Genomic DNA, 56,975 nt, shown 5'->3' with positions numbered 1-56,975 from the left:
ATGGCAAGAACAGCTTAAGCAAAGCAAAATGACAGTACATCATTACTTTAAGACATGAATGTCAGTCAACAAGTAGCCAACAAGTACTCAGCATATGCGGGAACTTCTTCAAGACTGTTGGAGAAGCTGATTGAGAGAATCACAAGAGTGTGCAAAGCTGTCATCAAGGCAAAGAGTGGCTAATTTGAAGAATCTAAAATCTAAAATATATTTTAAATTTTTTTGGTTACTACGTGATTCCTTATTGGTTATTTCATAGTTTTGACGTGTTCAATATTATTCTACAATGTATAAATTTGAATGAGTAGGTCTGTCCAAACCTTTGACTGGTACTGTATATCAGTATATAATGCAAACCAGTTGCTGCAGGTAAATACAATTAAAATAAACCCCATAGACAATCACCCACCTGGCATCACCCCATCCCACCTTCCAACCCCTCCTGGGACCACCCCAACCCACGCTCCAACCCCTCCTGGGACCACCCCACCCCACCCTCCATCCCCTCCTGCGACTACCCCAACCCACGCTCCAACCCCTCCTAGGACCACCCCAACACACCCTCCAACCCCTCCTAGGACCACCCCAACACACCCTCAAACACCTCCTAGGACTACCCCAACCCACCCTCCAACCCCTCCTGGGACCACCCCAACACACCCTCCAACCCCTCCTAGGACTACCTCAACCCAACCTCCAACCCTTCGTGGTGCCACCCCAACCCACCCTCCAACCCCTCCTAGGACCACCCCAACCCACCCTCCAACCCCTTCTGGGACCACCCCAACCCACCCTCCAACCCCTTCTGGGACCACCCCAACCCACCCTCCAACCCCTCCTAGGACCACCCCAACCCACCCCACCCTCCAACCCCTCCTAGGACCACCCCAACACACCCTCCAACCCCTCCTGGGACCACCCCACCCCACCCTCCTGGGACCACCCCAACCCACCCTCCAACCCCTCCTAGGACCACCCCACCCCACCCTCCAACCCCTCCTGGGACCACCCCAACACACCCTCCAACCCCTCCTGGGACCACCCCACCCCACCCTCCTGGGACCACCCCAACCCACCCTCCAACCCCTCCTGGGACCACCCCAACCCACCCTCCAACCCCTCCTGGGACCACCCCAACCCACCCTCCAACCCCTCCTGGGACCACCCCACCCCACCCTCCAACCCCTCCTGGGACCACCCCACCCCACCCTCCTGGGACCACCCCAACCCACCCTCCAACCCCTCCTAGGACCACCCCAACCCACCCTCCAACCTCTCCTGGGACCACCCCACCCCACCCTCCAACCCCTCCTGGGACCACCCCAACACACCCTCCAACCCCTCCTGGGACCACCCCACCCCACCCTCCTGGGACCACCCCAACCCACCCTCCAACCCCTCCTGGGACCACCCCAACCCACCCTCCAACCCCTCCTGGGACCACCCCAACCCACCCTCCAACCCCTCCTGGGACCACCCCAACCCACCCTCCAACCTCTCCTGGGACCACCCCAACCCACCCTCCAACCCCTCCTAGTACCACCCCAACCCACCCTCCAACCCCTCCTAGGACCACCCCAACCCACCCTCCAACCCTTCCTGGGACCACCCCAACACACCCTCCAACCCCTCCTGGGACCACCCTAACCCAGTCTCCAACCCTTTCGTTGACTGTTGCTGGGTGTTATCGTCCTCCATCAGCACCGGCCTGTACCTTACCGGCCCTAAGCTCTCTCCTGGCCCCTTACACTAAAGTCTGAATTTGTCCTGCTAGGTGACCTAAACTGGGACATGCTTAAACCACCTGATCAAGTACTAAAGCAATGGAACTCCCTAAATCTTTAACAGATTATTATCATTCCCACAAGGTATGACTCCAAACACCCAGGTTACTCTCCTCAATGTTATATTCACAAATAATCCTGATAGGTATCAGTCTGGGGTTTTCTGTAATGACCTTAGTGATCCCTGTTTTACAGCCTGTGTTCGTAATGTCTGCTCAGTGAAACGACCTGTCCAGTGAAACGACACACGCATACTCAGACTGACTGGCTCTCGTTCAGGCAAATTATAAATAAGTGCACTCAGGCTATATGGAAGACCAAAGTTAGTTACTTTCAGGAGCAGTTCTCTCTCTGTGGGTCTAACCCCAAGAGTTCTGGAAAACAGTTAAAGACCTGGAGAATAAACTCTCTTCCTCACAGCTGCCCATGTCCCTTAATGTTGATGATGTGGTTGTTACTGACAAGAAGCACATGACTGAGCTTTTTAATCACCACTTCATTAAGTCAGGATTCCTATTTGACTCAGCCATGCCTCCTTGCCCGTTCAACATTTCCTCGTCTCCCACCCCTTCGAACACTTCTAGCCCTGATGCTCCTCTCTCTTTTCCCCTGCCCCGCTACAAAGTTTCTCCCTGCAGGCGGTCACTGAGTCCAAGGTGCTAAAGGAGCTCCTTAAACTTGACCTCCAAAAAACATCTGGGTCAGATGTTCTACCCTTTCTTCTTTAAGGTTGCTGCCCCTATAATTGCCAAGCCTATCTCTGACCTGTGATGCTATTTTAATTGACCTGGCCAAAGCTTTTGATACGGTAGACCATTCCATTCTGGCTAAGGAGTATTGGTGTCTCTGAGGGGTCTTTGGCCTGGTTTGCTGACTACCTCTCTCAAAGAGTGCAGTGTATAAAGTCAGAACATCTTCTGTCTCAGTCACTGCCTGCCACCAAGGGTGTACCCCAAGGCTCGATCCTAGGTCCCAAGCTCTTCTCAATTTACATCAACAACATAGCTCAGGCAGTAGGATGCTCTCTCATCCATTTATATGCAGATGGTACAGTCATACTCAGCTGGCCACTCACCGGATGTTGTGTTAAACTCTCTACAACAAAGCTTTCTTAGTGTCCAACAAGCTTTCTCTGCCCTTAACCTTAACACCTCAAAACAAAGGTCATGTGGTTTGGTAAGAAGAATGCCCCTCTCCCCACAGTTGTGATTACTACCTCTGAGGGTTTAGAGCTTGAGGTAGTCACCTCACACAAGAACTTGGGAGTATTGCTAGATGGTACAGTGTCCTTCTCTCAGCCCACATCAAAGCCCCAGGCAAAAGTTAAATCTAGCTGCCAAACTAACCCTGATTCAGATGACCATCCTACCCATGCTAGAATAAGGAGACGTAATTTATAGATCGGCAAGTAAGGGTGCTCTCGAGCAGATAGATGTTCCTTACCATTCGGCCATCAGATTTGCCACCAATGCTCCTTATAGGACACATCACTGCACTCTATACTCTTCTGTAAACTGATCATCTCAACCATTGGTTGATGCTTATTTATAAAACCCTCTCAGGCCTCACTTCCCCCTATCTGAGATATCTACTGCAGCCCTCATCTTCCACATAAAACACCCGTTCTGCCAGTCACATTCTGTTAAAGGTCCACAAAGCACACACATCCCTAGGTCGCTAGTCTTTTCAGTTCGCTGCAGCTAGCGACTGGAACGAGCTTCAACAAACACTCAAACTGGACAGTTTTATCTCAATCTTTTCATTCAAAGACACAATCATGGACACTCTTACTGAGAGTTGTGGCTGCTTTGCGTGATGTATTGTTGTCTCTACCTTCTTGCCCTTTGTGCTGTTGTCTGTGCCCAATAATGTTTGTACCATGTTTTGTATCATGTTTGTACCATGTTGTGCTACTGCCATGTTGTGTTGCTACCATGTTGTTGTCATGTTGTGTTGCTGCCGTGCTATGTGGTTGTCTTAGGTCTCTCTTTATGTAATGTTGAGGTGTGTCTCTTGTAGTGATGTGTGTTTTGTCCTACATTTTAATTATATATTTATTTATTTTTAATCGCCTGTCACTGCAGGAGGCCTTTTGCTTTTTGGTAGGCCATCATTGTAAATAAGAATTTGTTCTTAACTGACTTGTTTAAATATATAGTAACCATCAGGACCTCCTTCCTCCTCACACAGAGTCATAACAACATGGTGGTGATCATTAGTGTTAGACAGGATGAGTCCTAGGTTAAATAGTATCTACCATCAGGACCTCCTTCCTCCTCACACAGAGTCATAACAACATGGTGGTGATCATTAGTGTTAGACAGGATGAGTCCTAGGTTATATAGTATCTACCATCAGGACCTCCTTCCTCCTCACACAGAGTCATAACAACATGGTGGTGTTCATTAGTGTTAGACAGGATGAGTCCTAGGTTATATAGTAACTACATTTATTCAAACATTTACAATCAAAATATTATTATTACTATTATTATTACTACTATTATTACTCTTTCCATACTACATTAACTCCACACGACATTGACTCCATACTACATTGACTCCATACTACATTGACTCCATACTACATTGACTCCATACTACATTAACTCCATACTACATTGACTCCATACTACATTGACTCATACTGCATTAACTCCATACTACATTGACTCCATACTACATTAACTCCATACTACATTGACTCCATACTACATTGACTCATACTACATTGACTACATACTACATTGACTCCATACTACATTAACTCCATACTACATTGACTCCATACTGCATTGACTCCATACTGCATTGACTCATACTGCATTGACTCCATACTGCATTGACTCCATACTGCATTGACTCCATACTACATTGACTCCATACTGCATTAACTCCATACTACATTGACTCCATACTACATTAACTCCATACTACATTGACTCCATACTACATTGACTCCATACTGCATTGACTCCATACTGCATTGACTCCATACTACATTGACTCCATACTGCATTGACTCCATACTACATTGACTCCATACTGCATTGACTCCATACTGCATTGACTCCACACGACATTGACTCCATACTGCATTGACTCCATACTGCATTGACTCCATACTGCATTGACTCCATACTGCATTGACTCCATACTGCATTGACTCCATACTGCATTGACTCCATACTACATTGACTCCATACTGCATTGACTCCATACTACATTGACTCCATACTGCATTGACTCCATACTGCATTGACTCCATACTACATTGACTCCATACTACATTGACTCCATACTGCATTGACTCCATACTACATTGACTCCATACTGCATTGACTCCATACTGCATTGACTCCATACTGCATTGACTCCATACTACATTGACTCCATACTGCATTGACTCCATACTACATTGACTGCTGCTTCATGGATTGATCTCTGTGCCTTTATATGGATCTAAAACAGTTCTATTTTGCTGGTCTGCACTGACCATAGACGTTAAGTATGACACTGACCATAGACGTTAAGTATGACACTGACCATAGACTTTAAGTATGACACTGACCATAGACTTTAAGTATGACACTGACCATAGACTTTAAGTATGACACTGACCATAGACTTTAAGTATGACACTGACCATAGACTTTAAGTGTGACACTGACCATAGACTTTAAGTATGACACTGACCATAGACTTTAAGTATGACACTGACCATAGACTTTAAGTATGACACTGACCATAGACTTTAAGTATGACACTGACCATAGACTTTAAGTATGACACTGATGAGCCGTGATATAAACATTATCTTCAACTATAGATTGATGCTGTTACATGATGAGTTGTCTCAAATTGCAGCACCACAACTCAGCCCAGGCCTTGCTTCTGAAGAAGTGTCAAATACCAAAGTGGGCTGGGGGTCTTATTGGTGTTCAACATTGTTCAAATGAGAGAGACTAAAGATAATCGTTCTTCTAACACACACTGTGGCTTCTCACCTGGGTTGTAACGGGTTAGTAAACGTCATAATAAGCTCAGTGGCTAGACTGCATTTACTAGAAAATCAATGAATGACAGGAACAGACATACGAAGATGACAATCATCATTCTGTTGTCCTTTGCTCCAATGTGTTGAATAAAGTCTAGTAAAATATCCATCTAGATAGGTGATAACCATGTCAAAATCTGATTATTACAATTCTTACCTTTCTTGAGGGTGGAGACATGGACCAGATCTTCATCACTCACTGATACAGTAAATGGTTTGGTTCAGAAAGAAACAGTCAAACTCTCTCCCTGGAGTAGAGATAACTGGGTCTGAACCTGGAAATCTCTCTCTCCCTGGAGTAGAGATAACTGGGGCTGAACCTGGACACCTCTCTCTCCCTAGAATAGAGATAACTGGGGCTGAACCTGGACATCTCTCTCTCCCTGGAGTAGAGATAACTGGGGCTGGACCCAGAGTAGAGATAACTGGAGCTGAACCTGGACATCTCTCTCTCCCTACAGTAGAGATAACTGGGGCTGAACCTGGACATCTCTGTCTCCCTACAGTAGAGATAACTGGGGCTGAACCTGGACATCTCTCTCTCCCTACAGTAGAGATAACTGGGGCTGAACCTGGACATCTCTCTCTCCCTAGAATAGAGATAACTTGGGCTGAACCAGGACATCTCTCTCTCCCTAGAGTAGAGATAACTGGGGCTGAACCTGGACATCTCTCTCTCCCTACAGTAGAGATAACTGGAGCTGAACCTGGACATCTCTCTTTTCCTGGAGTAGAGATAACTGGGGCTGAACCTGGACATCTCTCTCTCCCTGGAGTAGAGATAACTGGGGCTGAACCTGGACATCTCTCTCTCCCTGGAGTAGAGATAACTAGGGCTGAACCTGGACATCTCTCTCTCCCTGGAGTAGAGATAACTGGGGCTGAACCTGGACAACTTTCTCTCCCTGGAGTAGAGATAACTGGGGCTGAACATCGTCAAATTTCTGCTTTACTATTTGTCATTTGTTTGAGATTTTGTAATCAGAAACTGGGAAAAACAATCAAAGATGCCAAGTTTCTAGTTGGATTCCTCCAGTCCCATGGTTATCTCCTGTTATCTGGACAGAATAGTGGATATATAATGACAGAATAGTGGATATTATACGGACAGAATAGTGGATATTATAATGACGGAATTGTGGATATTATAATGACAGAATAGTGGATTGTCACGCCCTGACCATAGTTTGCTTTGTATGTTTCTATTGTTTTGTTTGGTGAGGGTGTGGTCTGAGTGGGCATTCTATGTTGTATGTCTAGTTTGTCTATTTCTATGTGTTTGGCCTGATATGGTTCTCAATCAGAGGCAGGTGTTAGTCGTTGTCTCTGATTGGGAACCATATTTAGGTAGCCTGTTTTGTATTGTGGGTTGTGGGTGATTGTTCCTGTTCGTGTGTTCCTGTGTTTAGTGGTCACTATTTCGGGACTGGTGCGTCTTCGTTTATTTTGTCAGTTTATTGTTTTTGTTCTTTATTGAAAGTATTTCAATAAATATGAATACTCACCACGCTGCGTATTGGTCCGATATCTCCTACTCCTCCTCAGACGAGGAGGACGAAGAACGTGACATTGATATTATAATGACAGAATAGTGGATATTATAATGACAGGTTAGTTTATATTATAATGACAGTGGATATTATAATGACAGAATAGTGGATAATATAATGACAGAATAGTAGATATTATAATGACAGAATAGTGGATATTATAATGACAGAATAGTGAATAATATAATGACAGAATAGTAGATATTATAATGACAGAATAGTGGATATTATAATGACAGAGTAGTGGATATTATAATGACAGAATATTGAATATTATAATGACAGAATAGTGAATAATATAATGACAGAATAGTAGATATTATAATGACAGAATAGTGAATAATATAATGACAGAATAGTAGATATTATAATGACAGAATAGTGGATATTATAATGACAGAATAGTAGATATTATAATGACAGAATAGTGAATAATATAATGACAGAATAGTAGATATTATAATGACAGAATAGTGAATAATATAATGACAGAATAGTAGATATTATAATGACAGAATAGTAGATATTATAATGACAGAATAGTGGATATTATAATGACAGAATAGTAGATATTATAATGACAGAATAGTGAATAATATAATGACAGAATAGTAGATATTATAATGACAGAATAGTGAATAATATAATGACAGAATAGTAGATATTATAATGACAGAATAGTAGATATTATAATGACAGAATAGTGGATATTATAATGACAGAATAGTAGATATTATAATGACAGAATAGTGAATAATATAATGACAGAATAGTGGATATTATAATGACAGAATAGTGGACAATATAATGACAGAATAGTAGATATTATAATGACAGAATAGTGGATATTATAATCACAGAATAGTGGATATTATAATGACAGATTAATAGATATTATAATAATAGAATAATAGATATTATAATGACAGAATATTGAATATTATAATGTGAATACTGAATACACAGTATCACTTCCTGAAGCTGCAACGTAACAAGGGTGTGTATTTACACAGGAGTCGTCATTGAAGACAACCAGTAGCGTAGCAGACTTAAAAGGAATGCCTGTAAAAAAAGAAGAAATCACGTCACAGGATCTCTTTCCATTTCCCCTGAATGTTTCTGACCCCACAGAAGGTGTTGAACCAGAGACGATAGAGAAAGGAGATTCACTAAAAACACACCACTAAGATACAGCTACGACCCCATTGAAGGTGACATTTTACACGGTTACTGTGTGTGTGTGTGTGTGTGTGTGTGTGTGTGTGTGTGTGTGTGTGTGTGTGTGTGTGTGTGTGTGTGTGTGTGTGTGTGTGTGATCATAACAGCTTCCTTTTCAACTGAATAAGACCCTTTTCTATGTACTGAACACAACCCCTATTACTGTACTCCATTTACTGTACTGTCATATTGTGATCAATAATAAAACATTTACACCTCTCTTCTTTCATCTGGTTGATTAACCTTTATTAGTCACATCTGTCACATGTACATTTCATTCAGTGGAATTCAGTTTATACAGAAACAAGATTGTTGTGCAAAGAATTTAACAAATAAACATTCTACAGACAACAATATTTACAAACACCAAGAAGCCCAATAACAACAAGACAAATGATTTCTAAATTAAAACCAGTTTCTACAACACAGTGTGGTGATTCATTCTATTAATAAATGACTCTAGTTGACAATGTCTGTCAACTTCAATGGTGTATATTCATGAATATTTACAATCATACGTTTACACACTAGAGAGATATTCTACATTGTTGCTCCAGAGTGTCTTCCTGAACCTTGATTAGAGGGAAACATCATGTTGTGTTTGACACAGGGACCACCTGACACAGGGACACTGAGGAGTTAACATCATAAACCCTAAACCCTGGATAGAGGGGCTCAGTGAATGTGGTGTTGAATGTGTACAGGTGGGTCAGTGTGTCAGAGGAGACTCTGTAGAAGGACAGAGTGCCGGCTGGCCAGTCCAGATACACTCCTACTCTGTGGGAGCTGGAGGAGGGGACGTCTAAGGTAATGTGAGCATTATTGTGCCAGGCATAGTAACTGTTGTCAGAGCAGAACAGACTCCAGGACTTGTCATTCCATCCAAGCCCATGGTCATAACCCCTTCCTCTCCTGCTGATTCCTTTATATGTCACTCCTATAACAGGCCCACTCCCACTCCACTCTACCTCCCAGTAACAGCGCCCAGTCAGACCCTCTCTACAGAGCACCTGTCCACGGTCCTGAAATCTCTCTGGGTGATCAGAATACGGCTGCTTCTGTCTCCTCCGTGTCACCTTCCTGTTCTCCTCAGACAGAGAAAGGCGTCTGTGTGCTGTGTTTGGGTCCAGTGTGAGATCACAGACATCTGATGGATGAAACCAGACACAATATTAGAAATCATCATCATTCATATTGGAATGGTAACTTTTCACACTCAATCTGGACAGTTTTATCTCCATCTCTTCATTCAAAGACTCAATCATGAACATTCTTACTGACAGTTGTGGCTGCTCTGCGTGATGTATTGTTGTCTCTACCTTCTTGCCTTTGTGCTGTTGTCTGTGCCCAATAATGTTTGTACCATGCTTTGTGCAGGTACCATTTTGTGCATCTGCCATTTTGTGTTACTACCAGGTTGTTGTCATGTTGTGTTGCTACCCTGCTGTGTTGTCATGTGTTGCTGGCATGCTATGTTGTTGCCTTGGGTCTCTCTTGATGTAGTGTTGTGGTGTCTCTCTTGTCGATATGTGTGTTTAGTCCTATTTTAAAAAAAAGATCCCAGCCCCAGTCCCCGCAGCAGGCCTTTGGCCAATTGGCCCAGTGTCATCCTGGTTTGGCTGTCATTGTAAATAAGAATTTGTTCTTAACTGACTTGCCTAGTTAAATAAAGTTTTTTAAATTTGTAATATTTAACCTTTACTTAAGAACTTCTTGTGGCTGCAGGGGCAGTATTGAGTAGCTTGGATGAAAGGTGCACAGAGGTGCCCAGAGTAAAACAGCCTGCTCCTCAGTCATAGTTGCTAATATATGCATATTATTAGTAGTATTGGATAGAAAACACTCTGAAGTTTCTAAAACTGTTTGAATTATGTCTGTGAGAATAACAGAACTCATATGGCAGGCAAAAACCTGAGAAAAAATTTAAACAGGAAGTGGAAATTATTAGGCTGGTCGATTTTCAACCAAGATCCCATTGAAATCACAGCGAGATATGAATGAGTATTCACTTCCTACTGCTTCCACTAGATGTCAACAGTCTGTAGAACTTTGTCTGATGCCTCTACTGTGAAGGGGGGTCGAATGAGAGAGGAATTAGTCAAGTCTGCCATGACCTGACCATGCTTTCACCATGCGCGTTTACATGAGATGGAGCTCTGTTCCATCGCTCATCTGAAGTCAATGTAATTCTCCGGTTGGAACGTTATTCAAGATTTATGTTAACAACATTCTAAAGATTGATTCAATACATCGTTTGACATGTTTCTACTGACTGTTACTGAACTTTTGGACATTTCGTCAGCTTTTAGGGAACGCGCTTCGTGACTTTGGAATTGTTTACCAAACGCGCTAACAAAAGTAGCTAATTGGACATAAATAACGGACATTATCGAACAAATCAAGCATTTATTGTGGACCTGGGATTCCTGGGAGTGCATTCTGATGAAGATCATCAAAGGTAAGGAAACATTTATCATGTAATTTCTGGTTTCTGTTGACTCCAACATGGCGGCTAATTTTACTATTGTTCTGAGCGCCGTCTCAGATTATTGCATGGTTTATTTTTACGTAAAGTTTTTTTGAAATATGACACAGCGGTTGCATTAAGGAGAGGTATATCTATAATTCCATGTGTATAACTTGTATTATCATCTACATTTATGATGAGTATTTCTGTTGAAACGATGTGGCTATGCAAAATCACTTGATGTTTTTGCAACTAGTGAATCTAACGCGCCAATGTAAACTCAGATTTTTTTATATAAATATGAACTTAATCAAACAAAACATGCATGTATTGTGTAACATGAAGTCCTATGAGTGTCATCTGATGAAGATAATCAAAGGTTAGTGATTAATTATCTCTATTTCTGGATTTTGTGAAAGCTATCTTTTGCTGGAAAAATGGCTGTGCTTATTGTGGTTTGGTGGTGACCTAACATAATCGTTTGTAGTGCTTTCGCTGAAAAGCATATTTGAAATCGGACACTTTGGTGGGATTAACAACAAGATTACCTTTAAAATGATATAAGACAAATCTATGTTTGAGGAATTTTAATTATGAGATTTCTGCTTTTTTAATTTGGCACCCTGCACTTTCACTCGCTGTAGTCATATCATCCAGGTAGCGGGATGGCAGCCATAAAAGGTTAAATGTAATATGATCAAGTAAGTAATGATGGTGGTCTTTGACTTAACTTGAATTAAGACTTATTCTTAGTCATATTCTTCACAGAAGTCAACACTCACATTTTCTAAGCCCAGGCTTCATTGTGTACTCTCCACCATGTTCCACACTGTAGTGGTAAGTAGAGGAACAGACAGTCATTGTGACACACACACACACACACACACACACACACACACACACACACACACACACACACACACACACACACACACACACACACACACACACACACACACACACACACACACACACACACACACACACACACACACACACACACAGTCTGCATATAACTTTGTCCAAGTGGTTGAAGAATGTTTGTAATAACAGGCCTGATAACTTAAACATGTCTGATATGAACATTGACATAAACCTTCTACATACGTGAGTTTCTCCAATCTGCAGTGTGGCTCCTCCAGTCCAGCAGAGAGCAGTCTGACTCCTGAGTCTCCTGGGTGATTGTAGCTCAGGTCCAGCTCTCTCAGGTGTGAGGGGTTTGACTTCAGAGCTGAGACCAGAGAAGCACAGCCTTCCTCTGTGACTTGACATCGGGACAGCCTGCAAAGAGTAAAATAATTTTTAAACCACACTGGTTCTTTGGTGGTGAAAATACAGTGGCAGTATATTTTTTCAACATATTCAGATTTATCACTGTCCTGAAACCTGACATATCTATTCATAAATTAACGTATCATTATTAGAAATTATAAATTATCAAAGTATTGCTTGTAGATAGAAACATGTGTAGTACAAATATTTGAGTAGACTGACCAGACCAGTTTAAAAAGCAGTATCAGTCAAAAGACAGACATTGAGGTATCAGATTTAGATTGTATTGAGTATAGAGTCCACAGCATATCTATTTTGACAGTGAAGCTAAAATGTTAAATGTGGCTCTACAGTCGTCGCCAAAAGTTTTGAGAATGACACAAATATTAATTTCCACAAAGTTTGCTGCTTCAGTGTCTTTAGATATTTTTGTCAGATGTTACTACTAAGTATAATTACAAGCATTTCATAAGTGTCAAAGGCTTTTATTAACAATTACATGAAGTTGATGCAATCCGCCCTGCCATGCTGTCAATTAACTTCTGGGCCATATCCTGACTGATGGCAGCCCACTCTTGCATAATCAATTCTTGGAGTTTGTCAGAATTTGTGGGTTTTTGTTTGTCCACCCACCTCTGAGGATTGACCACAAGTTCTCAAAGGAATTAAGGTCTGGGGAGTTTCCTGGCCATGGACCCAAAATATCAATGTTTTGTTCCCCGAGCCACTTAGTTATCACTTTTGCCTTATGGCAAGGTGCTCCATCATGCTGGAAAAGGCATTGTTCATCACCAAACTGTTCCTGGATGGTTGGGAGAAGTTGCTCTCGGAGGATGTGTTGGTACCATTCTTTATTCATGGCTGTGTTCTTTGGCAAAATTGTGAGTGAGCCCACTCCCTTGGCTGAGAAGCAACTTCACACATGAATGGTCTCAGGATGCTTTACTGTTGGCATGACACAGGACTGATGGTAGCGCTCACCTTGTCTTCTCCGGACAAGCTTTTTTCCGGATGCCCCAAACAATCGGAAAGGGGATTCGTCAGAGAAAATGACTTTACCCCAGTCCTCAGCAGTCCAATCACTGTACCTTTTGCAGAAATGCAGTGGAGATGTTTTGGGGGGATTCAGTTCATTTGCATGGCAAAGAGGGACTTTGCAGTTAATTGCAATTCATCTGATCACTCTTCATAACATTCTGAAGTATATGCAAATTGCCATCATACAAACTGAGGCAGCAGACTTAGTGAAAATCTATATTTGTGTCATTCTCAAAACTTTTGGCCATGACTGTATACTCCAAAAGGTGGGATTTGAGATCAAATGTTTCATATGAGGTGACAGTATATAATGTCACCTTTTTTGGGGGGGGGGGGGGGGTATTTTCATACATATATTTCAACGTTTAGGAATTATAGCACTTTATGTATCTAGTCCCCCCCATTTGAAGAAATCATAAGTATTCTGACCAATTCACTTACAGTGTCTTAAAGTAGTCAAAAGTTTAGTTTTTGGTTCCAAACACACATTTGCATTTGGTTTTGCTTGTGTTATGTTTTGCCCAATAGTTTTTTACCTTTATTTAACTTGGCAAGTCAGTTAAGAACAAATTCTTATTTTCAATGACGGCCTAGGAACAGTGGGTTACCTGCCTTGTTCAGGGGCAGGACGACATTTTTACCTTGTCAGCTCAGGGATTTGATCTTGCAAGCTTTCGGTTAGTAGTATTTGGTCCCAAACTCGTTGCCTGCATTTGCAGTTTGTTTTGGTTGTGTTTGGGGTTATGTTTTGCCCAATAGTAACTGAATGGTGACTGGATTAATCTTCTCTCTAAGTGAGTAGATAACATGTTTCTAAACACTACTCAATTAATACTGATGATGCCATGATTAAGAAAAATCATGAATGAATCATGAATAATAATGAACGAGTGAGAAAGTTAGAGGCCACAACAAAACATGCTAACCTCTCACCATTCGACATTTTGAACAATGAGATATTAAATAAATGAGAGTGAAGAAGCATAGGATCAAAGGAGAAAGTTAAGGGTTCTCTGTAGAAGGACAGATAGCTGTGGAATGTGTTGGAATGTGTTGGAATGTGTTGGAATGTGTTGGAATGTGTTGGGGACGGGAGCAGAGCTCCGTGTTGATACAGGAAAGACAGATAGCTGTGGAATGTGTTGGAATGTGTTGGAATGTGTTGGAATGTGTTGGAATGTGTTGGAATGTGTTGGAATGTGTTGGAATGTGTTGGAATGTGTTGGGGACGAGAGCAGAGCACCGTGTTGATACAGGAAAGACAGATAGCTGTGGAATGTGTTGGAATGTGTTGGAATGTGTTGGAATGTGTTGGAATGTGTTGGAATGTGTTGGAATGTGTTGGGGACGGGAGCAGAGCACCGTGTTGATACAGGAAAGACTGATGGACATCTGTGGATTAGATGAAGGAGGGTTGAGGTCAGGAGGTGAGGACAGGTCACCTGAAGGAGGTAATAAGGGTTTGGGATCTTGTTACTCTTTTCCTGTTAAACCATAAGAAGGATTGGAGAGAAGGAGGAGTGTCTTAAGTGGAATATAAATATCTGGGTGGGAGAAATGTTGGGTTGTCTGATTACAGCTGTACAGAACCTTTGGGAAGAATTGAACTTGGTTAAAGCTTCTCTAGTGGCCGTGGGTTATTTACTCTGAAAAATTTGAACCTAAAACAAATAACAGAGGGGGTATGATCCTCGTGCCTCTTTAACTTTCTCATTCATCGTCATTCATGATTCATTCATAATCATGGCAGCATCCACATGAATGTAGAAGTGTTCAGAAACATTTTCTATTCTTACTGACAATACAAGCGAAGTGACTCCAAAATGACACAGGATATTATTCACCATTCAGTTTCTATTGGGAAAATCATCATCCAAAACACAACCAAGACGAACTGCAAATGCATTCAACAAGTGTGTAGAATCACAAGCTTGATGTAATCATTGCAGGCAAGGAATATGGGACCAAATACTAAACTTATGACTACTTTAATACAATATAAGTGAATTTGTCAAAATGATTACGACATTTTCAAATGGGATAAATAGACACAGAGTGCTTTCATTTCTAAACAGTAACACTTATGTGCATGGAAATACCCTCAAGTAAAAGGTGGCATTCTGTACTGTCGCCTAATACGAAACATTCTATCTCAAATCCTAAATACTGGAGCATAGCAACACATTTAAAACAGAAAACACTGTTCAAACACATATGGTGTGGACTATGTGTGATTGGTAAACATATGTGGATCTGGTGAACAGTTATCACTTGTTGACCAACTACAGGAACACAAACCTCAGAGTCTGCAGTTGACAGTGGGGATTCCCCAGTGCATCAGAGAGCAGCTTCACTCCTGAATCCTTCAGGTCATTGTTACTCAGATCCAGCTCTCTCAGGTGTGAGGGGTTTAACTTCAGAGCTGAGACCAGAGAAGCACAGCCTTTCTCTGTGACTCCACAGCCTGACAGCCTGACAGAGAGATAATCATGATTTCACAAACACACTGTTAATTTAACACCAGTAGTGTAGAAGGACAATGGCAGGTGCATTTGGTTTATTCTCTCAAACAACATATAGATTCACCTTCCGTCTCCTAGAATTGTATCGTTATGTTGTTATACTACTGTGAACATCAATGCACTGATTAAATATGTTTTTCAATAATACATATTTTCTCTGAACTGAATATTTCTTCCTGATGATTAGTACTTAAATGTATTTGTATGTACTCACAGAGCAGCTCTGGAGGCTTTGACCACTGGCAGCAACCTCAGAAGACCTTCCTCTGATCTGGAGTATTTCTTCAGGTCAAACACATCCAGCTCCTTTTCTGATGTCAGCAACACAAAGACCAGAGCTGACCACTGTGCAGGTGAGAGTTCTTCACTGGAGACACTTCCTGATCTCAGGTAGTTTTGGATCTCCTCCACTAGAGAATGGTCATTCAGTTCATTCAGACAGTGGAACAGATTGATGCACCTCTCTGGAGAGGGATTCTCCCTGATCTTCTCCTTGATGTACTTTACTGTTTCTTCATGGCTCTGTGAGCTGCTTCTTGTCTTTGTCAGAAGACCTCGTAAGTGCTTCTGATTGGACTCCAGTGAGAGGCCCAGAAGGAAGCGGAGGAAAAGGTCCAGGTTTCCTGTATCACTTTGTAAGGCTTGATCCACAGCACTCTTGTAGACTGTAACTTCTGGCTTGTCTCTGAACAGCGCAGTAAAGTTCCTGGACGTTGATTGAGGTTTGCACATTAGATTCCCATTGTTGTTGATGAATGAGATGAACACATAAACAGCAGCCAGAAACTCCTGAATGCTCAGATGCACGAAGCAGTACACCTTGTCCTGGTACAGCCCACATTCCTCTTTAAAGAGCTGTGTGCACAATCCTGAGTACACTGAGGCTTCATTGAAGTCAATGCCAGCCTCTTTCAGGTCTTCTTCATAGAAAATCAGATTGCCCTTCACAAGCTGTTGAAAAGCCAGTTTTCCCAGTGACATAATGCTCTCTTTATTCCAGTGTGGACCTGTCTCTTCTTTCCCAAGATACTTTTCATTCTTCCATTTGGTATGAAACACCACAAGGTGTGTGTACATCTCAGTCAGAGTCTTGGGCATCTCTTCTCTCTTATGTTTCAGCATGGGTTCAAGGACTATTGCAGAAATCCAACAGAAGACTGGAATGTGGCACATGATGTGGAGGCTCCTTGATGTCTTTATGTGTGAGATGATTCTGCTGGCCAGGTCCTCATCACTGAATCTCTTCCTGAAATACTCCTCCTTCTGTGGGTCATTGAACCCTCGTACCTCTGTCACCTGGTCAACACACTCTGAAGGGATCTTATTGGCTGCTGCAGGTCGGGTAGTTATCCAGAGGAGAGCAGAAGGAAACAGATTTCCCTTGATGAGATTTGTCAGCAGAACATCCACTGAGGTTGACTCTGTGACGTCACAACATATCTTGTTCTTCTGGAAGTCTAGGGGCAGTCGACACTCATCCAGACCATCAAAGACGAACAGAACTTTGTATTTGTCGTAGTTAGAGATTCTTGAATCTTTGGTTTCCATTGAGAAGTGATTGAGAAGTCCAATCAAAGAGTTTTTTCCCTCTTTCATCAAATTCAGCTCCCGAAAAGGGAATGAAAATACAAATTGGACATCCTGATTTGCTTTTCCTTCAGCCCAGTCCAGAATGAACTTCTGCACAGAGACTGTTTTTCCAATGCCAGCGACTCCCTTTGTCAGCACAGTTCTGATAAGTTTGTCTTGTCCAGTTAAGGGTTTGAAGATGTCGTTACATTTGATTGCAGTCTCTGGTCTTGCTTGTTTCCTGGTTGTTGTCTCAATCTGTCTCAGCTCATGTTCATTATTGACCTCTCCTGTTCCACCCTCTGTGATGTAGAGCTCTGTGTAGATCTTATTGAGAAGTGTTGGGTTTCCTTGTTTAGCGATCCCCTCAAATACACATTGAAACTTCTTCTTTAGATTAGATTTGAGTTCACGTTGGCAAATCACAGCAAGCTCATCTGAATGAAGAAATAACACAGAGGATATTAATATTAATGTCTGATTTAATGTTATAAAGTGTTGAAAAGTTTTCAATTATATTAATGTATTCTCTTAACTCTCTATTTAAATGTGTAAATGTTTTCATAATGCATTACACACTGGAGTGACTGATTATATTATTATTGGTATTATTGATGGTATTATTAATTCTCTCTCTCTCTCTCTCTCTGTCTCTCCTCTCTTTTCTCTGTCTCTCCTTTTCTCTCTGTATGTCACGCCCTGACCATAGAGAGACTTATTTATTATCTATTTTGGTTAGGTCGGGGTGTGACTAAGGGGGTTGTTCGATCTAGGTTGTGTATTTCTATGTTGGCTTGGTATGGTTCCCAATCAGAAGCAGCTGTTTATCGTTGTCTCTGATTGGGGATCATATTTAGGCAGCCATTTCCCCACTGGTTTTTGTGGGATCTTGTTTCCGTGTAGTTGCCTGTGAGCACTGCTTGAGCGTCACGTATCGTTTATTCTTTATTGTTTTTTTTGTTCGGTTCTCTTATAATAAAAAGATGTTGAACCGATTCCACGCTGCGCTTTGGTCTGAGTCTGATTACAACGACAATCGTGACACTGTATAAATTAATCAACACAACACATTCTGCTGCTACTTGATGAGGTCATCAGGGGTTGTGTTAAGGCTGCTACAGTACTTTAGCTACAGTTTTTAAATGTTTGTTATGAAACAGCATTCAACATGAGGCAGACAGCTCTTACTTTTCTCCAGTGTGTCAGCAAGCTCCTTCTGGTTCATTTTCCTCAGGACGTGCAGTGTGATCTTCAGAGCCCCCTCTCTGGCACTGCTCTCCTGCTTCTCATCTTCAGCATCCACCACTTCCTTATCCTGCTTCTGACTCTCAAAGCCTTCTGGGAGATCTGGACTAAGAATCGTCTTGAATCTCTTCAGCTCGTTGTTCACAAATGCCATAAAATTCTCTTCAAGCAACTGAAATAAATGAAGTAAATAAGTTAAGCAAGAGAAGAAATGCTTTCTCATTAACACATTAATGAATGATTGACAGATCAACTTTACTTGAGGTTAACAAAAACAAATGTACATAACAGGACCACATACACTGAATATGGAGTCCAGGTCTGTTTGATGACTCTGGGAAGACTGACCACTGAGAATCTCTGATTCTGATCTCTCCTGTTGGTCTCTGTTGACAACACATTACATCTCATCATCCAGGGAGTGTGCACACACACACACACACACACACACACACACACACACACACACACACACACACACACACACACACACACACACACACACACACACACACACACACACACACACACACACACACACACACACACACACACACACACACACACACACACACACACACACACACAAAAAAAATAATAATTAAGAAATGGGAAAATGGGAGAGGTGAAATTACTAGAGACAGTGTTGCTTAACTCACTGACCATGACCCATGAGTTCCTCTTACCTTTGTTCAGTAGAAAAGTCTCCCTCTCTGAACACTATAGGTATACCCATAGACCGGTCACTCTTCATGGACACACAGCTGGTTACAGGGGAGGCTGGTCTCTCCTGCTTGATTGGACTTCAACACAACAGAGACAAACATTACATCTCTCACCTACTCTGAACTCAGATGGGGAAACATAAGAAGAGTTTCATTCCAAAACACGACATATATATATTTTTGAAATGTATGTAAACGCGATTTTCTTGTTTCAAGCAATTATGAGAGCAACAATATTATTAACAAGGGAAGGATGAACATGTATCTGCTACCTGGTACATATTACAATCCATATACACGACGACAGCAGACAATATTATTAACAAGGGAAGGATGAACATGTATCTGCTACCTGGTACATATTACAATCCATATACACGACGACAGCATACAAAACTATTAACAAGGGAAGGATGAACATGTATCTGCTACCTGGTACATATTACAATCCATATACACGACGACAGCAGACAATATTATTAACAAGGGAAGGATGAACATGTATCTGCTACCTGGTACATATTACAATCCATATACACGACGACAGCAGACAATATTATTAACAAGGGAAGGATGAACATGTATCTGCTACCTGGTACATATTACAATCCATATACACGACGACAGCATACAAAACTATTAACAAGGGAAGGATGAACATGTATCTGCTACCTGGTACATATTACAATCCATATACACGACGACAGCAGACAATATTATTAACAAGGGAAGGATGAACATGTATCTGCTACCTGGTACATATTACAATCCATATACACGACGACAGCATACGAAACTATTAACAAGGGAAGGATGAACATGTATCTGCTACCTGGTACATATTACAATCCATATACACGACGACAGCATACAATATTATTAACAAGGGAAGGATGAACATGTATCTGCTACCTGGTACATATTACAATCCATATACACGACGAAAGCATACAAAACTATTAACAAGGGAAGGATGAACATGTATCTGCTACCTGGTACATATTACAATCCATATACACGACGACAGCATACAATATTATTAACAACTAACTATGAAGAACAATATACACATGTCACACAACTCACTTTGTAAACACACACTATCCCACTAGTCCAGAAACATGTTGTTGAGTCCAGTTGTTGATGGGCAGAGACAGAGATCAAATGAAATTAAATAAAATTATATTGGTCACTTACACATACTTAGCAGGTGTTATTGCAGGTGTAGCTAAATGCTTGTGAAATGCTTCTCTGACACTGCTTGAGGGAGACTGACAGTATTGTAGAGACAGAGATGTTGCTCTCTGACACTGCTTGAGGGAGACTGACAGTATTGTAGAGACAGAGATGTTGCTCTCTGACTGCTTGAGGGAGACTGACAGTATTGTAGAGACAGAGATGTTGCTCTCTGACACTGCTTGAGGGAGACTGACAGTATTGTAGAGACAGAGATGTTGCTCTCTGACACTGCTTGAGGGAGACTGACAGTATTGTAGAGACAGAGATGTTGCTCTCTGACTGCTTGAGGGAGACTGACAGTATTGTAGAGACAGAGATGTTGCTCTCTGACACTGCTTGAGGGAGACTGACAGTATTGTAGAGACAGAGATGTTGCTCTCTGACACTGCTTGAGGGAGAGTGACAGTATTGTAGAGACAGAGATGTTGCTCTCGGACACTGCTTGAGGGAGACTGACACTATTGTAGAGACAGAGATGTTGCTCTCGGACACTGCTTGAGGGAGACTGACAGTATTGTAGAGACAGAGATGTTGCTCTCTGACTGCTTGAGGGAGACTGACAGTATTGTAGAGACAGAGATGTTGCTCTCTGACACTGCTTGAGGGAGACTGACAGTATTGTAGAGACAGAGATGTTGCTCTCTGACTGCTTGAGGGAGACTGACAGTATTGTCGAGACAGAGATGTTGCTCTCTGACACTGCTTGAGGGAGACTGACAATATTGTGTAACCTGCAGAGTCAAGAGGATGGGCAGATGTCCGGCCCCCTAGCAATCTCCCTAGCAACCTCCCTAGCAACCCCCCTATCAACTTTCCTAGCAACCTCCCTAGCAACCTTTTAGGGCACATTTTGAGAGGCGGATTTATGGTTCCCCCTAGACTCTCGGGCTCTTGGGGGATTGGGAGTAGAGGGTGCAGCTTGGGGTTGTGAGGTGCTGATAACAGTTAACGCAGGGAATTCGTAACAGAGATTTTTCCCAAGACAATCGTTATTAATGTTTTACTTGAAAACGCTCTTAATCTAACGGCTGCCTCACACCACTCGTAGAACAGCTAAGTGCATTGTCACTTTATACACAGAAGATCTCTCAGTGACCGCCGATAACATCAGAACAAAGTTGACTACAAGTACAAAGTTGCCCAATGTCTTTGCGATTGATACAAACAAGCGACGTATAAAATGATGCTTCAAATGAAAACCAAGATGACGGGATTAAATGATAAAACAGTAGGCTATTTCATTCATATTCAAATACATTTCATGTTTAATCAATTCAGTTTTATTTACTACTTTTAAACTGCTGTCTGTAATTTGTCTCAATTTATTTCATGATGTTTAGACTGGAAAGAGGTGGAGGGCGCTCAACCAGTGTGAGTCGAGGTCCAACCCCAAAATTCTATCATCATTGAAAAGGAAAATTCGCAACCATCGCTCACCATTACTTTCATCAGAATCACCATACAAAGACAATAGACAAGTTCATGTAGGGCAGGGGTGTCAAACTCATTCCACGGAGGGCCTAGTGTCTGCTGGTTCTTGGTTTTTCCTTTTGATTAAGACCTAGACAACCAGGTGAGGGGAGTTCCTTAGTAATTAGTGACCTTAATTAATCAAACAAGTACAAAGGAGGAGTGAAAACCTGCAGACACTCTGCCCTCTGTGACTCATTCCACTGAGTGATATAGGGCAGGGGAAGACACTTAGGGAGAAACTCTCTTCAGCTGGTGGTGCTAATGAGAGGTTGTGGTAGACTATACAGGTTGGTCCTCAGGGTGAGGGGTTCTGTTGTCAATGTCTCCCCCTAGTGGTAAAATACAGTAATGGAACCAGTAAAAGCCACCTGACACCTGACTCAAGTGGATGTTCATAATACCCATAAAAACACAGAATTGGTTCCAATGTCTTTTCCGCCATAGTTTTTCACATCGTGAAATCTATTAAAGTTTTGGCCTTCTGGCCGTTTTCGGCAACAGCTCAGAGATTGCACCTACAAAGGTTCTAACGATGAATTTAGCCTTAAGATGCTTTTGGGAAACTGGGCCCTGGATAAAAACATCTGCTAAATTCAAAAAATACATGTTTACATACAAATCTCATATTACTGTACATATATATATATATTTTTGTACATTTTATAATATTGATGTCACAAATTAATAATTTGTACAGTTCTTTATTAAAACGTTTGTTGTTTGTTACATTTGACTGGGTAAAACCAGTACCACAATCAGTACTACTGATTTCTCTGAGAGTGAGGCAGATGTATAGCAGCATTTTGCACACAAAAAAAAAACGTGATTATTTGTCTTTCTGAAATGAAACCATCAAGTGATAGATTTTAATACGCCATAAAGACAAAGTGAAAACAGATTTTTAGTCTTTTTGCTAATTTATAAAAAAAAATTATATACTTTATTTACATAAGTATTCAGACCCTATGAGACTAGAAATTGAGCTCAGGTGCATCCTGTTTCCATTGATCATCCTTGAGATGTTTCTACAACTTGATTGGAGTCCACCTGTGGTTAATTCAATTGATTGGACATGATTGTCAATATAAGGTCCCACAGTTGACAGTGCATGTCAGAGCAAAAACCAAGCCATGATGTTGAAGGAATTGTCCATAGAGCTCCGAGACAGGATTGTGTTGAGGGTACAAAACAATTTCTGCTGCATTGAAGGTCCCAAAGAACACAGTGGCCTCCATCATTCTTAAATGGAAGAAGTTTGGAACCACCAAGACTCTTGCTAGAAGCATGGTGGTGGCAGCATGTTTATTAGAGGCAGGGACCCTTTTAGAATAAGGCTGTAACGTACCAAAATGAGGAGAAAGTCAAGGGGTCTGAATACTTTCCGAATGTAACTGTTCTATGAGTGGTCTGAGGCAGGAGTTAGATTACGAGTGTTTTCAAATGCGAATTTAATAACGATGAACTTAGCCTAACCGGGCCCAGATCAGTTCACATAACATTATAGGCCTACCAGTAGCAGGACAGAGAATGTAGCCAAGGCCAGACAGAGACCATCAGGTCAGTCAGCATGATAAGTGACTACAGCTCATACCTACTCTGACTATATAATGTCTGACGATTACCCAACTTTATGTGACCCCTCTTTATTCAGCCAGCTTTGTTCTGATTTTACCTAGGCTAGTACTGATAGTGAAATAAGACCCGGGATCTATCAGGTGGTCTATATATATAGTGGCAGTAGTAGTGGCTAGTACTGATAGTGAAATAAGACCTGGGTTATATCAGGTGGTCTATATATATATATATATATATATATACGTATATATAGTAGCAGTAGTAGTGGCTAGTACTGATAGTGAAATAAGACCTGGGATCTATCAGGTGGTCTATATATATAGTGGCAGTAGTAGTGGCTAGTACTGATAGTGAAATAAGACCTGGGTTATATCAGGTGGTCTATATATATATATATATATATATATATATATATGTAACGGATGTGAAATGGCTAGCTAGTTAGCGGTGGTGCGCGCTACTAGCATTTCAATCAGTTACGTCACTTGCTCTGAGACTTAAGTAGGGTTGCCCCTTGCTCTGCAAGGGCCGCGGCTTTTGTGGAGCGATGGGTAACGACGCTTCGTGGGTGTCAGTTGTTGATGTGTGCAGAGGGTCCCTGGTTCGCGCCCGTGTCGGGGCGAGGGGACGGTACTAAAGTTATACTGTTACATTGGTGCCGTGACCCGGATCACTGGTTGCTGCGGAAAAGGAGGAGGTCGAAAGGGGGGTGAGTGTAACGGATGTGAAATGGCTAGCTAGTTAGCGGTGGTGCGCGCTACTAGCATTTCAATCAGTTACGTCACTTGCTCTGAGACTTAAGTAGGGTTGCCCCTTGCTCTGCAAGGGCCGCGGCTTTTGTGGAGCGATGGGTAACGACGCTTCGTGGGTGTCAGTTGTTGATGTGTGCAGAGGGTCCCTGGTTCGCGCCCGTGTCGGGGCGAGGGGACGGTACTAAAGTTATACTGTTACATATATATATATATATATATATATATATATATATATATATATACGTATATATAGTAGCAGTAGTAGTGGCTAGTACTGATAGTGAAATAAGACCTGGGTTATATCAGGTGGTCTATATATATAGTGGCAGTAGTAGTGGCTAGTACTGATAGTGAAATAAGACCTGGGTTATATCAGGTGGTCTATATATATATATATATATATATATATATATATACAGTGGGGAGAACAAGTATTTGATACACTGCCGATTTTGCAGGTTTTCCTACTTACAAAGCATGTAGAGGTCTGTCATTTTTATCATAGGTACACTTCAACTGTGAGAGACGGAATCTAAAACAAAAATCCAGAAAATCACATTGTATGATTTTTAAATAATTACTTTGCATTTTATTGCATGACATAAGTATTTGATCACCTACCAACCAGTAAGAATTCCGGCTCTCACAGACCTGTTTGTTTTTCTTTAAGAAGCCCTCCTGTTCTCCACTCATTACCTGTATTAACTGCACCTGTTTGAACTCGTTACCTGTATAAAAGACACCTGTCCACACACTCAATCAAACAGATTCCAACCTCTCCACAATGGCCAAGACCAGAGAGCTGTGTAAGGACATCAGGGATAAAATTGTAGACCTGCACAAGGCTGGGATGGGCTACAGGACAATAGGCAAGCAGCTTGGTGAGAAGGAAACAACTGTTGGCGCAATTATTAGAAAATGGAAGAAGTTCAAGATGACGGTCAATCACCCTCGGTCTGGGGCTCCATGCAAGATTTCACCTCGTGGGGCATCAATGATCATGAGGAAGGTGAGGGATCAGCCCAGAACTACACGGCAGGACCTGGTCAATGACCTGAAGAGAGCTGGGACCACAGTCTCAAAGAAAACCATTAGTAACACACTACGCCGTCATGGATTAAAATCCTGCAGCGCACGCAAGGTCCCCCTGCTTAAGCCAGTGCATGTCCAGGCCCGTCTGAAGTTTGCCAATGACCATCTGGATGATCCAGAGGAGGAATGGGAGAAGGTCATGTGGTCTGATGAGACAAAAATAGAGCTTTTTGGTCTAACTCCACTCGCCGTGTTTGGAGGAAGAAGAAGTATGAGTACAACCCCAAGAACACCATCCCAACCGTGAAGCATGGAGGTGGAAACATCATTCTTTGGGGATGCTTTTCTGCAAAGGGGACAGGACGACTGCACCGTATTGAGGGGAGGATGGATGGGGCCATGTATCGCGAGATCTTGGCCAACAACCTCCTTCCCTCAGTAAGAGCATTGAAGATGGGTCGTGGCTGGGTCTTCCAGCATGACAACGACACGAAGCACACAGCCATGGCAACTAAGGAGTGGCTCCGTAAGAAGCATCTCAAGGTCCTGGAGTGGCCTAGCCAGTCTCCAGACCTGAACCCAATAGAAAATCTTTGGAGGGAGCTGAAAGTCCGTATTGCCCAGCGACAGCCCCGAAACCTGAAGGATCTGGAGAAGATCTGTAGGGAGGAGTGGGCCAAAATCCCTGCTGCAGTGTGTGCAAACCTAGTCAAGAACTACAGGAAACGTATGATCTCTGTAATTGCAAACAAAGGTTTCTGTACCAAATATTAAGTTCTGCTTTTCTGATGTATCAAATACTTATGTCATGCAATAAAATGCAAATTAATTACTTAAAAATCATACAATGTGATTTTCTGGATTTTTGTTTTAGATTCCGTCTCTCATAGTTGAAGTGTACCTATGATAAAAATTACAGACCTCTACATGCTTTGTAAGTAGGAAAACCTGCAAAATCGGCAGTGTATCAAATACTTGTTCTCCCCACTGTATATATATATATATATATATATATATATATACGTATATATAGTAGCAGTAGTAGTGGCTAGTACTGATAGTGAAATAAGACCTGGTTCTATCAGGTGGTATATATATATATATATAGTGGCAGTAGTAGTGGCTAGTACTGATAGAGAGATAAGACCTGGGTTCTATCAGGTGGTATATATATATAGTGGCAGTAGTAGTGGCTAGTACTGATAGAGAGATAAGACCTGGGTTCTATCAGGTGGTCTATATATATAGTGGCAGTAGTAGTGGCTAGTACTGATAGAGAGATAAGACCTGGGTTCTATCAGGTGGTCTATATATATAGTGGTAGTAGTAGTGGCTAGTACTGATAGAGAGATAAGACCTGGGTTCTATCAGGTGGTCTATATATATAGTGGCAGTAGTAGTGGCTAGTACTGATAGAGAGATAAGACCTGGGTTCTATCAGGTGGTCTATATATATAGTGGCAGTAGTAGTGGCTAGTACTGATAGAGAGATAAGACCTGGTTCTATCAGGTGGTCTATATATATATACTGGCAGTAGTAGTGGCTAGTACTGATAGAGAGATAAGACCTGGGTTCTGTCAGGTGGGGGCTGTATACATTGAACAAAAATATAAACGCAAATATAAACAATTTCAACGATTTCATATAACGAAGTCAGGCAATTGAAATAAACTAATTAGGCTATGGATTTCACATGACTGGGAATACAGATATAGATCTGTTGGTTACAGACACCTTAAAAAAGGTAGGGGTGTGGATCAGAACACCAGTCAGTATCTGGCATGACCACCGTTTGCCTCATGCAGCACGACACATCTCCTTTACATAGAGTTGATCAGGCTGTTGATTGTGGTGTGGAATGTTGTCCCACTCCTCTTCAATAGCTGTGCGAAGTTGCTGGATATTGGTTGAAACTGGAACACGCTGTCATATACGTTGATCCAGAGCATCCCGAACATGCTCAATGGGTGACATGTCTGGTGAGTATGCAGGCCATAGAAGAACTGGGACATTTACAGCTTCCAGGACTTGTGTACAGATCCTTGCGACATGGGGCCGTGCATTATCATGCTGAAACATGAGAGGTGGTGGCGGATGAATGGCACAAAAATGGGCCTCAGGATCTCATCATGGTATCTCTATACATTTAAATTGCCATCAATAAAATGCAATGTGTTCGTTGTCCGTAGCTTATACCATAACCCCACCACCACCATGGGGCGCTCTGTTCATAATGTCAGCAAACCGCTCGCACACACAATGCCTTACAAGTGGTCTGTGGTTGTGAGGCCAGTTGGACGTACTGCCAAAATCTCTAAAATGACATTGTATGTGGCTTATGGTAGAGAAATTAACATTCAATTATTTTGGTGGACATTCCTGCATGCCAATGGCACGCTCCCTCAAAACTTGAAACATCTGTGGCATTGTTTGGTATTTGGTAATAGACCAAGTCCATACTATGGTAACAACAGCTCAAATAAGCAAAGAGAAATGACAGTCCATCATTACCTTAAGACATGAAGGTCAGTCAATACGGAACATTTCAAGAACTTTGAAAGTTTCTTCAAGTGCAGTCACAAAAACCATTTAGTGTTTTGATGAAACTGGCTCTCATGAGGACCGCCACAGGAATGGAAGACCCAGAGTTACCTCTGCTGCAGAGGATACCTTCATTAGAGTTACCAGACTCAGGAATTGCAGCCCAAATAAATGCTTCACAGAGTTCAAGTAACAGACACATCTCAACATCAACTGTTCAGAGGAGACTGTGTAAATCATGCCTTCATGGTCGCATTTCTGCAAAGAAACCACTACTAAAGGACACCAATATTAAGAAGAGACTTGCTTGGGCCAAGAAACACAAGCAATGGACATTAGACCAGTGAAAATGTGTCCTTTCGTCTGGAGTCCAAATTTGAGATTTTTGGTTCAAACCGCCGTGTCTTTGTGAGACGAGTAGGTGAATGGATGATCTCCGCATGTGTGGTTCCCACCGTGAAGCATGGAGGAGGAAGTGTGATTGTGACACTGTCAGTGATTTATTTAGAATTCAAGGCACACTAAACCAGCATGGCTACCACAGTATTCTGCAGCGATACACCATCCCATCTGGTTTGGGCTTAGTGGGACTATCATTTGTTTTTCAATAGGACAATGACCCAAACAAACCTCCAGGCTGTGTAAGGGCAATTTTACCAAGAAGGAGAGTGATGGAGTGCTGCATCAGATGACCTGGACTCCACAATCCACTGACCTCAACCAAATTGAGATGGTTTGGGATGAGTCAGACAGCAGAGTGAAGGAAAAGCAGCCAACAAGTGCTCAGCATATGTGGGAACTCCGTCAAGACTGTTGGAAAAGCATTCCAGGTGAAGCTTGTTGAGAGAATGCCTAGAGTGTGCAAAGCTGTCATCAAGGCAAAGGGTGGCTATTTGAAGAATATAAAATATATTTTGATTTGTTTAACACTTCTTTGGTTACTACACGATTCCATACGTGTTATTCCATAGTTTTGATGTCTTCACTATTATTCTGCAATGTAGAAAATAGTAAAAATAAAGAAAAACTCTTGAATGATTAGGTGTTTTAAAACTTTTGACCGATAGTGTACATAAAGTATGTAGACACCCCTTCAAATTAGTGGATTTGGCTATTTCAGCCTCATCCATTGCTGACAGGTGTAGCACACCACCATGCAATCTCCATAGACAAACATTTGCTGTAGAATAGCCTTACTGAAGAGCTCAGTGACTTTCAACTTGGCACCTTCATAGGATGCCACCTTTCTTCAAAGTCAGTTCGTCAACGGCTTGACCGCCGAGTGCTGAAACGCATAAAAATTGTCTTTCCTCGGTTGCTAAACTCACTACAGAGTTCAAAACTGCCTCTGGAAGCAACGTCAGCACAATAACTATTAGTTGGGAGCTTCATGAAATGGGTTTCCATGCCCGAGCAGCCACACACAAGCCTAAGATCACTATGCGCAATGCCAAGTGTCGGCTGGAGTGGTGTAAAGCTCACCGACATTGGACTCTGGAGCAGTGGAATTGTTTTCTCTGGAGTTATGAATCACGCTTCACCATTTGGCTGTCCGTCAGATGAATCTGGGTTTGGCGGATGCCAGGAGAACGCTACCTGCCGCAATGCCCACTGTAAAGTTTGGTGGAGGAGGAAAAATGGTCTGCGGCTGTTTTTCATGGTTCGGGCTCGGCCCCTTAGTTCCAGTAAAGGGAAATATTAACGCTACAGTATACAATGACATTCTAGACAATTCTGTGCTTCCAACTTTGTGGCAGCAGTTTGGTGAAGACTTTTCCTGTTTCAACTTGACAATGCCCCCATGCACAAAGCGAGGTCCATACATAAATGGTTTGTCGAGATCGGTGTGGAAGAACTTGAATGATCTGCACAGAGCCCTGACCTCAACCCCATCGAACATTGTTTGGATCAATTGGAACGCTGACTGCAAGCCAGACCTAATCGCCCAACATCAGTGCCCAACCTCAATAATGCTCTTGTGGCTGAATGGAAGCAAGTCCCCTCAGCAATGTTCCAATATCTAGTGGAAGCATTCCCAGAAGAGTGGAGGCTGTTAAAGCAACAAAATGGGGAACAACTCCCTATTAATGCCCATTATTTTAGAATGAGATGACGAGCAGGTGTCCACATACTTTTGGTCATGCAGTGTATGGCTGCATAGCATTTTGTCTAAATTTTGGCATATTAACTCATGCTTATTTCTGAAGATTAACTCAGGTTTTGGCCCAGTGGCTAAGGAGTTGGGGCTTTGGCTGAAAGGTGGCCAGTTCGAATCGCGGTACAGCACTGGAAAAAATGGGCGGAATTGATCTGACCACTGGAGGGCTGCTGTGTTCACATCCTCAATACATTCACCTTTCGTTGGGCCATTGAGCAAGGCCCTTAACCCCACAACAGGCTCTCCATCCAGGGGAGCTGCACTGCAGCTTGAACCTGTGGTCGTCTCAACTGTATGTGTGAAGTCTGATGTTTGGGGGGTTGAGAACGGAGCAGAACACACATTGCTGTTGTTTGCTGTAACTAACGGATAAAGTTGTATTGTACTGTATTGTACTGTATTGTGTTGTATTGTGTTTTACTGTATTGTATTGTACTGTATTGTTTTGTACTGTATTGTACTGTACTGTACTGTATTGTACTGTACTGTATTGTACTGTATTGTACTGTATTGTATTGTATTGTATTGTATTGTACTGTACTGTATTGTACTGTATTGTATTGTACTGTATTGTATTGTATTGTATTGTATTGTATTGTATTGTACTGTATTGTATTGTATTGTACTGTATTGTATTGTATTGTATTGTATTGTACTGTATTGCATTGTATTGTACTGTATTGTACTGTACTGTACTGTATTGTACTGTATTGTATTGTGTTGTATTTTATTGTATTATACTGTAGTGTATTGTAAAGAAGTCAGCCAGAGTTGACTTGGATTAACATTCATAAGAGATGCCTCCCTGGACACCAGTGCATATTTCCAAACTATGTTTGCATAGAAAGACAATACATTCTAAAATAACTATGCCGGTATTCTTTTATCCATTATATAATTGTTTATTAAATTATATTATTTGGTAAAAATGTTACTCTTTAATAGTAGTAGCCATAATTCATAAATGGCACCATGCAGGGTTCTATATGGAACCATTTTGGTTCAGTGAAGAAGAACCTCCAGAGTTCTGATCAAAGAACCCTATAAAAGGGGTTCTATATAGAACTTATAGTGGTTCCATATGTTAAGCAAGGTAGAACCCTTTGGTTTAAACAGGAGTGAAGAGTGTGTTGATATAATGGTAATATTGTCAGAAGTCCGCTTGTAACAACCATCAGAATGAGTCAAAACAATAAGGTTATGCATGCCAACATATTAGACAAGGATTAACAGGAGGCTAAGTGGTCATGTCATGTGAAAATTCTATCAAACGTCTTACATTGCAACGAGTACAGTCAGGATTGAGAAGCCCTGGTTTAGCAGACGCTCTTATCCAGAGCGATTGACAGTAAGTGCATTCATCTGAAGATAGCTAGTTGAGACAACTGACCATGACCCATCAGTTCTTCTTACCTTTGTTCAGTAGAAAAGTCTCCCTCTCTGAAGTTTCTAGGTTGATCCATAGACCAGTCACTCTTCATGGACACACAGCTGGTTACAGGGGAGGCTGGTCTCTCCTGCTTGATTGGACTTCAACACAACAGAGACAAACATTATGTCTCTCATCTACTCTGAGCTTGGTGTTTGGTGGAGGAGGAAAAATGGTGTGGGGTTGTTTTTCATGGTTCTTTTCTTCACAAAAGTAGTGCACTGGACCTTTACTAGTCCTGTATTAGTGGACCCATATAGCCGTCTGTATTAGTGGACCCATATAGCCGTCTGTATTAGTGAACCCATATAGCCGTCTGTATTAGTGGACCCATATAGCCGTCTGTATTAGTTGACCCATATAGCCGTCTGTATTAGTTGACCCATATAGCCGTCTGTATTAGTGGACCCATATAGCCGTCTGTATTAGTGGACCCATATAGCCGTCTGTATTAGTGGACCCATATAGCCGTCTGTATTAGTGGACCCATATAGCCGTCTGTATTAGTGGACCCATATAGCCGTCTGTATTAGTGGACCCATATAGCCGTCTGTATTAGTGGACCCATATAGCCGTCTGTATTAGTGGACCCATATAGCCGTCTGTATTAGTGGACCCATATAGCCGTCTGTATTAGTGGACCCATATAGCCGTCTGTATTAGTGGACCCATATAGCCGTCTGTATTAGTGGACCCATATAGCCGTCTGTATTAGTGGACCCATATAGCCGTCTGTATTAGTGGACCCATATAGCCGTCTGTATTAGTGGACCCATATAGCCGTCTGTATTAGTGGACCCATATAGCCGTCTGTATTAGTGGACCCATATAGCCGTCTGTATTAGTGGACCCATATAGCCGTCTGTATTAGTGGACCCATATAGCCGTCTGTATTAGTGGACCCATATAGCCGTCTGTATTAGTGGACCCATATAGCCGTCTGTATTAGTGGACCCATATAGCCGTCTGTATTAGTGGACCCATATAGCCGTCTGTATTAGTGGACCCATATAGCCGTCTGTATTAGTGGACCCATATAGCCGTCTGTATTAGTGGACCCATATAGCCGTCTGTATTAGTGGACCCATATAGCCGTCTGTATTAGTGGACCCATATAGCCGTCTGTATTAGTGGATCCATATAGCCGTCTGTATTAGTGGACCCATATAGCCGTTTGTATTAGAGGACCCATATAGCCGTCTGTATTAGTGGACCCATATAGCCGTCTGTATTAGTGGACCCATATAGCCGTCTGTATTAGTGGACCCATATAGCCGTCTGTATTAGTGGACCCATATAGCCGTCTGTATTAGTGGACCCATATAGCCGTCTGTATTAGTGGACCCATATAGCCGTCTGTATTAGTGGACCCATATAGCCGTCTGTATTAGTGGACCCATATAGCCGTCTGTATTAGTGGACCCATATAGCCGTCTGTATTAGTGGACCCATATAGCCGTCTGTATTAGTGGACCCATATAGCCGTCTGTATTAGTGGACCCATATAGCCGTCTGTATTAGTGGACCCATATAGCCGTCTGTATTAGTGGACCCATATAGCCGTCTGTAGCCCCAAAAACATTTCTGATGGATGTAGCGTTTTGGAAATAAACTCCTTATAAATTCTTAAACAACATTGTCATCTCACCTCTTAGATTTGGTGTCATGTTCACCAGAGAGATTAGAGGCAGGAACCCCCTCCACTCTCTTCCCAGAGAGACTCATTTTAGAGGCAGGAACCCCCTCCACTCTCCTCCCAGAGAGATTCATTTTAGAGGCAGGAACCCCCTCCACTCTCTTCCCAGAGAGATTCATTTTAGAGGCAGGAACCCCCTCCACTCTCTTCCCAGAGAGATTCATTTTAGAGGCAGGAACCCCCTCCACTTTCTTCCCAGAGAGACTCATTTTAGAGGCAGGGCTCCCCTCCACTCTCTTCCCAGAGAGACTCATTTTAGAGGCAGGGACCCCCTCCTCTCTCTTCCCAGAGAGATTCATTATAGAGCTCTGACCCCTAAACAGAGATCCAACATGTTGGTTGTGGTTAACACAGTGACAACTAAACAGAGATCCAGCATGTTGGTTGTGGTTAACACAGTGACAACTAAACAGAGATCCAACATGTTGGTTGTGGTTTAACACAGTGACAACTAAACAGAGATCCAGCATGTTGGTTGTGGTTAACACAGTGACAACTAAACAGAGATCCAACATGCTGGTTGTGGTTAACACAGTGACAACTAAACAGAGATCCAACATGTTGGTTGTGGTTAACACAGTGACAACTAAACAGAGATCCAGCATGTTGGTTGTGGTTAACACAGTGACAACTAAACAGAGATCCAGCATGTTGATTGTGGTTAACACAGTGACAACTCATTATTGAATGTCAATTGTTCTCTTTTATTAATTATCTCTTAGAAATAGAACATTTACTAACAGACACGTCCAAACAGTCAGGTGATTTAATGCATCACATGAACATGTAGTTGTGACATTATAGGTTTCACCTCTTCTCCATGTAGTGGAACTAATAATAATAATAACAATATAATAATGTCTCACTTTGTCTTTTAATCATTTCACTCATTCCAGTGTGTTGCTTTGTTCAACAGGAATGCTATTATTATACTATTAATAAATATAATTCATAATAACAATGTTAAGAAAAGTATGTTCAGTGGTTTCATACCAAATTACACAGGAAGCAGGAAATCATTGTAATTTAAAAAACAACAAATGTTCTGATATTTTGAAAGAACATTCAGAACTATGATACATGAACATTTTTACAAATTGTAAAATAACCACGATATACGAATCCTATAATACGATAAATGAACAATATGTTTTTAAATTTGACTTGCCTACGCCCAGTTAGCGCCATTTTGTATGATTGAACTGTCACGTACCTGTCCCAGGTGAAATGGACTGTTTTACTGTCATTCACTATACTAAAATAACACCATACATTTAATGTCCCTACACACTTTACAATAATCCTTGGGAAGATTCTTACCTTGTAGCCTGAATTCACAACCAGAACATGTCAAGTCATTGAGATATTTTCCGTTGTGCTGAGGGAGCACCTTCCTGATGACAAGTGTCTCTGTATCTATGTTCTAGGTACAGTTGATCTTTGGATGCAATCATTTCTGGTCAAAGTCTAGTGACACAACACCATAGTATATCCTAAACATAACAGCAGTTTAACCTTCGGCCAGTAAAGGCCATGGCATACTATAACATGTAGAATCATTATGATGGATCCAGTTTCATACCATAACATGTAGAATCATTATGATGATCCAGGTTCATACTATAACATGTATAATCATTATGATGATCCAGGTTCATACTATAACATGTAGAATCATTATGATGATCCAGGTTCATACTATAACATGTAGAATCATTATGATGGATCCAGTTTCAAAATATCTGTAACTTTGAACTATACAATGTGGTCCCAAATTATTGACACCCTTGACAACCTCAAACCAACTCTTAGTTTCCTGATTCAGATCTGTTCAAACCAACTCTTAGTTTCCTGATTCAGATCTGTTCAAACCAACTCTTAGTTTCCTGATTCAGATCTGTTCAAACCAACTATTAGTTTCCTGATTCAGATCTGTTCAAACCAACTCTTAGTTTCCTGATTCAGATCTGTTCAAACCAACTATTAGTTTCCTGATTCAGATCTGTTCAAACCAACTCTTAGTGTCCTGATTCAGATCTGTTCAAACCAACTCTTAGTTTCCTGATTCAGATCTGTTCAAACCAACTCTTAGTTTCCTGATTCAGATCTGTTCAAACCAACTATTAGTTTCCTGATTCAGATCTGTTCAAACCAACTCTTAGTTTCCTGATTCAGATCTGTTCAAACCAACTATTAGTTTCCTGATTCAGATCTGTTCAAACCAACTCTTAGTGTCCTGATTCAGATCTGTTCAAACCAACTCTTAGTTTCCTGATTCAGATCTGTTCAAACCAACTCTTAGTTTCCTGATTCAGATCTGTTCAAACCAACTCTTAGTTTCCTGATTCAGATCTGTTTAAACCAACTCTTCTGCTGGTCATTGTCATGCCATGTATATCTAAAGGAGTTGGCTAAATCACACACATATCTGGGACCAGACTAATGTATCCCTGGGTTGCTAGTTAGACTGTTTGTCTGGTTTCTGGTCTGTGGTCAGCAGTGGTGGCTGGTGGCATGGAGGACAGTCTCATAATAATGGCTGGAATAAAATGAATGGAATGGTATCAAACACATCAAACACACATACAGTTCCACTCACTTCATTCCAGCCCTTATTATGAGCCGTTCATCCTCCCCTTACCAGCCTCCTCTGGTGGTCAGTGGGCACAGCATGGTTGTAGGAGGCTTCCAAACCCAAGACCAAGTGATGTCATCGGCAGGCAACCACCAGGTACAGTTGTCCCAGGGTCCAGGCTTTGGGCTGCCAAATGAATATATCTCAGGATATTTTAGCATAACTGTTGTCACACAAGTGGCTCTAACAATGTTTGTATGAGTTGATTTAGAACAGCCTGCCTGAGGTGATTGGTGCGATGGAAATAGGACTCCTCCCACCCGTGACTGTATCAACCCCAGTAGGGAGGCGCTCCTGTAGGAAGTTGTCAGTCTTGTTCCTGGACACTTCATTAGAAACACCATTAGATGAGAAAGATGTCTGTTTCCATCCACTCAGCTCTGCTTCTAGTACTAGTGATAACCGCAGCTCCGACTCAGTCCTTTCCAACAAACAACAAATACATAAACAAAATGTTATTTATAAAATGCGATGTATTAATATGTTTTTTGAACACTAATTGTGTAACAAGCAGGATATCTTGGTTATGAACGGAGCATAATTAATGCTGAGTGACAGTAATTGTGTTTATAGTTTATTATGTGTTTAAATTGTGGAATACAACATCCTTTCTTTAAAACATTTATTTGTATACTATGTCGTGAGCCTCCTCTACTTCCTGGAATCCAACGTAGCTTGGGGTCAGCGTTGGGGTCAGGGTATTTATATTGAATTGCTGCGACCACACAAGCTGGGAGTACCTGGCGTTGGCGTCGACCGAGACGTTCTCCCCTCAGCATCCACTCCAAAGTGATCCTGTAGGAAACCAGTCTGTATTGTCTAGACGAGAGAGAAAACAACTACATGTCAATGTAATATTCAACAATCAAAAGAAACAATAGGCCTTTACAACATTAGTCTCAGGGATCATGAGGCCTATTCATTTAGAAGCCATATTGATGATGGCACAAAACTATTGACAGCTCTCTTGGTCTTGTAGACTTGAAGACTGTACGGCCAACTCATTGTTGAAAGGGGGTGAGTGGTCAAGTGTGAGGCTGTTTGTCTTCCTCTTTAGTGTGTGGGTTTACATGCTAATCAGGATACTAAGAGTGTAAAAGCTAGACTGGTAATTACAAGCAGCATTTTGTTCACTACCACTATTGACTTTATACTTCTGACACTGTTTGGTAATATACTATATTGATTATTTAGACCATATTGTGAAGTGCGCATCCAATGTTTTAGAATGTATTTAACAATGTATTTAACAATGTATTTTTAGAATGTATTTGTATATTCAAGACCAGTTTGAGACCATAAAGGGAGGCCTGCAGTGACTGAAAAGCAGTCTGGAGTTCTTCAACAGTCTGAACCAGAGAAGGAGAACATGAATATATGACTGTGTCATTTGCATATAGAAGTAACTTTGCTGGTTGCATCCCATTTCCCAAATCATTAACACAAATTGAGAACAACACAGGAGATAAAATGGAACCCTGGGGGACACCTCTATTAATCTCAAGAAAGCTAGACTTGTGATGGTCAGTATAAACACATTGTGTTCTGTCAAAGATAGTTCCTAAACCAATGTACTGCCCCTTCACTGAGACCAATGTTTCTGAGTCTAGCTAGCAACAATTCATGGTCAACTGAATCAAAGGCCTTTGATAAATCCACAAACAGAGCAGCACAATGTTGCTTTTTATCAAGTCCATTAATGATGTCATTTGCCACTGCCATAGCTGCAGTTGTGGTGCCGTGCCCAGATCTAAAGAAGGTAGTAAATCCAATCCCTGGTATACAAAGTGCAGTGGTGAGTAAGGGTTTTCCAAATGCTGGGTATGGAATTGGTCAAGAGACTCAAGTTGAAAATGTGATCCACAGGTTCAGTAATAATACCAGCTGCTATCTTTAAGAGGTAGTGATCCAGGTTGTTTGGACCTGCAGACTTTTTAGTGGCTATTGCCTTTAGTGCTTTATAGACCTCAGTATAAGAAACAGGCTCAAAGTTAAAATGGTTCATATGAGGGCCTATATCATAGTTGACTGTAACAGAGTTTACATTAGAGGCCTGGGCCCCACCATTATCAAAAACTGAACCAGCAGATATGAAGTGCGTGTTAAAAAACCCTACAATATGGGCTTTATCCTTCACTTCATTAGAATCCATCATTAAATAGTCAGGAAGGTCAGAGGATACATTAGAACCTGACACTGATTTGATTAACTTCCAGAACTTGGTAGGGTTGTTGAGGTTCTCTGTGATTGCATTTAGATAGTAATCTGATTTGGACTTCCTGAACAATCCTGTGCATTTGTTTCTTAGCGCTCTGAAAGAGGCCCAGTCAACAGGAGCATTTGTATGTCTAGCCCAAGATATATTTCTCTTTCTAATTAATTCTGCCAAGTTATCTGAAAAGCAGGGATTGTCCCTTCCACTGATTCTACATTTCTTCACAGGGGCAGGCTTATCACAAATGGACACACATTTCATATAAAATAGTCCCAGGCAGTGTCAACATCATTCATTCTATTTCTATGGTGCATCCACTCCAGACGCTGTTTACCTAGCCAGCATGTCATCATTGTCAGACCAACCTCCAGGAGAGACTACAGTAGTCAGTTACATTATGGAGTGTAGGCAGGTTACTAGAATATACAGTTAGTTGGGTGTCATTAGGTAGCTATAACTATGTATTTTATGTTGTCTATTTTGATTGTTGCAACCAGAGGGAAAAAAATACCACCTTTACTCCACACACAGATTCTCGTACAAAGATCTCCCTCACCCTCCATTTGGAAAATCTGACCATAATTCTAGTGATTCCTGATTAAAAACAAAAAATGTAAGCAGGAAGCACCAGGTCAGATGAAGCAGATGCTAAACTACACAGGCCTGCTTTGCTAGCACAGACTGGAAAACGTCCCTTTCCTACCTGGACAAAAGGAACACCTATGTGACTACAGCTCAGTATTCAACACCATAGTGGCTTCAAAGCTCATCACTAAGCTAAGCAAGGCACTACAGAGGGTAATGCGTACGGCCCTTTTCATCACTGGGGCCAAGCTTCCTGCCATCCAGGACCTCTATACCAGGCTGTGTCAGAGGAAGGCCCTAAAAATTGTCGAAGACTCCAGCCACCTGGTCATAGACTGTTCTCTCTGCTACCGCACTGTAAGTGGTATCGGAGCATCAAGTCTAGGTCCAAGAGGCTTCTAAACAGCTTCTACCCCCAAGCAATAAGACTCCTGATGAACATCTAATCAAATGGCTGCCCAGGCCATTTGCACTACCCCCCCGTCGTCGTCGTCTTTTACGCTGTTGCTACTCTCTGTTATTATCTATGCATAGTCACTTTAAAACTCTACTTACATATTACCTCAATTACCTCGAATAACCGGAGTCCCCGCACATTGACTCTGTACCCCCTGTATATAGCCTTACTATTGTTATTTTACTGCTGTTTAATTATTTGTTACTTTTATGTTTTTTTTTTTTAGGTATTGCTCTTAAAACTGCATTGTTGGTTAAGGGCTTATAAGTAAGGATTTCACTGTAAGGTCTACACCTGTTGTATTCGGCGCATATGACAAATACAATTTGATTTGATTTGATATTCAATAGCATCTTAGAGAGTGATAATAAAATATATCCTAATTTCCAAAACACTTTCACTTCAGACGGCTTCCCATTTGGGCCTTCAGGTGTGGCGCGTCACTTCCAGTTGATCCTGGCCATTCTGAAAAACGTCTCCAGAACCCCATGTTTGATGAAAGCCAGAAAATCCACACAAGTCCTGTTCTTCTGCATCGTAGGTCTGATGCTCGACCTCCATTAAGGGAATCAGTCAGACATTCTAACTCTGTTGACAGAAGTAGACAGGTGCACCAGCATCACGGTCTGGTACTCGACTTTCCTTCCTTCCTGTATTGCTCTTTCTCTTCTCTCAGTCTGACTTTTCTTCTGTGAACTCCGGCTCAAAACGGTAAGGCACAACTATACCTCATCTGGAGGAGTCACCTGTGACTGTATTCATAAAGAGTAGGAGTGCTAATGTAGGATCAGTTTAGCCTTTAAGATCATAATGAATCAGATTACATGGAGAGGGGGACCTGATCCTAGATCAGCACTCCTACTCTGAGACACTGCCTTTATGAATAAGGGACCAGGAGTCACCAGGACCAAGAAACCAAACACATACTGACCACGTTTACATGCACACCAATATCCCGTTATTATTCACGATACTCAAGTACTCTGGTTTTGAGTTGATGCATATAAACATCATCTCGTTTACATTAACCTGAAAAAGCTTGAATCCCGGTTATGAGAAACCCGGATAAGATGCCTGGGATATGCTGATATTAGACGGGATACTGTGGCATGTCAACACATACTGTTTACTGTTGTTTTTCACGCAGGCTCAGTTTCACTTCTCATAGGTGTTGTGTGATGATGTTTCATCTGATTGTCAAACCAATCACTTCAAAAAGTATGCTACCTGTGCAGTTTTATCCACCATAATTCCATAATAATGTATTTTGCTGATACACTGTTCTGAATTTTCGACATGATAGGCCATATTGTAATTTTTCACATCTGGTAGGCCATATTATAATTTCTGACATCTGGTAGGCCATATTATAATTTTTCACATCTGGTAGGCCATATTATAATTTCTGACCTCTGGTAGGCCATATTATAATTTCTGACATCTGGTAGGCCATATTATAATTTCTGACATCTGGTAGGCCATATTATAATTTCTGACATCTGGTAGGTCATATTATAATTTCTGACATCTGGTAGGCCATATTATAATTTATGACATTTGGTAGGCCATATAATTTATGACATATGGTAGGCCATATTATAACTTCTGACATTTGGTGGACCATATTATAATTTATGACATATGGTAGGCCATATTATAATTTATGACATTTGGTAGGCCATATAATTTCTGACATCTGGTAGACCATTTGTTTGTCAACTTTCTCCCTCTCGCTCTCATCCAACACTTCCCACACTGCCCCCACTCGGATGGTATCGCGCCGTCCCAACCTTCGCTCTCTCTCCCCCGCTACTCTCTCCTCTTCCATCCTATCATCTCTTCCCTCTGCTCAAACCTTCTCCAACCTATCTCCTGATTCTGCCTCCTCAACCCTCCTCTCCTCCCTTTCTGCATCCTTTGACTCTCTATGTCCCCTATCCTCCAGGCCGGCTCGGTCCTCCCCTCCTGCTCCGTGGCTCGACGACTCATTGCGAGCTCACAGAACCGGGCTCCGGGCAGCCGAGCGGAAATGGAGGAAAACTCGCCTCCCTGCGGACCTGGCATCCTTTCACTCCCTCCTCTCTACATTCTCCTCTTCTGTCTCTGCTGCTAAAGCCACTTTCTACCACTCTAAATTCCAAGCATCTGCCTCTAACCCTAGGAAGCTCTTTGCCACCTTCTCCTCCCTCCTGAATCCCCCCCCCCCCCCTCCCTCTCTGCGGATGACTTCGTCAACCATTTTGAAAAGAAGGTCGACGACATCCGATCCTCGTTTGCTAAGTCAAACGACACCGCTGGTTCTGCTCACACTGCCCTACCCTGTGCTTTGACCTCTTTCTCCCCTCTCTCTCCAGATGAAATCTCGCGTCTTGTGACGGCCGGCCGCCCAACAACCTGCCCGCTTGACCCTATCCCCTCCTCTCTTCTCCAGACCATTTCCGGAGACCTTCTCCCTTACCTCACCTCGCTCATCAACTCATCCTTGACCGCTGGCTACGTCCCTTCCGTCTTCAAGAGAGTGAGAGTTGCACCCCTTCTGAAAAAACCTACACTCGATCCCTCCGATGTCAACAACTACAGACCAGTATCCCTTCTTTCTTTTCTCTCCAAAACTCTTGAACGTGCCATCCTTGGCCAGCTCTCCTGCTATCTCTCTCAGAATGACCTTCTTGATCCAAATCAGTCAGGTTTCAAGACTAGTCATTCAACTGAGACTGCTCTTCTCTGTGTCACGGAGGCGCTCCGCACTGCTAAAGCTAACTCTCTCTCCTCTGCTCTCATCCTTCTAGACCTATCGGCTGCCTTTGATACTGTGAACCATCAGATCCTCCTCTCCACCCTCTCCGAGCTGGGCATCTCCGGCGCGGCCCACGCTTGGATTGCGTCCTACCTGACAGGTCGCTCCTACCAGGTGGCGTGGCGAGAATCTGTCTCCGCACCACGTGCTCTCACCACTGGTGTCCCCCAGGGCTCTGTTCTAGGCCCTCTCCTATTCTCGCTATACACCAAGTCACTCGGCTCTGTCATATCCTCACATGGTCTCTCCTATCACTGCTATGCAGACGACACACAATTAATCTTCTCCTTTCCCCCCTCTGATAACCAGGTGGCGAATCGCATCTCTGCATGTCTGGCAGACATATCAGTGTGGATGACGGATCACCACCTCAAGCTGAACCTCGGCAAGACAGAGCTGCTCTTCCTCCCGGGGAAGGACTGCCCGTTCCATGATCTCGCCATCACGGTTGACAACTCCATTGTGTCCTCCTCCCAGAGTGCTAAGAACCTTGGCGTGATCCTGGACAACACCCTGTCGTTCTCAACTAACATCAAGGCGGTGACCCGTTCCTGTAGGTTCATGCTCTACAACATTCGCAGAGTACGACCCTGCCTCACACAGGAAGCGGCGCAGGTCCTAATCCAGGCACTTGTCATCTCCCGTCTGGATTACTGCAACTCGCTGTTGGCTGGGCTCCCTGCCTGCGCCATTAAACCCCTACAACTCATCCAGAACGCCGCAGCCCGTCTGGTGTTCAACCTTCCCAAGTTCTCTCACGTCACCCCGCTCCTCCGCTCTCTCCACTGGCTTCCAGTTGAAGCTCGCATCCACTACAAGACCATGGTGCTTGCCTACGGAGCTGTGAGGGGAACGGCACCTCAGTACCTTCAGACTCTGATCAGGCCCTACACCCAAACAAGGGCACTGCGTTCATCCACCTCTGGCCTGCTCGCCTCCCTACCTCTGAGGAAGTACAGTTCCCGCTCAGCCCAGTCAAAACTGTTCGCTGCTCTGGCACCCCAATGGTGGAACAAACTCCCTCACGACGCCAGGTCAACGGAGTCAATCACCACCTTCCGGAGACACCTGAAACCCCACCTCTTCAAGGAATACCTAGGATAGGATAAAGTAACCCCTAGATGCACTATTGTAAAGTGGTTGTTCCACTGGATATCATAAGGTGAATGCACCAATTTGTAAGTCGCTCTGGATAAGAGCGTCTGCTAAATGACTTAAATGTAAATGTAAATGTAACTAGAGTTAAATACATGCAGCTTCTCTTCGGTCATAACTTGTTTCCCCAGAAGACTAAATAAAGTAGTTCTCTCCAGAATAATGTTTTACATTGATAGACTAAATAAAGTAGTTCTCTCCAGAGTAATGTTTTACATTGATAGAATGAATGCATTAGTAATGTAGTTAACACAGGTAAAGTTGTCTGTTTTGTTTAGGGACACATTAACTCCAGAACAGTGAAAGATTGGTCCTGTGCAAAATGTCCAAATGTCATCAGTTTGACCCGTTTTGAGGAAATGAAAAGCTGAGAAAACGATTAACTACGTTTAATCTTGGGTGCATATTTTATGTAGTTGAAATACTGTCTGCTTGAATAACAGAATAAAAGATAACACATTACATGCCCATTCCCAAATAAACCATATTTCTCCACTCCTGTTCCCAAAGACAACACGTGCATTTGTTGTATCATGCTTAATTCTGCAGGAGGTAATATCAGCTACAGCTGAGAGGTTATAGGCCTACAGTCAGTATCCCTATTTTAGTTACTATTCCATTTAACCCAAATTAAATGAGGAATAGTCTGTTTATTCATGGACACAGGAATACTCGTGAGCGGGATATCAAAGGTAAACAGTTTATCCCGAATAAAACCCTAAGCGGAATATGAGCTACTATCGTAATACTATGCACGTGTAAACGTGGCCACTGTTGTAACAGTCTAGTCTACAGCAGGTGTTTACTGCCATCTAGTGGAAAATACCAATTAAACACATTTATGAGGGTGTGGAGACGGCTGAGATGAAACTGAAAGTACATTTGTTGTTTTGTACAGGATCCATTTTCAGACGACAGCAGAAACCACTATTTGGAGAGTAAAACATAAAGTAAGTATTTTTGAACAATTTATTCTAAAGGACAGAGTAAGAGAATGAATATCTGGAATGAGATATTACTAGTTAGTAGAACTGCTACTTGAGCTGAATTGCTGACAAACAGCAGTTTTCAAAGTGGAAACTAATTATTAAGTCCTACGTGTTATCAGTCAAAAGTCTGCTAAAGATGGTAGAGCTGTTAAATTTTATGGTTTTATGTTTATCTCAGGGTTTCTTAATATTTTGGTTATTGCCCAGCACTTGCACACCTGATTCAACTAATCATAAAATATTTTAAGACAGTTTAATATTTGAGGCATATAAATAAACATTCTCAAATTAAAACATGTTTGGTTTGTAGGCTTGTTTACAATTATATGCCTAGAGTAATTCACATTTTTTGATGAAAAAACACAACTAAATCTGGTCTCGAGTAAATTATACATTTAGCTAAAATTATGTATTGAAGAATGACTACAAATAATAAAATAAACTGAAGCAAGATTCTAAACAATGTCACTATTTACTGCATGCGACTGACTGTTAGCTCCACCCTCTGGTTACTGTTGTTATATAAAGGAGTGACGTCATGACGACAGTTGAAACTGAACATAAAGTATCTGTGCAGGGTACAGGTCGTCTCCTCTAACTTTTGTTTTATTTACATGAAAAAGGCCTCTTATCGTCGCACTCACATAGGCCAAGGCTCCGTTCACTCCCTCTCTCTCTCCTCAGCAGCAGGCGCACTTGAAGTGAGCAGCCTGAACCAGTTTCACGTTTTATTGAGTTGCAATTGGCTGACACAGAAAACAAACTCGCATAGTTTTAAATTCATTCGATTTTTCTTGAAGGTTGGGTGATTTTTAAAAATTCATTGTTATAACAATAACATTTTCAAACACCCAGCACTATAAACAGATCAGGGGATTTTCTTCCAGCCCTATTTTAAACATATAGTTCACACTAATTACAAAATATAAAATGTTTGTGTACTTACCTTGAAAGCAGTCTATGGACAAGCAGACTGCAATCTATGATTTGGTTACCCACTGCCACCAAGCATTAATATAACAATTTCCTGTGGAGAACCTTGTTGTAGTGGTAACACTCTCTGACATGTGTAGAACCTTGTTGTAGTGGGAACACTCTCTGGCATGTGTAGAACCTTGTTGAAGTGGTAACACTCTCTGGCATGTGTAGAACCTTGTTGTAGTGGTAACACTCTCTGGCATGTGTAGAACCTTGTTGTAGTGGTAACACTCTGGCATGTGTAGAAGCTTGGTGTAGTGCTAACACTCTCTGACATGTGTAGAATCTTGGTGTAGTGGTAACACTCTCTGACATGTGTAGAACCTTGGTGTAGTGGTAACACTCTGGCATGTGTAGAACCTTGTTGTAGTGGTAACACTCTCTGGCATGTGTAGAACCTTGTTGTAGTGGTAACACTCTCTGGCATGTGTAGAAGCTTATTGTAGTGGGAACACTCTCTGGCATGTGTAGAACCTTGTTGTAGTGGTAACACTCTCTGACATGTGTAGAACCTTGTTGTAGTGGTAACACTCTCTGGCATGTGTAGAACCTTGGTGTAGTGGTAACACTCTCTGACATGTGTAGAACCTTGTTGTAGTGGTAACACTCTCTGACATGTGTAGAACCTTGGTGTAGTGGTAACACTCTGGCATGTGTAGAACCTTGGTGTAGTGCTAACACTCTCTGACATGTGTAGAACCTTGGTGTAGTGCTAACACTCTCTGACATGTGTAGAACCTTGGTGTAGTGCTAACACTCTCTGACATGTGTAGAACCTTGGTGTAGTGGTAACACTCTCTGGCATGTGTAGAACCTTGTTGTAGTGGTAACACTCTCTGGCATGTGTAGAACCGTGTTGCATGCGACTGACTGTTAGCTCCACCCTCTGGTTACTGTTGTTATATAAAGGAGTGACGTCATGACGACAGTTGAAACTGAACATAAAGTATCTGTGCAGGGTACAGGTCGTCTCCTCTAACTTTTGTTTTATTTACATGGAAAAGGCCTCTTATCTTCGTACTAACATAGGCCAAGGCTCCGTTAACTCCCTCTCTCTCTCCTCAGCAGCAGGCGCACTTGAAGTGAGCAGCCTGAACCAGTTTCACGTTTTATTGAGTTGCAATTGGCTGACACAGAAAACAAACTCGCATAGTTTTAAATTCATTAGATTTTTCTTGACGGTTGGGTGAATTTTTAAAAATTCATTGTTATAACAATAACATTTTCAAACACCCAGCACTATAAACAGATCAGGGGATTTTCTTCCAGACCTATTTTAAACATATAGTTCACACTAATTACAAAATATAAAATGTTTGTGTACTTACCTTGAAAGCAGTCTATGGACAAGCAGACTGCAATCTATGATTTGGTTACCCACTGCCACCAAGCATTAATATAACAATTTCCTGTGGAGAACCTTGTTGTAGTGGTAACACTCTCTGACATGTGTAGAACCTTGTTGTAGTGGGAACACTCTCTGGCATGTGTAGAACCTTGTTGAAGTGGTAACACTCTCTGGCATGTGTAGAACCTTGTTGAAGTGGTAACACTCTCTGGCATGTGTAGAACCTTGTTGTAGTGGTAACACTCTCTGGCATGTGTAGAACCTTGTTGTAGTGGTAACACTCTGGCATGTGTAGAAGCTTGGTGTAGTGCTAACACTCTCTGACATGTGTAGAATCTTGGTGTAGTGGTAACACTCTCTGACATGTGTAGAACCTTGGTGTAGTGGTAACACTCTGGCATGTGTAGAACCTTGTTGTAGTGGTAACACTCTCTGGCATGTGTAGAACCTTGTTGTAGTGGTAACACTCTCTGGCATGTGTAGAAGCTTATTGTAGTGGGAACACTCTCTGGCATGTGTAGAACCTTGTTGTAGTGGTAACACTCTCTGACATGTGTAGAACCTTGTTGTAGTGGTAACACTCTCTGGCATGTGTAGAACCTTGGTGTAGTGGTAACACTCTCTGACATGTGTAGAACCTTGTTGTAGTGGTAACACTCTCTGACATGTGTAGAACCTTGGTGTAGTGGTAACACTCTGGCATGTGTAGAACCTTGGTGTAGTGCTAACACTCTCTGACATGTGTAGAACCTTGGTGTAGTGCTAACACTCTCTGACATGTGTAGAACCTTGGTGTAGTGCTAACACTCTCTGACATGTGTAGAACCTTGGTGTAGTGGTAACACTCTCTGGCATGTGTAGAACCTTGTTGTAGTGGTAACACTCTCTGGCATGTGTAGAACCGTGTTGTAGTGGTAACACTCTCTGGCATGTGTAGAACCTTGTTGTAGTGGTAACACTCTCTGGCATGTGTAGAACCTTGTTGTAGTGGTAACACTCTCTGGCATGTGTAGAAGCTTATTGTAGTGGGAACACTCTCTGGCATGTGTAGAACCTTGTTGTAGTGGTAACACTCTCTGACATGTGTAGAACCTTGTTGTAGTGGTTTCACTCTGGCATGTGTAGAACCTTGGTGTCGTGCTAACACTCTCTGACATGTGTAGAACCTTGGTGTAGTGCTAACACTCTCTGACATGTGTAGAACCTTGGTGTAGTGCTAACACTCTCTGACATGTGTAGAACCTTGTTGTAGTGGTAACACTCTCTGACGTGTAGAACCTTGGTGTAGTGGTAACACTCTCTGGCATGTGTAGAACCTTGGTGTAGTGCTAACACTCTCTGACATGTGTAGAACCTTGGTGTAGTGGTAACACTCTGACATGTGTAGAACCTTGGTGTAGTGCTAACACTCTCTGACATGTGTAGAACCTTGGTGTAGTGGGAACACTCTCTGGCATGTGTAGAACCTTGTTGTAGTGGTAATACTCTCTGACATGTGTAGAACCTTGTTGTAGTGGTTTCACTCTGGCATGTGTAGAACCTTGGTGTAGTGGGAACACTCTCTGGCATGTGTAGAACCTTGTTGTAGTGGTAACACTCTCTGACATGTGTAGAACCTTGGTGTAGTGGTAACACTCTCTGGCATGTGTAGAACCTTGGTGTAGTGCTAACACTCTCTGACATGTGTAGAACCTTGGTGTAGTGGTAACACTCTCTGACATGTGTAGAACCTTGGTGTAGTGCTAACACTCTCTGACATGTGTAGAACCTTGGTGTAGTGGTAACACTCTCTGGCATGTGTAGAACCTTGGTGTAGTGCTAACACTCTCTGACATGTGTAGAACCTTGGTGTAGTGGTAACACTCTCTGACATGTGTAGAACCTTGGTGTAGTGCTAACACTCTCTGATATGTGTAGAACCTTGGTGTAGTGCTAACACTCTCTGGCATGTGTAGAACCTTGTTGTAGTGGTAACACTCTCTGGCATGTGTAGAACCTTGTTGTAGTGGTAACACTCTCTGGCATGTGTAGAAGCTTATTGTAGTGGGAACACTCTCTGGCATGTGTAGAACCTTGTTGTAGTGGTAACACTCTCTGACATGTGTAGAACCTTGTTGTAGTGGTTTCACTCTGGCATGTGTAGAACCTTGGTGTAGTGGTAACACTCTCTGGCATGTGTAGAACCTTGTTGTAGTGGTAACACTCTCTGGCATGTGTAGAACCTTGTTGTAGTGGGAACACTCTCTGGCATGTGTAGAACCTTGTTGTAGTGGGAACACTCTCTGGCATGTGTAGAACCTTGGTGTAGTGGTAACACTGACATGTGTAGAACCTTTGTTGTAGTGGTATGATAATATAGAGCTGGTGGGATTTTCAATGCACCGGCAGAACAGAGAAGCTACGTCTGGTAATATGAGGGGTGGGGTGTGTGTATTTTTGTCAATGACAACTGGTGCGCGATGTCTAATATTAAAGAAGTCTCGAGGTATTGCTCGCCTGAGGTAGCGTACCTTAAGATAAGCTGTAGACCACACTATCTAATAAGAGAGTTCTCATCTATATTATTTGTAGCTGTCTATTTACCACCACAGACCGATGCTGGCACCAAGACCGCACTCAACCAACACTATAAGGCCATAAGCAAACAAGTAAATGCTCACCCAGAAGCGACGCTCGTGGTGGCCGGGAAATTTAATGCAGGGAAATGTAAATTAGTTTTACCAAATTTTTACCAGCTTGTCACATGTGCAACCAGAGGGAAAAAAACTCCACACACAGAGATGCATACAAAGCTCATCCCCGCCCTCCAATTGGCAAATCTGACCATAATTCTATCCTTCTGATTCCTGCTTACAACAAAAACTAAAGGAGGAAGTACCAGTGACTCGCTCAATACGGAAGTGGTCAGATGACGCGGATGCTTCGCTACAGGACTGTTTTTCTAGCACAGACTGGAATATGTTCCGGGATTCATCCAATGGCATTGAGGAGTATACCACCTCAGTCATCGGCTTCATCAATAAGTGCATTGACGACGTCGTCCCCACAGTGACCGTACGTACAGTACATATCCCAACCAGAAGCCATGGATTACAGGCAACATCCGCATCGAGCTAAAGGCCAGAGCTGCTGCTTTCAAGGAGCGGGACACTAATCCGGACACCTATAAGAAATCCTCAGACGAACCATCAAACAAGCAAAGCGTCAATACAGGATTAAGATTGAATCCTACTACACCTGCTCTGACACTCGTTAGATATGGCAGGGCTTGAAAACTATTCCGGACTACAAAGGGAAACCCAGACGCGAGCTGCCCAGTGACACAAGCCTACCAGATGAGCTAAATGCCTTTTATGCTCGCTTTGAGGCAAGCAACACTGAAGCATGCACGAGAGCACCAGCTGCTCTGGATGACTGTTTGATAATGCTCTCGGTATCTGATGTGAGCAAGACCTTTAAAGGTCAACATTCACAAAGCCACGGGCCAGATGGATTACCAGGATGTGTACTCTAAGCATGCATGGACCAACTGGCAAGTGTCTTCGCTGACATTTTCAACCTCTCCCTGACGGAGTCTGTAATACCTACATGTTTCAAGCAGACCACCATAGACCCTGTGCCCAAGGAAGCGAAGACAACCTGCCTAAATGATTACCACCCGTAGCACTCACGTCAGTAGCCATGAAGTGCTTTTAAAGGCTGGTCATGGCTAACATACACAGCATCCTCCCGGATACCCTAGACCCACTCCAATTCGCATACCGCCTCAACAGATCCACATATGACGCAATCTCAATCGCACACCACACTGCCCTTTCCTACCTTCGCCACGAAAGTCAGAAATAGTGATAAAATAAATCACTTACCTTTGAAGATCTTCTTCTGTTGGCAAAAGGACCTCCAAAAGGTCCCAGCTACATCACAAATGGTTGTTTTGTTCGATAAAGTCCTTCTTTATATCCATAAAAACTCAGTTTAGCTGGCACGCTTCATTCAATAATCCACTGGTTTCCCTCCTTCAAAATGCATACACAATGAGTCCTAAACGTTACCAATAAACTTCTCCAAACAAGTCAAACAACGTTTATAATCAAACCTCAGGTACCCTAATACGTAAATAAACGATACAATTTAAGACGGAGAATCGTTCTTGTCATTACCGGAGATAAACAACAAAGTACGCGCATTCACCAGAACGCGTAACAAACACTACAGCCAAAATGGGAGCCACTTAGAAAAACTACAAATTCTAGCAAATCTTTCCAAAAATAAGCCTGAAACTCTTTCTCAAGACTTGACATCTAGTGGAAGACCTAGGAACTGCAATCTGGGAGGTTTTCCCTTCATATTAAAAATGACAGCCATAGGAATCAATGGTGGGTTGAAGTATTTATTTTTCTGGATCGTTTGTCCTCGGGTTTTCGCCTGCAATTTCAGTTATGTTATACTCACAGACATTATTTGAACAGTTTTAGAAACTTTACAGTGTTTTCTATCCAAATTATATGCATATCCTAGCTTCTGGGCCTGAGTAACAGGCAGTTTACTTTGGGCACGCTTGTCATCCAGACGCCAAAATACTGCCCCCTAGCCCAAAGAGGTTAAGTTTGCTGACGACACAACAGCGGGAAGCCTGATCACTGACAACGATGAGACAACCTGTAGGGAGGAGGTCAGAGACACCATTAACATCAACGGGGCTGTAGTGGAGTGGGTCGAGAGTTTCAAGATCCTTGGTGTCCACATCACCAACGATCTATCATGGTCCAAACACACCAAGACAGTTGTGAAGAGGGCACGACAAAACGTTTTTCCCCTCAGGAGACTGAAAAGATTTGGCATTGGTCTCCAGATCCTCAAAAAGTTCTACAGCTGCACCATCAAGAGCATCCTGACCGGTTGCATTACCGCCTGGTATGGCAACTGCTTGGCATCTGACCGTAATGCGCTACAGAGGGCAGTGTGTATGGCCCAGTACATCACTGGGGCCAAGCTTCCTGCATTTCAGAACCTATATAATAGGCGGTGTCAGAGGAAAGCCCATAAAAATGTCAGAGACTCCAGTCACCCAAGTCATATACTGTTTTTTCTGCTACCGCACGGCAAAAGATACCGGAGTGCCAAGTCTAGGACCAAAAGGCTCCTTAACAGCTTCTACCCCCAAGCCATAGACTGCTGAACAATTAATCAATAGTTCATTAATAGCCAACCGACTATTACATTGACCCTTCCAGGGGTTTTGCCAGTGGGCAATGAAATTCACATAGCTTGGCGTAAGATTTGCTATCTTCAAAAGTTGGCAGCCCTGTTCGCTGCTACTTATATACATTTTTGACATTATGCGAATATTACGGAAAAGGGTAAGGGACTGCATTGGACATGGTGTGAATGGTTTTGTGTGTCAAAATCGTAATCCTTATTTTTTAAATCAAATTCGGACAAAAAAAATCGCTACGTCAAAACGGACTTGTTTCGTGGAATGACCCCGGCTGTGTGGCAAACAGGTTGCTGGGGTAGACAGCGCCCAAGACAAACTATTATAAACGTGAGTCGTTGTTAGCTCTATATAGGACGCCACGTATAGGTGACTTCAAATCGGAGCCACAACTCGGCTGTGTGGCGACCAGGTTGCTGGGGTAGGCAGCACCCAAGACGTACTATTATAAACTCAGCAAAAAAAGAACCGTCCTCTCACTGTCAACTGCATCTATTTTCAGCAAACTTAACATGTGTAAATATTTGAATGAACATAAGATTCAACAACTGAGACATAAACTGAACAAGTTCCACAGACATGTGACTAACAGAAATGGAATAATGTGTCCCTGAACAAAGGGAGGGGGGGTCAAAAGTAACAGTCAGTATCTGGTGTGGCCACCAGCGGCATTAAGTACTGCAGTGCATCTCCTCCTCATGGACTGTACCAGATTTGCCAGTTCTTGCTGTGAGATGTTACCCCACTCTTCCACCAAGGTTCCCGGACATTTCTGGGGGGAATGGGCCTAGCCCTCATCCTCCGATCCAACAGGTCCCAGACGTGCTCAATGGGATTGAGATCCGGGCTCTTCGCTGGCCATGGCAGAACACTGACATTCCTGTCTTGCAGGAAATCACACACAGAACGAGCAGTATGGCTGGTGGCATTGTCATGCTGGAGGGTCATGTCAGGATGAGCATGCAGGAAGGGTACCACATGAGGGAGGAGGATGTCTTCCCTGTAACTCACAGCGTTGAGATTGCCTGCAATGACAACAAGCTCAGTCCGATGATGCTGTGACACACTGCCCCAGACCATGACGGACCCTCCACCTCCAAATCGATCCCGCTCCAGAGTACAGGCCTTGGGGTAACGCTCATTCCCTGGTGAGACAAAACCGCAACTCGTCAGTGAAGAGCACTTTTTGCCAGTCCTGTCTGGTCCAGCGACGGTGGGTTTGTACCCATAGGCGACGTTGTTGCCGGTGATGTCTGGTGAGGACCTGCCTTACAACAGGCCTACAAGCCCTCAGTCCAGCCTCTCAGCCTTTTGCGGACAGTCTGAGCACTGATGGAGGGATTGTGCGTTCCTGGTTTAACTCGGGCAGTTGTTGTTGCCATCCTGTACCTGTCCCGCAGGTGTGATGTTCGGATGTACCGATCCTGTGCAGGTATTATTACACGTGGTCTGCCACTGCGAGGATGATCAGCTGTCCATCCTGTATCCCTGTAGCGCTGTCTTAGGCGTCTCACAGTACGGACATTGCAATTTATGGCCCTGGCCACATCTGCAGTCCTCATAACTCTTTGCAGCACGTTCACGTTAAGGCACGTTCACGCAGATGAGCAGGGACCCTGGGCATCTTTTTTTGTGTTTTTCAGAGTCAGTAGAAATGCCTCTTTAGTGTCCTACGTTTTCATAATGTTGACCAAACAAGTCAAACAACGTTTCTAAATAATCTTCAGGTTTTCTAATATCTAAATAAATGATCGTATTTAATACGGAGACTAGTATGTTCAGTAGGGAAGATAAATAATGAAGAGTGCGCCCTGATTCACGCGCACCAAAAGACTACTTTCCTAATGAGGCTCACCTTGGATAAACTACATTTACTTATTTGTCTTTCAAGAAACAAGCCTGAAACTTTGTATAAAGACTGTTGATATATTGTGGAAGCCATAGGTACTGCAATCTGGGAGCTATTTTTTTGTATAGCCCATAGGCTTGCATTGAAAAGGCCTGAGACCTCCCCCCAAAATTTTCCGGAAGGATTTTCCTCGGGTTTTCGCCTGCCATATCAGTTCTGTTATACCCACAGACATTATTTTAACAGTTTTAGAAACATCAGAGTGTGTTCTATCCAATGTTACCAATTACATGCATATCCTAGCTTCTGGGCCTGAGTAACAGTTTACTTTGGGCACGCCAGACAGGCGGAAATTCAGGATACTGCCCCCTAGCCCTAAGAAAGTTCATTAATTGTTTATGGCTCATTGAAAAAGCATGGGAAACAGTGTTTAAACTCTTTACAATGAAGATCTGTGAAGTTATTTGGATTTTTACGAATTATCTTTGAAAGACAGGGTCCTGAAAAAGGGACGTTTCTTTTTTTGCTAAGTTTAAATGTGAGTGGTCGTTAGCTCTACAGTCGTGGCCAAAAGTTTTGAGAATGACACAAATATTAATTTTCACAAAGTTTGCGGCTTCAGTGTCTTTAGATATTTTTGTCAGATGTTACTATGGCGCAGCGGTCTAAGGTACTACATCTCAGTGCAAGAGGTGTCACTGCAGTCTCTGGTTTGAATCCAGGCTGCATCACATCCCGCTGTGATTGGGAGTCCAATAGGGCAGCGCACAATTGGCCCAGCGTCGTCCGAGTTAGGCTGGGGTAGGCTGTCATTGTAAATAAGAATTTGTTCTTAACTGACTTGCCTAGTTAAATAAAGGTTAAATAAAAAAATGTAAAAAGCCTCCTAGGATGCCCATGTGAGGATGCTAATTTGTTGGACATTCAATAGTCTCAGGCTTGTGATATGGTCCTTTATCTTAGTGACCGACCTGTGGTATACAATTCTAAGGAAAATATGATGGTATACAAGGTTTGAAATGATTGTTTTAGTCAAACATTATACAGTATCTGTTGGTAAATGTTTTATTTCTAATAGATGTTATGAATAATAGAGAACAATTGATATTCAAGACTATCTTGTAACTGTGTTAACCACAACCAACATGTTGGATCTCTGTTTAGGGCTCAGTGCTCTAAAATGAGTCTCTCTGGGGAGAGAGAGGAGGAGGGCCCTGCTTCTAAAAGGAGTCGTCTCTCTGGGGAGAGAGAGGAGGGGGGCCCTGCTTCTAAAATGAGTCTCTCTGGGGAGAGAGAGGAGGGGGGCCCTGCTTCTAAAATGAGTCTCTCTGTGGAGAGAGAGGAGGGGGGCCCTGCTTCTAAAAGGAGTCTCTCTGGGGAGAGAGAGGAGGGGGGCCCTGCCTCTAAAAGGAGTCTCTCTGGGGTGAGAGAGGAGGAGGGCCCTGCTTCTAAAAGGAGTCGTCTCTCTGGGGAGAGAGAGGAGGGGGGCCCTGCTTCTAAAAGGAGTCGTCTCTCTGGGGAGAGAGAGGAGGAGGGCCCTGCTTCTAAAATGAGTCTCTCTGGGGAGAGAGAGGAGGGGGACCCTGCCTCTAAAAGGAGTCTCTCTGGGGAGAGAGAAGAGGGGGGCCCTGCCTCTAAAAGGAGTCTCTCTGGGGAGAGAGAGGGGGGCCCTGCCTCTAAAAGGAGTCTCTCTGGGGAGAGAGAGGAGGAGGGCCCTGCCTCTAAAAGCAGACTCTCAGGGGAACATGACACCAAAGCTAAGAGGTAAGATAATAATATTTAAAATGACAAACAAATATATATTTAATGATTAAGTTCCCCAGCTGAGCTCAGAGTAAATTCGACTAAATGCTTAATACTGTATAACTACAAACATCATTAAACTTTCTGAATGATCATAATCAACCTTTCAACTCTCCTATTGCTAACACCATATTATTGCATGGCATGTGTCTCAATATCTGCTGATTTTAAAAAGGGCTTTAATAATGACTTTGATTGATACTACTACTACTGATGATACTATTACTGCTATTACTACCTGTACCTCAGCGGTCTTCAACACTACCAGGCTGTATCACAACCGGCTGTGATTGGGAGTCCCATAGGGTGGTGCACAATTGGCCCAGCGTCGTCCGGGTTTGGCCAGTGTAGGCTGTCATTGTAATAATGTTTTTTTATATAAAAAAATATAAAAAAATGTGTTCTTCAATGACTTGCCTCGTTAAATAAAAAATCAACAAATACCGCCACTACTACTACTACTACCACCATCACTACTGCTACCACTAATACTGCCAATACTACCGTTGCTGCTCCTACTGATACTACTACTGATACTACTACTACTACTGCTACTACTATTACTGATACTACTACTACTGATACTACTACTACTACTGATACTACTACTACTGATACTACTACTACTGATACTACTACTACTGATACTACTACTACTGATACTACTACTACTGATACTACTGATACTACTACTGCTACTACTACTGCTACTACTACTGCTACTACTACTGCTACTACTACTGATACTGCTACTGATACTACTACTACTACTGATACTACTACTACTACTGATACTACTACTACTACTACTGATACTACTACTAGTGATACTACTACTGATACTACTACGGATACTACTACTGCTACTGATACTACTACTGATACCACTACTGATGCTACTACTGATACTACTGATACTACTACTGATACCACTACTGATACTACTACTGATACTACTACTACTACTACGGATACTTCTATTACTACTGGTACTTCAATTACTACTATTACTACCACAGGGGTCTCCAACAGGTCGATCAAGAGCTACCAGTATCTCGCCAATCAATTCTGAAAGTACTTGCCGTTTTCATGTGTTCCACCGCAAACTGTCATTAACAAATCTCACAAGTATCAGACAGCGCAAGCTACTAGCTCATCAACGCTAGATTGACATTATCCTACCTCTGGTTAGCCACTATTGGCTTAAGAAGCCAAACCTAACACATTATCTGGCAATTAATTTCCAGCAATATTACAACTAATACTATTACTACTACTGCTACTACTACTGCTACTACTACTGCTATTACTAGGTGGATTCCTCTTGGTTTTTAAACTGAGATTTAAAAAAATCCCTGTATGTTTGCCAGGGTCCAGCAGAAGAGACCAGACTCACCTGAACCCAGCTGTGTGTCCATGAAGAGTGACCGGTCTATGGAGCAGCCACTCAAATTCAGAAAAGGAGATTGTACCACTGATCCAGGGTAAGAACTGAAAAATGTGGCAGTGTTTTACCTACTACTACTACTACTACTACTGGTACTACCACTACTACTACTACCACTACTACTACTACTACTACCACTGCTACTACTACTACTACTGCT

The 56,975-nt window shown here is 42.4% G+C and overlaps 2 protein-coding genes and 1 long non-coding RNA gene across 8 annotated transcripts in view; 1 reads left to right on the top strand and 2 right to left on the bottom strand.

The window, feature by feature from the left end:
* Nucleotides 1–8,954: 8,954 nt before the first annotated feature.
* LOC139573393 (NLR family CARD domain-containing protein 3-like) lies at nucleotides 8,955–18,944 on the bottom strand. The gene is made up of 6 exons (XM_071397214.1): nucleotides 18,665–18,944; nucleotides 16,122–17,913; nucleotides 15,684–15,857; nucleotides 12,183–12,356; nucleotides 11,858–11,904; nucleotides 8,955–9,755 (listed from the first exon to the last, which is right to left on the bottom strand). Exons 1-6 carry the CDS (start codon nucleotides 18,942–18,944, stop codon nucleotides 9,199–9,201), a joined length of 3,024 nt encoding a protein of 1,007 aa, XP_071253315.1. The 3' UTR covers nucleotides 8,955–9,198.
* Nucleotides 18,945–18,951: 7 nt separating this feature from the next.
* On the bottom strand, nucleotides 18,952–22,233 carry LOC139574690 (uncharacterized). The gene is made up of 3 exons (XR_011674817.1): nucleotides 22,123–22,233; nucleotides 19,408–19,524; nucleotides 18,952–19,107 (listed from the first exon to the last, which is right to left on the bottom strand). It is a non-coding gene; the product is annotated as an uncharacterized lncRNA (long non-coding RNA).
* Nucleotides 22,234–44,033: 21,800 nt separating this feature from the next.
* LOC139571184 (NLR family CARD domain-containing protein 3-like) overlaps nucleotides 44,034–56,975 on the top strand; it is a 61,211-nt gene continuing 48,269 nt past the window's right edge. For 4 of the 6 annotated variants that reach the window (XR_011674260.1, XM_071394054.1, XM_071393841.1 and 1 more), the window contains exons 1-4: nucleotides 44,037–44,136; nucleotides 54,730–55,329; nucleotides 55,618–55,728; nucleotides 56,739–56,852. Coding sequence is in view for 5 of the 6 variants with exons in the window: in XM_071394054.1 (XP_071250155.1) it covers nucleotides 54,746–55,329; nucleotides 55,618–55,728; nucleotides 56,739–56,852 (809 nt within the window). In the remaining variant the exon portion in view is untranslated. Of the gene's footprint in view, nucleotides 44,137–54,729; nucleotides 55,330–55,617; nucleotides 55,729–56,738; nucleotides 56,853–56,975 lie in introns of all 6 variants that reach the window. The other 2 variants (XM_071393964.1, XM_071394136.1) reach the window with 2 other exon arrangements.

The sequence above is a fragment of the Salvelinus alpinus genome, chromosome 1 (assembly GCF_045679555.1).
Source record: "Salvelinus alpinus chromosome 1, SLU_Salpinus.1, whole genome shotgun sequence".
Classification (NCBI taxonomy): Eukaryota; Metazoa; Chordata; class Actinopteri; order Salmoniformes; family Salmonidae; genus Salvelinus; species Salvelinus alpinus.
Note: the sequence above shows the minus strand (reverse complement) of the source record. Positions and strands in the feature narration are given on the sequence as shown.

Coding starts and splice junctions, on each gene's coding strand:
- LOC139573393 (XM_071397214.1), bottom strand. CDS start 18,944: ATGAGAAAGCATTTCTTCTCTTGCTTAACTTATTTACTTCATTTATTT. Junction 17,914..18,664: donor TGCTGACACACTGGAGAAAA/GTAAGAGCTGTC, acceptor TTCTTCATTCAG/ATGAGCTTGCTGTGATTTGC. Junction 12,357..15,683: donor TGTCAACTGCAGACTCTGAG/GTTTGTGTTCCT, acceptor TACTCTTTGCAG/GCTGTCCCGATGTCAAGTCA.